General features: G+C 46.7%; 1 protein-coding gene across 1 annotated transcript; it reads left to right on the top strand.

Moving 5' to 3' along the window:
* Positions 1–24,545: 24,545 nt before the first annotated feature.
* On the top strand, positions 24,546–53,165 carry LOC141051165 (uncharacterized). The gene is made up of 8 exons (XM_073548029.1): positions 24,546–24,650; positions 25,940–26,086; positions 26,216–26,395; positions 26,478–26,601; positions 26,685–26,782; positions 28,750–28,836; positions 31,897–32,299; positions 51,193–53,165. The coding sequence occupies exons 1-8, from the start codon at positions 24,624–24,626 to the stop codon at positions 52,071–52,073; spliced, it is 1,947 nt and encodes a 648-aa protein (XP_073404130.1). The 5' UTR covers positions 24,546–24,623; the 3' UTR covers positions 52,074–53,165.
* The last annotated feature ends 18,924 nt before the right edge of the window (positions 53,166–72,089 follow it).

Below are 72,089 nucleotides of genomic sequence, written 5' to 3'. Positions count from 1 at the left end.
CACTCCCCCTCAATGGGCAGGGACTCGAGGGAATTGAACAGGGATGAGTCACCCTCCTTCTCCTGTGCTTTTATGAGATCCTGCAAAGGAGAAAAAACAAGGGAGGGGGGCTCTCGGGGTTTCTCAGTGACTGCAGCGATGACTTCTTGAGGATATTTGTCATCGCCTGTGAGTGCAGCCTCCTTGGCCGCGTGATCTACATATGCATTGCCAAGGATGTGGGGGTCAGGAATCAACCTCTGGTGTCCCTTGATTTTACAGAAGGACCATAAGTTTGGGAATTCTTTACCCCGTTGCTCAATTTGTTTTAGAATGTCTGCATGCTGCAAGGGCTTGTTCTGAGAATCAACCATCCCCCTAAGGGCCCATACATTAAGATATAGAGTGAGTGACGACACGACATATGCGCTATCACTGAAGATATTCATTGGCTCTGGACACACGAGAATGACCTGTAAAGCTGCTTCCAACTCAGCTCTTTGAGCGGAGAAATGACCAGGGAGTTTATACTGCAGCAGCAATGGCTTAACTGGAAACCACACCGCGAAGCCGGTGACGTAATGCCCCTCATGCCAATAACGAGCTCCGTCGATATAGGCACAGGGGATTCCCTCTTGAAAGTCTGCTCGGAAGGGAGAGGGAGTAACATTAGCCTGTTCAATTTGACAATCGTGACTTTTTCCTGCATACTGCATCATCTGGGCTAAGTGATATTTTTCACCCACTTCGACTTGTAAGTCTCTAGTCTCAAAATCAATGATCCATTGGGCCATTCTCTGTGAATTGATACCTGAAGCTTTTCATTTCAGCAAAGTTTTTAAAGTGACATGTGGGGTCTGTAGAATTAAGGGAGCAAATCCCACTATATGCTTCACTTGATTCATAGTCCAGTGCACGCCCAGTAGGTGCTTCATGCACTGAGTGAATCCTTTTTCCACGGGAGTAAGCAACCTAGAGTAATAACCTAGGGCATACAACTGACTAGATACCTCGGGGCTTTCTTTGGGCCATTTTTGTAGGAGCACTGAAGAAATAGAGATATCACTAGTGTGAGTCTGAATGTAGAAAGGCTGGGAAGGGTCAGGGTTAATCAATGCAGCAGCTGCCGTAAGGGCGCGCTTCAATCCCTCAAAAGCCTGTAAGGCGGTTCCCTCTACATTAACAGGATCAAAGTCATTATCAACATTTTTCAATAAATCATACAGTGGTTTAGCCAAATAAGCAAAATCTTCAATGAATTCTCTGGAAAAATTAATAAGACACAAAAATTTTCTGAGTTCAGTAATGTTAGTTGGTATGGGGACAGCCTGAATAGCTTTAACCCTATCATGCATGGGCTTCTTTCCTTCTGCTGAGACAGACACACCCAGAAATTTAACCTCTGATTTCATCAATTGTACTTTATCTAGACTCATTTTGAGTCCTGCATTTTGTAAAGCCTGACAAACATTTTCAAGGGTTTCTCTGTGTTCACCTTCATCGACAGTTTGAATCAACAAATCATCCACATACTGTAAGACTTTGTCTCCATACCCCAGGGGTTCTAACATCTGAGCCAATGCCTGATGGAAATACACAGGAGAACTGTGAAATCCCATGGGCAGCCGCGTGAACAAGTATTGCACATTTTCAAAAGTGAATGCGAAGCGGAGTGCAGATTCAGGTGTTAGGGGTACTGAGAAAAAGCCATTCGCAATATCCAAACAAGAAAATACTTTACAATCACTCCTCAGCTGCGACATAACTTCAGGGACAGATGCAACAAGGTGAGCAGCTGAGGGAGTGTACTTATTTACAAGTCTCAGGTCTACTACCATTCTAAAACTGCCATCTTCCTTTTTTACAGGTAAAATAGGACTGTTACATGGAGAATTTCCTTTCACAACAACACCTTGTTTCTCCAATTCACTGACTGCAACCCTTATGTAAGGGATGGCGTCCTCAGGAATACGGTACTGACGCTGGAAAGGTGGCAGTTTTTCACCATCAATTTTAACCTGAGTTTGCATTAACCCACAATCAGTTTTCTTTGAGATCCACAATTCAGGGAACTTTTGCTTCAATTCATTCTTTAAAGCATCATTGTCAGCATTTTCAACATTTTCACCAGCACATACCCCGAAACTAGCAATGGGTAATTTATGACTCTCCTCCTCCTCCTCCTCCACAGGGACAATTACAGAACAGATAGTGGCTTCTTTGTTCCGCCACAAGACTTTGTTACATAAATCAACAACAATTCCCATTGCTCCCAAAGCATCAGTTCCCAAAATAGTGTACCGTAACTGTGGGTTTACCCAAAAAGCACATCGAAGACCCCTTTGCTTCGATCCCCCTGTGTCCTGAAATCTCAGGTTTACTGGACGACTTTTTACTGCTTCAATACAGGAACCTTCGAATCCCACTAATGTTGTGGTCTCAGGCAGTCCAGGGGGTGACTGCAATTTGTGTCGTGTTATTGAAACTGAGGCTCCTGTATCGATGAGGATGTCTTCCCGAGGCAGCCCCTCTATTCTCCCTCTGACATAAGGTCTACCGTCCCTGCCCAGGGAAAGGGGTGCAAGGAGGGTGAGGGGAACAGGGGGAACACTCCATCAATCAGTGTTACCTGCCGTGGGAAGCCCAAAAAATCCATCATCCCCATCTGGGCACGGCTTCCGTCCAACAGCTGCCACCTCCGCCCCAAAGAGATCCTTAGTCAGGGTCCGGTCCTCATGTTCCCGTAGCTCCTTAATCAGCGGAGCATAGGGACGAGGAGGAGTGACCCCTCCCTGAATAGCATGGACCTCCGGGCGCGGATGAGTGAAAGCTATTGGGGAGGGAGCAGGAGCAGAAGGCTCCTGTGAGACTGGGTTAACCATTTGAAGACCGTTGTACTGCTGATACTGCCTAGGGTCATTCACTGCTGGGTACGGAGGTCTAACTCCGACAGGTGGTCTAAAGAACTCCCGGGTCTGTTGGGGATTAAATGGTGCCCGGGGTTCTTGGGGAACAATCCCTGGCACAAAGAGGGGACAAAACCGTTTAAAGTGTCCCAACTGCCCACAAAGATAACACACGGGAGGACCTCTCGTGGGATCCCTTGGGGGCTCTGCCGAACGGGACCTGCCCATTCTCGGCAGCTGGCCGTACCCCCCCGGAACTCCTGGCCTCCCGGAATCAGCAGATACACCCCGAGGTGAATGGTACGCAAAAACATTAGACTCATCACCCTTCACCTCGGATTGCATCATTCTAACATTGGTTAATAAAGCCTCCACCACGTCCTCAATTGATCCCGCATTTTGCAAAACTCCCGATTTAAAAACTCCTTCCAGGGGCACCTTTTTTACAAATTGTTCCATCATGGCAAATTTATCACCCTGGTCCATCCTATCTAAGGTCTTATCAAACACAACGCACCAGGCTGCAACCCATTTATCTGCCTCAATCCTGAGATCACTCCCCTTTTTAATTTTAAAGGAATCTAACAATGCCGGGGAGGGCTTTCTCCCCCCTAACTTCTGTGAAATCACAAACTTCATTCTTCCCTGCGGCTCTGTCAATTCACACTGAACACCCTTCGCTTGCTGGGCTTTCAGATGGGACATGAACTCAGGGGGCACAAAAGACATGAAATAACGGGAAGCATCTTCCTTAGATTTAATTTGAAATTTATCTATCCATGATTCAAAGCCAAGGACATTACGAAATACTCCCTTACTTTCCTCCCAATTAGGCAAATTTTTGATAAATTTAAGATGGACCAGAGACATTTGGGTAGGGGTTTTTCTTGGAGTAGAGGCAGTGTCATCGTTAAATTTAAAATCTACCTGTGATGAATCATCCCCTTCCTCGATCAATTCTTTACTTAACTGTGCCTGCATAAGTTGAAGCTGCCGGGACAACCTATCCTGTGTAGTGGTATATTCTCTAATCCAGTCTCCTAACATTGACTTCCATTCTGAGACTGTGTCTACGTCAGCCCCGCACTTCCCCACTGCAGACTCCATCTGTGCTATAAGTGCTGTCAAAGGCTCCAACTCAACCCCCTCCTTTTGTGTTTCCTCTGCTCGTCTCAATGTCTCATTCAGCTGTTCTAATCTCTCCCCATACACTGCCCCTGCCCGGGTAACCCCATATACATACTGTGGTGTAGACTGTTTATCAAGAGCCTGATCAAAGGTTATGACTGTCTTACACAAAGCCGATACCCGGCTGTTATTTCTCCCTAGCGAATTCTTTCTATCTAGTTCCCTGTTTTTTGTGGTAAACCATCGCATACAATTTAACCACGTGGTTTCCACATTAACCCCCTCCAGCTGGGGTGTGCCAGCATATTTCTCTGCCTGCTTCCGTAACCACTCCATATTTACAGTGGTCTACAAGGATGAGTTTTACTCTGTCCTAGTATCAACAAATGCAATTTAAGCAAAGTTAGATACTCACACCTCTCTCGAATGGAAGACCTCCTGCCAGCTGTTTGGGGGTCGACCAGATATCAAAAGAGGTGCAGCCGTGATTCCAGCCTCACTCGTTAGCTTGCCAGGCGTCTCCCCACGCCCTTTTAAAGCTTCTTGCTACCGGGCACAAAAAAATTCTCACGTCCTTGTAGATAGCTTCTTCTTAGTTACTCATCTTTTATAGTCTTTTTCTTTGTCCGTGGTTTTCTTATAAAAAAAATCGGGCAGGCGGTCTCGGAGTGATCACGAGAGGTTCTCCTTCAGGCTGGCTTACTTTGATCGGTTTCACGTGTGGCCACACGCGTTTCTTTTATTTTTTCTCTTCCTCTTCCCACCTCCAAGCCCTCATCTGTAGCCTCTTCCGGTGGTTCTTCTGGAGGCAGCTCTCCGGAGCTGCTCCTCCTGGCTGGCAATCGCCACTTGTAAGAAAAAGTCCTACTGAGAGGTGGAAGAGTCGGGAAGAAGTTCCACAGACGATCTCTTATCAAGCTGAGGTTGAAGGTTTATTCGGAGATACACAGCAAGACAGATACAGAATAACAGAGGAGCTGGAATATGCGGGCAAAAACAGGAATACAGACAGGCAGAGATTCGCTAGGAAGTCTGGCGATGATAAGGCCCCGTGTGTGACTATGGGTGCCTTTTTATACCTGATACAAACAAAGACTTCTGCATTTTGCCGCAGAAAGGCGTTCATAGTATAATCTTGAGGCGTACATATGGTAATCCACATAAATAGGTATTTTCCGATATAATGATATATAATATGACACTTTTAATTAACTTTTCCTTACACGATATTAAAGACCCATATCAGTCAAGATTATGTATGGCTATTGCCTCTAATCTCATCCTCGTCTCCAGTCTAGATCCCTAAATTCTTACATCCTGACATTTTAACTACTCTACTCTTCGCTACCACACTATCACGTATAAACATACTGACCATATATTTGGTAACCTGTGACCCTATTGATCGATCCAATCTTCCTCTACGCACATCGGCTGAGGTTGCTAGGAGACATGATCTCATTTTGCCATCCTCCATCTATTAGTTCTTTTGTAGAAGTAGATTCCTTAACAACTTTTGTAATTCTGACAAAATGGCTGCCTCGCTCAATCATGGCTGTTCAGTACATCATGGCTAACCATTCTCTTACACACACTGTGGGAAACAGTATACAGTATACAGCAAGCAATGTAGCACAAGCAGCTGACCTTTCAGGTCACACTGCAACCTGGAGAATGCCACTACTTATTACATTTGATTTTTGGCCCTTTGACTGTTTATTTTTGCAGGCTACACTTTGATCAGGTGCGGGAACTGAATAATGATTAGGAAGTGTATGCCGTTTCCAATAATTATCTATTAGCAAAAAGCAAATGAAATAAAAATAATAAAAATAACACAAATATATTTCAATCATGTGTATAAAATATTCTACAGTAAACTGCATCTTAAACAAATTTTTTGGTTTCTCGATATGTGATCCGAACAGTTCCTGAGCTCAAAATCCAATGATGGGCAGCACGATGGCTCAGTGACTAGCACTGCAGCCTTGCAGCACTAGGTTCAAATCCCACCAAGGACAACATCTGCAAGGAGTTTGTATGTTCTCCCTGTGTTTGTGTGGGTTTCTTCCAGGTTCTCTGGTTTCCTCCCACATTCCAAAGACATACTGATAGGGCATCTAGATTGTGAGCCCCTTTTGGGACAGTGCCGATAATGTCTGTAGAGTGCTGTGGAATTAATGTTGCTATATAAGTGAGTAAAATAAATGTGTGAAAATAAATTATCTTGTCTCAGCTAATTAACAAAGTGTTAATTCAGTATTTTACATAAGTTTTTGTAAGCCAAAATCAGGAGTGGATGAAAACTACGTGGTGACGTGTTTCTATTGCACATTTCTTATGATTGTTCCACTCTTAATTTTGGCTTACAAATACTGATATTACATGCTGACCGAATATTGATCGTGTGAACGTAGCCTAAAGGAGATTGTTCTGCCTTCATACACGTTGACACAGTGTGCACTCTAGCATACAGCATAAACCACTGCTCTGTCTTCCAAATAAGCAGACTGTTCTCTGTAGTCTAACTAGTTTATTGCTGAAGAGTATAGAACATGCGGTAAAGAATACAAACGACATGGGTAAGTATTGGGCAGATGATCACACAGCTAACACAATTACAGGAAGTATTCAGTGTGATGCAAACTTTACATAGAAACACACAGGTGTCAAATTACATCTGCTGAGCTCTGGCTGCCATACAGTTAATAACCTCTCTGAACAAACTGCATTGCAAGAAAAGATGTTAATCTTATCAGATATGCTTTACCCGGATAACGAACTCAAGTAGGAAGTTACAGGAGGACAGATAAACACGTGTCCTTATGAAATACACAGAATAAAATGTCATCTTCTTCATCCCAGAACACATTCCTCCATGCCCACAATGCATTGCTTCGATCCCACAGTTCATTGCTTCTGTTAAAGACACAAGCTGTAAATGCTCTTTCAGACACAGATATAAATTCAGCCACCACTAGATGATGCTAACTAAACCAGCACATAATGCAAACATATTCACCCTATATTTAGATGGCAGAACAGAGATGCTTCAGACAACCCATTTCAGACTTGTTGCAGAGTCAATATTAAACATCTGTTTTTCCAGGATGTCCCCCTGACAGCACCATGGAGGATGTCCTCCTCCTCCATACAGGGACAGGAAAAGCACACGAGAGGTTAAAAGGTCCCGTCCCACCCCATTTCCCTCAGTGTTTTTCCTGCCCCTGCATGGAGGGACACGCGAGAGGAAGCGCTGCAGAGCTTACCGGAGAGCCCAGGGAGATCGGGCGGCCAGTCCAAACCTTCCCCCTGTCAAGACGCCCAGGGCTGAAACTTCCTGGTGGGGAGTCCCTCTGCTCCAAAGGCCAGGAGCAGGACGACGCTCCTAGAGTGAGTTGCTCCTCCCGGTGGGAGGCTCTCGGCTCCAGCTGGTGGCCGCCATGGCAGGTGAACGCCGGTCCCCCGCAGGCAGCTGGCCGAGCAGGCGCCGGCATCACGAAGAGAGTGCCGTCAGGCGCAGGCGGGGCTAGCGGCGGAAGTGGCTGGAGCGATTCCCCGCCTATCGCGAGAAGATGCGCGTCACTTCCGGTGACATCGCGCACCGGGCTTGAATCTCTGCGCTCTCCAGGAGCTCAGCGTCTCTCTGGAAGCACAGACCGCAGCAAGGATGGATACAGAGGCAACGGCGAATGGCGGGGTAAGTGCGCCTGGCGCAGACCACCCTCTCCACAGCCACTCCCGCAGCCCAGGGCCTGACTACCCTATCTTAAAATTAATAGGATAAGGGAACCCCAGCAGCCCCCCTGACAGTGACTAAGGACCCTGCCAAGGCCGCATCCAAGTCGGTCAGATGCCCTGTATGCAGGGTAAAGCTGCCAGACACCTATAGCAAAACCCTCTGTGGACCCTGCACATCAAGGGTCATAAGAGACGAGCAGCCATCCCTCCTCTCCGAGATGAGATCCTTGATACAGGAGGAAGTCCAGGCCTCCAGAGTCAGCCTCACACAGCAGCAGTCCCCCAGTCCAGGGCCAAGCTGCAAGCGTCCGAGGTGGGAGGCAGAGCCAGTGTCCAAAGCAAGCTCTATCGAGGGGTCAGACTTCAGGGACTCGGATCCAGAGGAGGAAGGAGAGATCCCGGCGGACAGACAGGATCGAGGCAGGAAATACCTGTTCAGGCTAGAGGACACGGACTAGTTGGTCCAGGCAGTGAGGAACACCATGCAGATCGAGGAAGTTCCTAAGCCACAGTCTAGACAAGACCTGATGTTCGGAGGACTGGTGGCTCGGACACAGACAGAGTTCCCCGTAAGTGAACACATCAAAACAATGGTCCTTGAGGAGTGGAAGGAGGCGGAACGCCGACTCATACTATCCCGTGACTTTAAAAGTCGACTGCCTTTTGATCCCGAGGAAACACGATCATAGGAGGAAGTTCCGAAGATCGATGTTCCTGTAGCCATGGTCACCAAGAAGACCGCCATCCCATTCGAGGACTCATCAAGTCTCCAGGACCCGATGGACAGGAAGGCCGACGTTTTGCTAAAAAGGACATGGGGGACTTTTGCAGCCCTCATCAGGGCTAACATAGCAGCCACCTTGGTGGCCAGGTCTATGTTTCTGTGGATGGGGCAGTTGGAGGAACACCTAACCAACAAGACCCCTAGATCTGAGATCCTAGCATCCCTTCCCCTCATGAAATCGGCCACGGCGTTCCTGTCAGATACGTCAGCCGAATCAGTAAGGTTTTCAGCCAGAAACAGCTCCCTTTCTAATGGGTCTGGCTTAAATCCTGGTCAGGGGATAACGCCTCTAAGGCGAAGCTATGCTCCATCCCCTTCTCGAGCCTAAGGGTATTCGGACCAGCCCTAGATAACATTTTAGAGCTGGTGTCCGACAAAAATAAAGGTTTCCCAGAAGAAAAACCTAAGCGGCCCCAGTCCTTTCGGAGAGGCCCCTCCTATAGGAGACAGGCTGACTTTAGGAGCCAAGCCAGGTCCAACAGAGGCTCCTATAGGAGCTCCCACAGCCAGGGTGGGAGAAGCAAGGGCTCGCTTTTTGCGTCAACCTCCAGATCTAGGAGACGATGACGCCTTAAGTATTGGGGGAAGAATTTGCCACTTTGCAGTAAATTAGGCCCGAGTCACCCACAACCATTGGGTCCTCAGAACCATTGCTGAGGGTTACAGTATAGATCTTTACTCCCCTCCCCCCAACAGATACATTGCCCCCACCGTAGTCCCGGCGGACTCCGCCACGTGGGCGGACATACAGGACATGATCAGTTCAGAGGTTATAGTACTGATTCCTCTGACAGAAATGGGAAAGGGACACTACTCCCTGTTCTCCATTGCAAAACCATCCGGCGAGGCCCGAACTATTATAAATTTAAAGCCTCTAAATGCCTGGGTCAGGTACAAGAGGTTTCCGGATGGAATCAATTCGGTCCGCAATACAGCTAATAGACAGGGACGCTGTCATGTGCACCCTCGACCTGAAGAGTGCGTACTATCAGGTCCCTATCCATCCGTCATCCCAAAGTCTGCTAAGATTCACAGTCAAATTACCAACCCGGACCTGCCACTTCCAGTTCCAATGCCTTCCATTCGGGCTGGCTTTGGCCCCCCGAATCTTCACAAAGCTGGTAGCGGAGGTAGTGGCCTTCCTGAGAGGTCAGGGTATTGTGATCATACCACACTTAGACGATTTCCTCCTGGTGGCAGGATCCGAAGAAGCGCTCATTCGAGACAAGAACCAGGCAATTACAGTAATGGAGTTCCTTGGCTGGGTGATCAACTGGCAGAAATCAGACCTCATACCAGAGTGCAGAAAGGTCTTCCTCGGAGTTCTCTTAGACTCACAAGACAGGATATCCTTGCTACCAAAAGGAAGGCAGAAGACTATTCAAGACAGAGCCGGGGACCTCTTGAAGCATCGCTCCTCCATAAGAGGCGCAATGGAGGTTCTGGGCTTATTGACTGCTTGCATTCCGTGAGTCAGATGGGCCCTGTTCCATTCGAGACCATTACAAAAGGAGATCCTCGCAATATGGGACAGGAGTCAGGCTTCACTCGACAGACCCATAAGGCTGCCAGGACTAGTGAAAAAGTCACTATGTTGGTGGACACAGCCCAGGAATCTCCAGGTGGGCGTATTATGGACAACCTCTCCATACATGGTACTCACCACAGACGCCAGTACGTGGGGATGGGGAGCCCATGTAAAAGGAAAAATCTTCCAGGGAAGATCATCAGTAGACATCAGAAGCAGATCCTCCAACTTCAGGGAACTCTATGCGGTCTGGGAAACCCTGCGGCGGAACCGGCCGGTCCTGAAGAACCGACATGTCCGTGTATTATCCGAAAACATAAGTGGTGGTTCCTGAAGCACCAAGGAGGCCCCAGACACCGACAGCTCCAGGCCCTAGCAGGAAGAATATTCGCCTGGGCAGAGGGAACAGTCCTCTCAGTAACGGCAGTCCACCTAGAGGGTTCCCAGAATGTAGTAGCGGACTACCTAATGTAAGCAGACAGCAGGTCTGCCCGACAGAGTGGGAACTGAATGTAGAGATCTTTCATCAACTGTGTCAGCGTTGGGGGACCCCCAGTATAAACCTGTTCACAAGCCGAAAAAACACTTAAAGGTCTCCAGATTCTACTCCCTCAACCCGGCGGACCACCCAGGAGGCGTAGATGCCCTGAGCCAGGGCTGGGAAGAACCCCTCTCTTGGCGCTCATACCGGCGGTACTCAGGAAAATCCGCGAGGACCGCGCAAAGGTGATAATGGTGGTTCCATACTGGCCAAAGAGAAGCTGGTTTCCCCTACTGGGGGACATGACAGTGGAAAATCCAGTCGAGCTACCTCTGAAGAAAGACGTCATCCACCAGGGCCCGATCCTCCATCTGAATCCAGCAAGACTCCACCTCTCGGCTTGGATCCTGAAAGGGACATCCTGAAGGCAAAAGGCTTATCAGATCAGGTCATATCTACCCTACAGGCCAGCAGGAAACCGGTTACGTCCACAATATACCGGAAGATATGGAAGAGATTTTGTCTGGATGGTGGCAGGTCCGATCTCATGGCGGGTACCCCTGACCTCCCTAGTATCTTAAACTTTCTACAGTCAGGGTTTAATAAAGGTCTTAAGCCCAGCACTTTAAAGGTCCAGATTTTGGCCTTAAGCTCCTTCTTTGATTACCCGTCATCTTCTCACCCCTGGGTAGTAAGATTTATAAAGGCCCCAGGAAAGAGATTACCATTTCAACTCTCACCCGCAGAACGACCTTCCTTGTAGCCATTACCACAGCCAAGAGAATAGGGGAAATCCAGGTCCTGTCCACCAGAGACCCGTATCTCTAGATCAGAGAAGATCGTATAATCTTGAGATTAGATCCGGCATTTATTCCAAAAATAGCGTATTGCCAAAATATAAACCAGGAGATAGTGTTACCATCCTTCTGTGACAACCCCCGTAACGAAAAGGAACAGCGTCTTCACTCACTGGATGTGAGACGCACGGTTATAGTCTATTTAGAGGCCACCAGCAGCTGGCATATTGACCCAAATCTGTTCGTCCTTTTTGGGGGTAAAAACAAGGGGAAAAAAGCCTCTAAGGCAACCATCGCAAGATGGATTACTTCAGTAATCTCAGACACCTACCAAGCGGAAGGCGCCAACCCACCAGATACTTTAAAGGCCCACTCTACAAGGGCAGTATCGGCCTCGTGGGCCGAACGGGTGGGCGCCTCGGTTGACCAAATCTGTAGATCTGGGCCAGATTTAATACATACTGCAAGCACTACAAGCTTGATGTGCTAGCTGGTCAACAGGCTGCATTTGGGAGAAAGGTTCTCCAGGCGGTAATCCCACCCTGAGGAGGTACTTTGGTACTCTCTATGGTGCTGTCAGGTGGACGTCCTAGAAAATAGGTATTTGACCTACCGGTAATGATGTTTCCAGGAGTCCATCCTGACAGCACGGGTAGTTCCCTCCCTGTTTATGCTATGTCATATGCTGTAATATGATTGTATCATTAAAGTGTTACTTGCATTATCCATGCTGTGGTACTTGTTAAATCACTGAGGGAAATTGGGTGGGACGGGACCTTTTAACCTCTTGTGTGCTTTTCCTGTCCCTGTAAGGAGGAGGAGGACGTCCTTCATGGTGCTGTCAGGATGGACTCCTGGAAACATCATTACCGGTAGGTCTAATACCTATTTTTTCTATCTTTGATCTCAGATCTAAATTTCATTCTTTAGATGTTAAGATTTTGCCTTAGAAGCTAAGGAGTTGAGGGAGAGCTGGTCATTTGCATATGAATAGAGATAGGAAAAAATACACTGCTCAAAAAAATAAAGGGAACACTCAAATAACACATCCTAGATCTGAATGAATGAAATATTATCATTGAATACTTTGTTCTGTATAAAGTTGAATGTGCTGACAACAAAATCACACAAAAATCATCAATGGAAATCAAATTTATTAACCAATGGAGGCCTGGATTAGGAGTCACACGCAAAATTAAATTGGAATATAATGTCCTTAAAACATGTCAAAATGATTCTCAGTATTGTGTGTGGCCTCCATGTGCCTGTTTGACCTCTCTACAACGCCTGGGCATGCTCTTGATGAGGCGGTGGATGGTCTCCTGAGGGATCTCCTCCCAGACCTGGACTAAAGCATCCACCAACTCCTGGACAGTCTGTAGTGCAATCTGACGTTGGTGGATGGAGTGAGACATGATTTCCCAGATGTGCTCAATCGAATTCAAGTCTGGGGAATGGGCGGGCCAGTCCATAGCTTCAATGCCTTTATTTTGCAGCAACTGCTGACACATTCCAGCCACATGAGGTCTGGCATTGTCCTGAATAGGAGGAACCCAAGGCCAACCACACCAGCATATGGCCTCACAAAGGGTGTGAGGATCTCATCTCGGTACCTAATGGCAGTCAGGCTACCTATGGCGAGCACATGGAGGACCGTGCGGCCCTCCAAAGAAATGCCACCCCACACCATTACTGACCCACTGCTAAACCAGTCATGCTGAAGGATGTTGCAGGCAGCAGATCACTCTCCACAGCGTCTCTAGACTCTGTCATGTCTGTCACATGTGATCAGTGTGAACCTGCCTTCATTTGTGAAGAGCACAGGGCGCCAGTCGCGAATTTGCCAATCCTGGTGTTCTGTGGCAAATGCCAAGCATCCTGCACGGTGTTGGGCTGTGAGCACAACCCCCCATCTGTGGACGTAGGGCACTCAGACCATCCTCATGGAGTCGGTTTCTAACCGTTTGTGCAGACACATGCACATTTGTGGCCTGCTGGAGGTCATTTTACAGGGCTCTGGCAGTGCTCATCCTGTTCCTCCTTGCACAAAGGCAGAGGTAGCGGTCCTGCTGCTGGGTTGTTGCCCTCCTACGGCCCACTCCACGCCTCCTGGTGTACTGGCCTGTCTCCTGGTAGCGCCTCCAGCCTCTGGATACTACGCTATCTCAATGGAGATAAAGCAATTGTCTGATCGTGTGGAGCAGCTCGCTGCGGAAGTGTGGGGAATTTCCACCTACCTTGCTCATTCACATGCTGCTGAACCAAAGATCCCTACTCCTGATGTGTTTTTTGGGGATCGGTCTAAATTTTTGAATTTCAAAAATAATTGTAAATTATTTTTTGCCTTAAAGCCTAACTCGTCAGGGAGCTCCACGCAGCGGGTTAAAATTGTCATCTCTTTGCTGCGTGGCGATCCCCAGGATTGGGCGTTTTCTTTGAAACCAGATGATCCTATTCTGACTAATGTGAACGCATTCTTTCAAGCCTTGGGGTTGTTGTATGACGAACCTAATGCTATTGATCAGGCTGAAAAGACCCTGTTGGCATTGAGCCAGGGTCGAGATTCTGCAGAATTGTAATGTCAAAAATTCCGAAAGTGGGCGGTCCTTACTACCTGGAATGATAATGCCTTGGCAGCTCTCTTTCGGAAGGGTTTGTCAGAAGCCGTAAAAGATACTATGGTGGGATTTCCTGTTTCCTCTGGTCTTGACGATTCTATGTCATTAGCCATTCAGGTTGATCGGCGTTTACGTGAACGCAGGACTGCACGAAAGGTGTTGCCACCTGTTGAACAAGTGTCTGAACCTATGCAATGTGATAGAGTTTTGTCCAGGGAGCAACGTCAGGAGTTCAGAAGGCGTAATAAGCTGTGTTTTTTTTGTGGAGATGCCTCGCATGTTATTTCTGTCTGTCCTAAACGAGAGAAACGTTTTGCACACACATTTTCTGTGGGTGGTGTTCAACCTAAGTTTCTTCTGGCAATTACTCTGATCTGCTCCCTGTCCACATTTTCCGCCAAGGCTTTTGTGGATTCGGGAGCAGCCCTGAACCTAATGGACTTGGATTTTGCTAAACGTTGTGGATTTCCGATGACACCTCTGCGGACGCCTATCCCTTTGAGGGGGATTGATGCTACTCCTTTGGCGAAAAATAAACCTCAGTTTTGGACCCAGGTGGTAATGCGGGTCGCCCCAGACCATCAAGAAAATTGCAGATTTTTGGTGTTGCATAATTTGCATGATACCATTGTTCTGGGGTTTCCCTGGTTGCAAATTCATAATCCAGTTCTGGATTGGAAATCTGTGTCTGTGGTGAGTTGGGGTTGTCGGTGTGCCCTTAGTGAGGCTCCGATTATTTCCACCTCTCCTCAGTCGCATGATGTTCCTGACTATTTGGCGGACTTTTATGATGTATTTAGTGAGAATGAGTCTGCATCTTTGCCTCCTCATAGGAGTTATGACTGTGCAATTGAACTGAGCCCGGGGTGTAAATTTCCCAAGGGTCGGCTCTTCAATTTATCTGTACCCGAGCACGAGGCTATGCGATCCTATATTAAGGAGGCGTTGGAGAAGGGTCATATTAGACCATCCTCTTCACCCTTAGGTGCCGGGTTTTTTTTCGTGGCCAAAAAGGATGGTTCATTAAGGCCTTGTATTGATTATCATGCCCTCAACAAAATTACTATTAAATATCAGTATCCGTTACCCCTGATTTCGGATCTATTCTCCAGAGTTAAAGGTGCTTGCTGGTTTACCAAGCTTGACCTCAGGGGGGCGTATAATCTTATCCGCATTAAGCATGGGGATGAATGGAAGACGGCGTTTAATACTCCGGAGGGACATTTTGAGTACCTGGTGATGCCTTTTGGGCTCACTAATGCCCCTTCTGTCTTCCAGTGCTTCATGAACGACATTTTCCGGGACTTTGTGGATAAATTTTTGATTATCTATCTGGATGATATTTTGATCTTCTCCAAGGATTGGGATTCTCATGTGGAACATGTTTGGACTGTGTTCCGGATCTTGAGGGAGAATTCCCTGTATGTCAAAGGATCGAAATGCCTTTTTGGGGTACAGAGGATTTCATTTTTGGGATTTATTTTGTCTCCGTCAACTATTGAAATGGACCCGGCCAAGGTACAGGCCATTTATGATTGGGTTCAGCCCACTTCTTTGAAGGCCCTCCAGAAGTTTTGGGGTTTTGCTAATTTTTATCGGAAATTTATAGCAAAATTTTCTAGTATTGCCAAGCCATTGACTGATCTGACTAAGAAGGGTGCTGCTCCGGAGGCTGTTTCTTCCTTTCAGGAGCTGAAGCGAAGATTCACTTCTGCCCCGGTTTTGCGGCAACCTGATGTCTCACTCCCGTTCCTTTCCTAGTAGAGGTGGACGCTTCTGAGATTGGTGCAGGAGCTGTTTTGTCCCAAAAGGATCCTGTAACATCTAAAATGAATCCCTGTGCTTTCTTTTCCCGAAAGTTCTCTCCATCTGAACGTAACTATGATGTGGATGTGGGGAATCGGGAACTGTTAGGCATGAAATGGGCATTTGAGGAGTGGAGACATTGGTTGGAGGGAGCTAAACATCAAGTCGTGGTCCTCACTGACCACAAGAATTTGATTTACCTGGAGTCGGCCAAACGCTTGAACCCTAGACAGGCTAGGGCCTTGTTTTTTACACGTTTTGATTTTGTGGTCTCTTTTCTTCCTGGCACTAAGAATGTCAAGGCTGACGCTCTCTCTAGGAGCTTCTTTGCTGATTCTCCTGTGGTGACCAAGCCTGCTACCATCTTAGGCGAAGGGGTAGTTCTTTCTGCCATCTCGCCCGATTTGAGACGTGCTCTGGAAGAGTTCCAGGAGGACAAACCTGAGCATTGTCCCAGTGGAAAGTCGTATGTTCCTGACCAGTGGAAGAAGAGAGTGATGTCTGAAGTTCATTGCTCTGCATTGGCTGGTCATCCAAGTATTTTTGGTACTAGAGATCTGGTGAATCGGTCTTTTTGGTGGCCCGCCTTGTCTCGTGATGTCAGGAATTTTGTGCAGTCCTGTGGGACTTGCTCCTGGTCTAAACCTTGTTCTCGCTCTAGTGGGTTGTTGATGCCTTTGCCGGTCCCCAGGAGGCCATGGACCCATATTTCAATGGATTTCATCTCTGATATGCCTGTCTCTCAGAGAATGACTGTTATTTGGGTGATTGGTGATAGGTTCTCTAAGATGGTTCATCTTGTACCACTCCCTAAGCTGCCATCTTCCTCTGAGTTGGTGCCCCTGTTTTTGCAACAGGTGGTTCGCTTGCACGGGATTCCTGAGAACATTGTATCTGACAGAGGAGTTCAGTTTGTGTCTAGATGTTGGAGGACTTTCTGTTCCAAGCTGGGAATTCAGTTGTCCTTCTCCTCTGCTTTTCACCCTCAGACCAATGGGCAGACAGAGAGAACAAACCAGACCTTGGAGTCGTGTTTGAGATGTTTTATTTCCGCTGATCAGGATGATTGGGTTTCATTTTTGCCCTTGGCCGAATTTGCTTTAAATAATAGAGCTAGTTCTGCCACTTTGATGTCACCTTTTTTTTGTAACTTTGGGTTTCATCCTCGTTTTTCTTCAGGGCAGGTGGAGCCTTCTGCCTGCCCAGGTGTTGCCACTGTGGTGGAGAGAATGCACCAGATCTGGGACCAAGTGGTGGATAAGTTATCTCTCTCCCAGGAAAAGGCCCAGCGGTTTTCCAACCGACATAGGACCATTGGTCCCCAGTTTAAGGTTGGTGATATGGTTTGGTTATCATCAAAAAAAATCGCTATGAAGGTGGCTTCTCCTAAGTTTAAGCCTAGATTTATTGGACCTTACAAGATTTTGGAGATTATTAATCCGGTCTGTTTTCGTTTGGCTCTTCCTGTCACATTTAAAATCCATAATGTGTTTCATAAGTCCTTGTTGAAGAGGTTTGTTGAACCAGTTTTTCCTGGGGTGGCACCTCCGGACACTGTAATGGTTGTAGGTAACATGGAATATGAGGTAGAGAGGATACTGGATTCCCGTCTGGCTAGACGGAGACTCCAGTATTTTGTTAAGTGGAAGGGTTATGGTCAGGAGGATAATTCCTGGGTCTCTGCCTCTGATATTCATGCCAAAAGATTGGTGCATGCCTTTCATCGGGCTCACCCTGATCGCCCTGGTGGCGTGGATGAGGGTTCGGTGACCCCTCCTCAAGGGGGAGGTACTGTTGTGAGTTCATTTTCCCCTTCACCATTGAGGTCTGATGAACTCCCTCTTCTGGTGAAGGAAGGTAGTGAGGCTGATTACCAAGCACCTGAGCAGGATGATGATGACTGGGTGACTGGAATTGCTGACTGGATATAAGGCAGCCGACGCCCTTCTGCCTTGCTGGTGATTTCTGAGAGGGATTCTAGGAGACCAGTCTGATTCCTGCTCCTCAAAAGCTAAGTTTTCTGCTCTGCTTTTTGAATTTGTGTTTTGGTTTTGTTTTGCCTTGTTTTTCTGGATTTCTGCAATTCCCTGCTGGGGTGAGCTGAATTCCTTTTTGCTCTGTCTTCAGAAAATACCTGAGTACTGATATAGTCTTTTTGAAGCCTAGCGTCTTCAGGGCATTTTTCCCTATCAGTCTGTTGGCTCTTGTTTTGATAGGGTTTTGGCGGATTGCAGACAGCAGCTTTTCTATCCTGTCCTATTTAGTTAGCTTGGGCCCCATCATTTGCTCAGCCTATCTTTCTATCTGTGTGAGTGTTTTTTCATCTTGCTTCACCGTCATTATATGTTGGGGGCTGCCTATTGCTTTGGGGTCTGCTCTGGGGCAGTTTAGATTTCCCCTTTCTTTCTTTAGGCCTATGTATTTCTCCGGCTGTGATCGAGGGGTCTAGGGCATTGTAGGAACCCCCCACGGCTACTGCTAGTTGTGTTGATAGGTTCAGGGGTCTGCAATCTGATAGTTGCCAACGTCTCTGGTTTTCTGGACTTGTATTTCTGCTTTTGCCTCCTACGGTGACTCATTCATAACACCTGTTGTTGCTCCTCTCCCAGTGTTTTGGCTGCAGTAGTGATCTCAGTTTCCCGATTGTTATGTCCCATGAATGAGACATTTTACAGACTGTCTTGTACATTTTACATGCTGTATTGCAGTCTCTCATATTGTTTACTGTTGCTATGTGTTCCTGTGTTTTCCATCAAGTTTGACCCTTCTGTCTCCCTCTTCTGGGTGTGATGTCACTTCCTTCTTCTTCCCCGTGTCTCAGTCTCCATCTTGGCTTCATTAGAAGCACATATGCTTTCAGCTTGTCTGAAGAAAGTCTTTTTTACCTGCTGCTGTTTGTATGCATTCAACAAGAATTCTTAAAGAAATTAAAGTCTCTTCTGGATTCTTCATAACGTGTGCCGGCAGCTGAGTTGAGCTATCTGCGACCGTCGCCAATTGTAAGTAAGGTGAAGAGATCCAGCATCCCACAGAGCCATATTTGCAGCCACAGGCCCTGGGGACAGAATACCGATGACTATCGTATATGACCCTCGGCATTAAGGGATTGAATGGCATCGCTCCCTGAGCCTCTGTAGGCACCAACACAAATGTATAAAATTATCCTTTGTCTCATTCTCATGATTTGGACATGATATTTTGTGTTCTCGCGTTCTTTGACTCCTGATCATTACTGCTTGCACTGATGTAATTTACACATTCCTTGGGCACCACATCTGGCCTTCTTTGGAACAGCTGCTAGTACTAAAATTGGTCGAGAAGACCAAAAGTGGTGCACCATCATCCAATAGTCCATAAATGTACCTCCATCAGATCATGGACGTCATACACTTGCACTGTAACGTTTAGAAAATGTGTAGGCTATAGTGCTGCTAAGTTGTAAACTGAAAAACAGACCTATACTCACTTTTCCTGGGTCCAGAGCGATATCTCTGCCAGTGCTTTGGTCTCTAATGATTCATTGTAGCATTGATGTCACATCCACAGTGCTTACCACTGTTGAAACCATTCACTAAGCTCAGTGGTTCTGCTGATGTAGATGGCACAAGCTGCTCAGAAGTGATTGACTGCAGCAGTGATGTGCATTGTAGACTTGCAAACAATCAAAAAAGACTGAAGCAAAGGTGAAGAAGCAGCACATTATTGGGTGTGCATATTTAGGCTGTGTGCCCACGTTGTGTTTTTTTAAGTGTTTTTGATGCGTTTTTCGGGGGCAAACCGCATCAAAAACGTTTAAAATAAGCATCCCATTCATTTTAATGCATTTTGGCCTTTTTGTGCCAATGGATGCGTTTTTTACCGCTAAGGAAGCGCTTAGCGGTAAAAAACGCAGCATGTTCATTAATTTCCACTTAAGTCCGCATTTTTAGCTATTTCCTATAGTCCAGAAAACGTGCGGAAAAAACGCGCATTTTTTTGCGCAAAAAAAGCACAATAACGCGTGTTTTTTTCTGCGCGTTTTCTGGGAAGGAGGTCCGTTTTTTTGTCAGATTTAAAACGCTAACGTGGGCACATAGCCTCTGGGGACAAGACAAGAGAGTTCAAACACCTCACCAGCCATTATGGCTAAAGGACCTGTTAATCCTGGCCATGGTTGGTGCTTTGGAAAGATAAGAGATGGTTTTGTAGAAGCCCCTGACCCATTTTGGAAGACGAAAGATGTGATCATCAGAAGCGCTTTTATAGTACCAGATATCTACAATTAAAAAACAGAATTAACTCTAAGCCAATGCCTATAAACAATGAAAAAAAAAGAAAAACCCTATAATTATATATAATTATACTCCGACAGCATCTAACAAAGAATATGGTTTCCAAACCGGCTCCACTCTGTGCACATCACACACACATGGCTTCACTCAAGGCATATCATACGCACACACGGCTCCACTACACACACATCATACACACACGGCTCTGCTCCGTACACCTCGTACACACACGGCTCCGCTCCGTACACATCGTACACACACGGCTCTGCTCTGTACACCTCGTACACACGGCTCCGCTCCGTACACCTCGTACACACACGGCTCCGCTCCGTACACCTCGTACACACACGGCTCTGCTCCGTGCACCTCGTACACACACAGCTCTGCTCCGTACACCTCGTACACACACGGCTCCGCTCCGTATACCTCGTACACACACGGCTCCGCTCTGTACTCCTCGTACACACGCGGCTCCGCTCCGTACACCTCGTACACACACACGGCTCCGCTCCGTACACACACGGCTCCGCTCCGTACTCATCATACACACACGGCTCCGCTCCATACACCTCGTACACACACGGCTCCACTCCGTACACCTCGTACACACACGGCTCCGCTCTGTACTCCTCGTACACACACGGCTCCGCTCCGTACACCTCGTACACACACGGCTCCGCTCCGTACACCTCGTACACACACGGCTCCGCTCCGTACACCCACGGCTCCGTACACCTCGTACACACACGGCTCCGCTCCGTACACGTCGTACACACACGGCTCCGCTCCGTATACCTCGTACACAAACGCAGGGCCAGCGTTTGGACCAGGCAGACCAGGCAGATGCCTGGGGCCCCCACCTACAAAGGGGGCCCCCTGCATCTGCAGTCCATTTATGAAGTGCCCAGAGGGTGTACAGCAGTGACTAACGCTGTGCATTGCTCTGAAGTCTTGGAGTGTCTCTCGCAAAGACCCTTGAGCCCCCCTGTCTCTCCCTGCAGTTAGGTTAAAAGTTGAGAGTGAGGGGGAGGGTCCGATTACAGCACAGCAGATGACTGCAGCTCTATGTCTCCTCCTGTGTCATGGCTGCTCCTAGCACTGACCTGAGAATGGATATGCCTAAGTGAAGCCACAGAACCTGGTAAGAGCAGCAATATCAGGTCAGAGTGCAGTGATTTACTCACTGTGGTCCCAGAGCTCTGTGCTGATTGCAGTAGGATCAGGATTCACAGCCACATACAGCAGCGATCAGCATCAGCTCTGACCGCAGTCACTAATCCCTGCTTGTAATGTGACAGGGCGACCTCCTGTCACTACTGTCTGGATGACACGACAAGGATATTGTCTGCTGAATCAGGGGATTTATGATATAGAAATAAATGAATTCCCATGTGAAATAACAAGGGTAAATCATACATATATATAGTACTAGTACAGGTTTGCATAGGAATCAGCGTTTTTGGTGCCTTTTTTTTTTGCAGCCAAAAAATTATTAATGATCTAGTGGATGGCTTACACAGTAAAATATCAGTATTTGCAGATGATGCAAAACTATGTAAGGTAGTTAACACAAAGGAGGACAGTTTGCAACTACAGACAGATTTGAGTAAATTGGAGAATTGGGCTGAAAAATGGCAAATGAGGTTTAACACAGATAAGTGTAAGGTTATGCACATGGGAAGGAGAAACTGATGCTACAATTACTTACTAAATGGGAAATTGCTGGGGAAATCAGACATGGAAAAAGACTTAGGCATCTTAGTCAATAAGAAGCTAAATTGGAGTGCCCAGTGTCAGGCAGCTGCCACCAAAGCAAATAGGGTCATGGGATGCATTAGAAGATGCCTGGGGACACGAGATGAAAACATAATTCTCCCTCTGTACAAATCACTCGTCAGACCACACTTGGAGTATTGTGTGCAATTTTGGACGCCGGTGCTCAAGAAAGACATTACTGAACTTGAAAGGGTTCAAAGGCGGGCTACTAAAATGATAAATGGAGTTGGTTTACTACAATACCCAGAAAGGTTATCAAAATTAGGTCTAATTACTCTATAAAAGAGAAGACTTAGGGGAGACTTAATATATATGTACAAGTATATCATAGGGCAATACAGAGATCTCTCCAATGAACTGTTTGTACCAAGGACTGTGACAAGAACAAGGGGGCATTCTCTTCGTTTGGAGGAAAGACAATTTCTGCACCAGCATAGAAGAGGGTTCTTCACGGTAAGAGCAGTGAGGCTCTGGAATTCTCTTCCTGAGGAAGTGGTGATGGCCAACTCACTGAATGAATTTAAGAAAGGAATGGATGCTTTTCTTGTGAGTAACAGTATAGAAGGTTACGAATAACAGAATATTATAGGTAGATGGTTGACGCAGCTTAGGGGAAGGAATTTTTTTCCCTATGGAGAAAATTGGCTTCTACTCTGTGGGTTTTTTGCCTTCCCCAGGATCAACAATGCAGAACAGCTGCACTAAAAATAGGCTGAACTAGATGGACATAAGGTCTTCCTTCAGCCTTCAAAACTATGTTACTATGTTAAAGCTGGCTCTCTTGGCAGTAAAAACACTGCTTTCAAAATGCCCATTTTTTAGGGTATGTGCAGACGATCCGGAAATGGCAGCACTTTGAACGTAGCGGACTTGTGCTCCGTCTAAACTGCTGCCATCTTTTGAACGCAGGTGATTCCACATGTGGTCACTGAACCGTGCGAAATCACTGCGTCCAGTACATGGTAGGGGTGAGATTTTCTAAGACTTTTTCATTGCTTTCTACGGGTGCAAAAAATTGCTGAAAGAAGTGACGCTGCAGATTTAAAGAACGCTGCAGTTGTGAAATTCAGTCAGGAGAAAATAAAAGGGTGTGCGGGAGATCTCTGAAAATCTCAGTCTTTGCTTGTGCTGTAAAATGCTGTAAACTTCTTATTTGCAGAAGAAAAAGCTGCAGAAATTCTGCATATGAACGTGGCCAAGAGCGGCTTTTTAAAGTGCCAGCAAAACATATGAGATTTCCGAAATCTCCTGCATGCGCTTGATTTTTTTCTGACTGAATTTCAGAACTGTAGCACTTTTTAAATCTACAACGTGTGACTTCTTTCAGTGTGTTTTCACCTTTAGAAAGCAATGAAAGAATAAAAAAGAAAGCTGCAGATATTGCATCGGTATTTTTTGCTGCAATTTTTGAAATGGTTTTGGTGAATTAAACTATTAAGTGTCATTCACACGTTCAGTATTTGGTCAGTATTTCACATCAGGATTTGTAATGCAGAAACAGCAGTGGAGCAATCAGAGGAAAAGTATAACAGAAACAGGTCACCACTTCTGGATTTCTCACCCTCCTGGTTTTGACTTACACATACTGATGTGAAATACTGACCGAATACTCAACGTGTGAACGTGGCCTTAAACATACTGTAGACAAAGCAATCATCCTCACTTTAAAAAAAGCTGAGAAAAGTGTAAATAACCCCAGAAAACAAGCTGAAAAACAGGTGTTTTGAACGTAACATTTTTACTGCCAATTGAACAGGTTTTGGCTACTGAAAAAAATGCATGTGAACATAGCCATAGCGTTTCAGAGTAAGACTATCTGTGGTGTTACATAGGACTGCAGGTGACACCTACTACATTATCTGTTCTCCAAGAGTTATCACTGCTCTCTCTGGTGTTACATAAGATGAGGTCAGAGTCATGTGACTGGTCACATGAGCCGGGGAGGGCTTCTGTTCTGGAGTGTGCTATGCATAGAGGGAATTGTATGGCGATCGGTACACAGCCCCTTCTGAAATGACAGGTGGGCGTGGTGGCTGATTCGCAGTGTGGGAAAACTGCAATCTCGGCCTGGATATCGGGTGGGAGTGTCAAAATCAGGACTGTTCTGCTGGATCCAGGACAGTTGGGAGCCCTGCTGTGTTATCTGCAGTGTTAAAAAAAAATTAAGAGGGGGTTGGGGGACAACTCTTTGTCTTGGGGCCTGGCCCTCCAATCTTTTCTGATCCTAGCCACGCTCCTGTGTAATGCTAATAGTGGCAGACCCATTGACCGATATAAGGCCCCTGAATATGGGGGCCACAGTGCCAGCACTGGCTCCAGGCCCCTCTGCCACCTGTATCCACTTCCTGCTCATGTAATGTAACCTAAATGTGTGGTTTTACAATGTTAACATTTGGGGCCCCACTTTAAACTTTTGCCTAGGGCCCCACTTTGTCTAAAACCGGCCCTGCACACACGGCTCCGCTCCGTACACCTCGTACACACACGGCTCCGCTCCGTACACCTCGTACACCCACGGCTCCGCTCCGTACACCCACGGCTCCGCTCCGTACACCCACGGCTCCGTACACCTCGTACACGCACGGCTCCGTACACCTCGTACACACAGGAGTCCCCTCCACTAACCTCGTCCACCTTGTAAACCCCTCCTGAACCCCACACTGAAACTTCCCCTCATCTAGCACCATGACAACCAGCATCCCAGAGTCCTCTCAGTCCTGCATACACTGAGGCCCCTGATCACGTGACCCCTGACTCCTCCCCTCCTGTGACCTCATCCCAGGTCCTGTGCGCACAGAGCAGCCATATATGTGGTGTGCGGCTCTGCAGGTGGAGGTAGGTGCTGGAGATTCCCCATTACTGGGCACAGGGGACATTAACCCCCTCAGAGCTGCGGTCACATTCCAGGAGACAGAATGTGTAGTTTTCCTCTGATGTAGATGTATGAGGGGCCGTATTTGCAGAGTCAGCTGATCATTTTGCACATTTTAGAGATATATAATTCCAGAATTTATCATTATAAGAAGTATACTTATGCTATTAAATCGCTATAGTTAGACTGTATGAAAATAAGCAAGTTTCTAAGTTGACTAGCTTATTTTCTTTGCTGTGGTTCTCCCTCTGTGAGAGCTTTCATCTTTCATGGTGTACAGCTTGTTTCCAAGGAGACAGGCCATCAGAGCCCATCCAAGTATGCGCAGTAGCCACATTCCAGGAGAGGAGTTAACTAAGATCCCAGTCAAATCTCTTCACCCCAATGATTTCTATCCAGCAGTTAGCTGCACATCTTCCCATTCTGTCAGTTTCTCACCTGTTATCATCCCTTTGTTGTCACACTTCTCCCTTCCCCAGCTCTCTACAGAGCAGTTTCCAGAGCAGTAATCACAGCTCTCACTTTCATGAGCTTTGTGCTTGTTCAAAAACCTTGTTATGTCTATATGCACTCTATACAGGAGTTGGCTCAAACCCCACTATATGAGCAATAGCTGGCATAATACACTTGATTCACTATGTACAGATAGAAGCAACATCTCCTCATTCATTTAACAAACAGGTAAATTTGTGAATGAGGGTAATACAATATTTTCATGTAAATAAATAGTTGACACCCATGCTCCATTTTACTGGTGTGCCTCTGGCTCCCCATTTTGCCACTCTATGCAAATATAGTGATAACGGTGTATACTTCATAACAATGACAGTAACAGAAGAAACTGACCAGAACTGTCATTTAAGGTGGGGTGCTCAGCCCCCAGAAATCAGGAAGTAAGCAGACTGTAGATATGTGAGCTGCTCAACAGAATAACTCGATAATAAAAAAATATTTATGTACACCCTATAGTCCCATGTGTGCTAATCCTGTATGTGAATCAGATTTCAGATTAATCCTTTACATCTATCATGAGAAACCTTAATGATAGGTCCATTACTAGACTGTGTTTATTGCACTTCTGACTCGATAGTTTATTGCTGGAGATGTCTTACATGGGACCTTTAAGTCTATACAAAGAAAATAAAACAGCTACACATTCTGTCACCCCATATGTTTTCCCTTGTTACCTCCAGAAATTGTATTATTACATGGGATCTTTATGATGTTACATCGTCATCTTCTCCCCATTCAGGTCCCTACAATATCGGATCCTCTCAGTGGAGATCTATATAAGAGAATTCTCCTGAGTGACCCTACAAGGATGGATAGGGACAGGGACAAGATGGCGGAGAGGATATTACACCTCACCCTAGAGATCCTCTTCCGGCTTACTGGAGAGGTGAGAGATTCTGATGATGTCACATTACATCATTCTTATCTATGGGAATAACAGATGGAGAGAACTGGAGAGGTGAGGACTCTGGAAATGTCTGTAGTGAGGTTTATTAATGTGTCTCTCCATAACCAGGATTACACAGTAGTGAAGAAGACCCCTAGTGAGCGCTGTCAGGCCCCTGTGTCTGAGGGATGGGGAAGACCCCTGAGCCCAATCACGGGGCCTCCACCTCACCCCCTGATACATGAGGGCATCAATGACCAGAAGATCCTAGAACTCACCTACAAGATGATTGAGCTGCTGACTGGAGAGGTGACACTGCTGGGAATGCTGGGACATTATACAGTAACGCTATGGAGGGATCGGGGGGTGACGGTATCATTGTATGTGTCAGGTTCCTATAAGGTGTCAGGATGTCACCGTCTATTTCTCCATGGAGGAGTGGGAGTATTTAGAAGAACACAAAGATCTGTACAAGGACGTCATGATGGAGGTTCCCCAGCCCCTCACACCACCAGGTAATAGACAGGGCTAAATACACACGGCCTGTAATTATCTGTATGTAAAGAATTAATTTATTCCCTATTTGTGTTTTCTACAGAACTATCCAGTAAGAAGGCAACACCAGAGAGATGTCCCCGTCCTCTTCTTCCAGACGACTGTAAACAAGAAAATCCCGATGTTCCTCAGGATGATCAGGTAGATGGAGAGAAGTTATCATGAGATCTCCACTATGATGTGTAGGTGGCTGTGGAGGTCTTGTGTTCAGTCTTATTTTATTCACCAGTATTATACACTGAATGGCCATTTTATTACAAAAACCGATCTCATCATGATCAGAACGTCTCCGGCAAGGAAATTAGACCTATGCCTGTGGAGTGCAGCATCTGAGTGATTTTCAATGAGGCATGTTCATCGTTGCATGATTAGCCAGGTTCAGTATTTAAAAAATTGACAATAACATTTTTACATACAATGCTGTCAAGTGTATACCAAGAATATTGTGACGAAAAGCATTTTGTCATGATCCAGGACGGGATTTTGCTTTGACCCATCCTGGTTAGACTATGGGTTAATTGTGCTGCCTCTCTCTGGCAGCAGGAGGCTATTTAGTGCTCACTGGACCTGGGTCCGGTGTCAGTTATACTCCTGCCCTCGGCTGAGTTAAGTGACCTCTTGTATACGTGTGCCTTGTGCCTGATATCTTGCTTGTTTGTTCGGTTGTGATCTGGTTCTGTCCCTGTTACGAGTTCTGCCTGACCCTCTTGTACTGCGCTACCTCTTGTGTATGACTCTCTGCTTGTGACCCGACTCCTCTCTGCTCGTCCCCTTGGTACCACGTCGTCCTCTTGTGTATGACCTTTGGCTCTGTCTGACTCCCCGTCTGTTTGTCCCTCCTGTACCTCGTTTGCCCGTACTGTGTGTGACCTCTGTTTTGCCTGACTCTGAGTTGTTGTATGGTGTCCTGTCCTATCTGAATACAGGACGCTAAGCCCCGCCCCCTTGCAGTCACATGACCATAGGTCCCGTGCACATTATTCAGTTTTAGTGTCCGCAGGTCCTTTGCCTCTTTACCTTCCAGCACTGACTGGACCCTGACACTATTAGCCTGTAGCACGCATGGTCACCTCTGCTGCACACTCCACAGGTATCTTTTAGCACTGCTTCTGTACTCAGGACACGAGCACTGGCTCTATGAGCGAGTGTAGTGCGGTGTCTCTGACACATTTAATGAAAGGACATCCTGTTGATGTAAACCTGTTAACGAAGATATCAAGAAATGTTCACAGTCATGCAGATTGGTGTCCAGCTAACACATCTGAATACTATCGTATTTTCGTATAATAACAAAAATAATATCACAGCGCAGAGGAAAACATTGTCCAGTTAGATAAATTCAGATTTCTGTTGCATAATGCTGATGGGAAGGTCAAAAATGTGCACAAGCATCATGAGTGCATGTACATAGCTTGTCACAAGTCAACATCTCAGGTTGCTGTAGGTGGAGTAAGGGGAATGTTTTTTTGGCTCATAGTGGTTCCTCTGATACCTGTATGTTTGGACACTGGTGCCTACCTAAGCATTGTGGCTGAGTAAGTTAGTCTTTTTATGGCAGAAGGGTAATGCATTATGCTAATTTGTCATATAGTCGTTGAATAATTTCAGAACAAAGCATAGAATTTTTCATGCTTTTTTTTAGCCTTCATAGTCACCATATCTTAATCTTATATGGCATTTTTGGAACAAAGTAGAATGGGCTGTTCAGAATATATCAGCACTTATACGTAATTATCCTGTCCTCATAGACCATTATTACTGCAAACGTATATCAACCACTAGTTGATTTGTTGACAAGTCAAAATTTCTGGCTAAAAAAATTTCTGAAGGCCAAAGGAGGTCCAACTTGTCTTTAGACGAGTGTCTTTAATAAGGTAGCCATTCAGTTTACGTTTTATGTTTAGTGGAGATGACAGAATAAAGATGATCATAGACATTGGAGACTGCCGGTTAGAATTAGTTGGCAGGTTGGATTTATACAGACCTGCAGCTATGTGATAACTACTGCTGTGGCTTTGGTGTCATTTTTGGTCGTTATATTCATTTATGATCTTTACTCTTCTTGTGACTTCACCATCTTTCTGTGACTCTTACAATATCTGTTTCAGGGTGAAGATCTGCCCCATATTAATACTACAGAGACATATGTGAGGGGTGATGAACGGAGTAAAGAGGAGATTCCTACAGATAACTGCACAGGTGAGTAGTGACCACTAAATGCAGAGAAGTCACAGGTTCGACTCAATCTTTGGCTGAGGCTATATACCCACGTATGCAGAAAATTCCTGACTAAAAACCGGACTCCTTCCCAGGAAACGCGCGTTTTTTATGCGTTTTTTCCGGAGCATCCCCAGTCTCATGAATATAGTTAGAAATGCGGATTTTTCAGCGAAATTAATGAGCATGCTGCGTTTTTTACCGCGATGCTTTTTTTTCACGGAAAAAAACACATCAATATGCACAAAAAGTGCGGAATTCATTAAAATGAATGGGATGCTTAAAAACGCGAAAAAAAACGCTTACGTGCGCACACACCCGATTCAGTTTTTTGGTGAATTTGCGTTTTTTAGAAAAATATGGATGTGTAAATAGCAAAGTTTCTATTTGAAAAATTGCAAATGGTGCTTTTTTACATAGAAAAAAATCACAGTGATATCCATAGATTCTTTTCTCACCTTAAAGTGAACGTGTCAGCAGGATTGTGCTGAGTAAATTACACACAGTGTCAGGTTGTCGCCGTTATACTGATTAAAATGATACCTTGGTTGATGAAATCCATCTTGTGGTTGTTGTTTAATCTTTATTTTCAGTTAATGAGATTCTCGTGCTTCGGGGCGGCCTGTGGGTTGGGACTGTGGGCAGGGATTTATGTGGTGCTCTGCTTACATATGCATCAGTATGGGCTTATGACAGATCACTGATCCTTCAGCCGCTCCTGCGCAGTAGTATCTATCGCGTTCCAGCAATCTGATCACTATTTAAACTTTAATTGCTTCTTTCAGTCTCTGGCAGTGGTTTTTAAGGTGAATAAGTCTACTTTATTGTTTATAGGTGTAACAAGGGTGATCAGGGGGGTAGTTATGGCCGAGCTATTTAAAGACACAGTACATAGACAGAGTCCACTGAGCAAACTGTCGGTGAGCACCCCTGATCCCTTGTACATAGATAGACGGGACCAACACAGCTTTTCCCCACAGGTTACCTTCTCTTCCTCTGGTCACAGCAGTCCAGGCAATTAAGGGTCCGAGAATGCATCTGTACTCCAACAGGGAAAAATAACTTTTATTGAACAACGATGAAGGATGGACAAAAAGACAATTTCACTACTGGCTTCCTGGAATCTGGGTGCCGTAGACCCCTTCAGCGAAGGCTCTTCCAAAGTCCTGGGGGCCTGTGTTGTTGTCCTTCAGTATGTAGGAGTCCTTGATCCGGGGCAACAGATCTCTCCCATCCTGGAGTCTGGCAGTTTCCCTTCTGCAGTACACATCTGCCCTGGTCAACGTACCCGGGCTCACTGACTTGAAAGCAGCAGTTTCCTGTTCCTGCTCTGCTTCTGGACTAGCCCATAATATTAAGTGATGCCTGTCCCTACTCTATAATAGTGACACAAAAGCATCGACGAAACATAAGCATACTACCAACAGTAGTTAAAGGGGAACTCCACACATTACACCATATATTACAGGTGTATCATATGATGGTACATAGTGTCAAAACTAAAGGAACACAAAGAGCGCAATAGGGTCTTATCCGGGTTTAATACTGGAAAAATAATTTAGATTGTACTCACCCTTTTCAAGAGAAATTCAAGCATGTAGGATCAGTAATCTGCTTGCTGCACGTCCAAAGGTCAGCTCTGTGACCGCTTACACATCAGTATTAGGAATAAATTCTTGGACTTTTGTGCGCTGCCAGATGAATTCACCAATCCAATATTTAGGAAAAAAGATTAATTCATTTATTTCCCAACGCGTTTCGAAATGTATACCATTTCTTCATCAGGGGATGACAATCTGTCATCCCCTGATGAAGAAATGGTATACATTTCGAAACGCGTTGGGAAAATAAATGAATTAATCTTTTTTCCTAAATATTGGATTGGTGAATTCATCTGGCAGCGCACAAAAGTCCAAGAATTTATTCCTAATACTGATATGATGGTACATAGCATAATATCACAAAAGCACATTACCATAATAAACATATATATGTAAAGTGCACAGGGGGTCATACGGAAGGAGAGGAGGTTGCAACTGAGGGGACCTTACACCCCCTTACACTCTCCCCCACCTTAAACATGGCAGTCCCCGGTCATGGCAAACTTGGCAAATACATACATAGTGCTATAACGACTGGTTATCCATTTTTCATGGGTGGCCAAAGTCTTTGAAGTAGGCCTCATTCAGACCCAAAAACCAACAGTTCACAAAAATGTAAAGACAGTTTATAGTCCATAAAACATACATTCTCAGCAGGGGACCGACTGGCCCTTTAAGAACTACAGTCTATGTTGTGGCCATAGTTCTTCTGGGGACAGTCTTTCCCTCCCTCCTTTCAGCGGACCACGGAGCATTTTTAGTGATGGTGGGCTGCATCTTAAACATGGGGCCAGTCCAAGGGTTAAAGTTCAGGAGCACACAGTCCAGCAGCCACATCCGGAGTCCACCTCTACTAACCCCCGTGGGCATTTGGTCCTGTGATCCAGCGAGGGAGGCATCAACGGGTGCAAACAAACTGGGAGGAGGGGATAACATACAAACATGGCCGTCAACCGGTGGCCATATTAGACGCCATTGCCCTTGAGCGCCATATAGAACTTACTGCCCTCTTAGGGACATGGAACAGTCCCTTGGTCTGGGTGCAACCACACCGACATCAAATTTTAAAGGGGACACTAATTCTGTACACGGCCACTGAGTGGCATAGTGGGCCGCATTGGGACCCTGCATTACCACATATACCTGTGAGGAGGATCCATTGGAGGAGGAGAAGTCTCCGCTGTTCCTCCACCTTCGCACTCTCTCCAGTGGTGGTTCTGTAGGTCCTGGAGCCTCCGGCTCCGTAGACATATTGGCGGCCGCCTCGCTGTTCTGCGGCACTGTTTTCTTCTGTGCGGCCATAGCAGCCGGCCATTCCACATGCGGGGCCTCCTGTGATGGGCTGGTCTCCCAATCAGAGGCCAGTTTAACGGCCACTGCGTAGGGCACCTGAGGTCCTTCTTCCCTTATGAAGGACACGTAGTCCCCCTCTCGTAGAGGACCACGGAACATGAGGGACCCAGCATTGATATACACTTTGGCCCCGGTCTCCAGCTCCTGCATGAAACCGTAGCCCTTTCTTTGGTTCAAATACCGGACGAGGCTGCGGGTCATCCGGCCTGCTGCGGTTCCTCTGCCGTGGCGCTGCAGCTCCTCAAGGATGCGGCACTCCAGCCACCTCTTCTCCAAGATTACTCCGTGGATCCACTCGGCTTCCATAGCGATGGTTGTTCCGCTATGCGCAAGCAGCAGATGTCATCTGGAATGAGTGCGGCCTTGGGGTGCATGGGTGCCGGCGCAGCCAGGGAAGATGGTGGAGTCGGTAGCCGAGGCACCTCCGGGGATGACGGCGGGGTCAGCAGCAGGGGCGCCTCTGGAGATGATGGTGGAGCTACAGGCGGTGAGTAGGCTGAGGACAAAGAAGCAGGGTGGCCGGGCAGGGGTCCCTTACTCACCGCCGCAGCCGTCGGTAGTTCTCTTGCGTGGCCGCCAGCATCGGTGATTGCGGCCGTCATGATCCCCTGAAAGGCCGCCTCCAGGATCTTCTGCACTCCTTGGGGTTCCCGCCGAGGTGTCATCAGGTCCTCGCCCTCTACTGGTTGCTGACTTGACCGCCAACATGGGGGTTGCTCCTCCATCTCTTCTGACCATCAGGCCTCGAACCTCAGGCTCGCCTCCGCTCGGGTCTTGGAGCACCTTCAATCCTGGCGGCCGATGCTGCCACAATAGGACATGTTGCTCCTCGCCATGCCAGCCAATAATGGCGTCTCTGACAGACAGTCCATCTTTTTTGGGTTCCACACATTCGTGGGTGGGGTCACTTCCTGCGGCTCCACCCGTTTCTCTAGGTTTGGTCGCAGGGGCGGGAGCTGTCTTCGCCTGTACCCATTTCCGGTGGGCCTTTGTCACAACGGGGTGCTACCTTCTTTCTTCTGGCGCCAATTTTCCTGGCTGACACCCACGAAAAGCAGCCTTGTCTTTACTTTTCGTGCCAACAGTCGCCATTTTTTCAGCAGCGGTTAGTGCCATCTCTTGAGTCCACAACATCCGCCAACGGCAATCCTGTCACGGCGGGCAACACATCACAAGTCCCAATTTCAAAGTCACAAGTCTCAGGATCGCTGTCAGCCGACAGCTCCATCTCTTCCAGTTCGGACAGCACATGACATATTTCAGATTCACAGTCCCAGTCAGCTGCCATCTCTAATCCTTCTATTTTACACACTTCAAAATCAGAGTCGGCCGCCATCTTTAATTCTCTCATGGCGGACAGCATTCCAAAATCACAAGTCTCATATATTCCATCCATCAGTCTTTAGGCTGCAGGGGTCCGTCCTGCCAACTGCGCCAAGTGTGACAAGGGCGAAAGTGGGGGGTAGTTATGGCCAAGCTATTTAAAGACACAGTACATTGACAGAGTCCACTGAGCAAACAGTCAGCAAGCACCCCTGTCCCTTGTACATAGATATATGGGACAGCACAGCTTTTCCCCACAGGTTACCTTCTCTTCCTCTGGTCACAGCAGTCCAGGCAATTAAGGGTCCGGGAATGCAGCTTTACTCCAACAGGGAAAAATAACTTTTATTGAACAACGATAAAGGATGGACAAAAAGACAATTTCAACACTGGCTTCCTGCTCTCTCCCTGATGCTGTGGCCGTACCCACAACGGCCGTAGCAGCCGAGATTTGCAGTAGTCCAATCGCTGGAATCTGGGCGCCGAGACCCCTTCCAAAATCCTGGGGGCCTGTGTTGTATTCCTTCAGTCTGTAGGAGTCCTTGGTCCTGGGCAACAGATCTCTCCCATCCGGGAGTCTGGCAGTTCCCCTTCTGCACTACACGTCTGCCCTGGTCAATGTACCCGGGCTCTCTGACTTGGAAGCAGCAGTTTCCTGTTCCCGCTCTGCTGCTGGCCTAGCCCATAATATTAACTGTTGCCTGTCCCTACTCTGTAACAGTGACACATAAGCATTGACGTAACATGTCCATACTACCAACAGTAGTTAAAGGGGAACTCCCCACATTACACCATACATTACAGGTGTATCATATAATGGTACATCGCATAATATCACAAAAGCACATTACCATAATAAACATATAACAAATGTATATAAAGTGCACGGGGGTAGTACGGAAGGAAAGGCGGGTGCAACTGAGGGGACCTGCCAACCCCTTTCATAGGTTCCATAGTTATATGGAAAGTGAATGTGACTGGACAGTTTACATAGTAACATAGTTATTAAAGTTGAAGGAAGACTTTAAGTCCATCTAGTTCAACCCATATCCTATCCTATTTTGCCCTAACATGTTGATCCAGAGGAAGGCAAAAAAAACCCATGTGGCAAACAGTAAGCTTCACATTGGGGAAAAAATTCCTTCCCGACTCCACATACGGCAATCAGACTAGCTCCCTGGATCAACGCAATATTAAGGAAACTAGTGTATATAACCTGCAATATTATACTTTTCAAGAAAGGCATCCAGTCCCTTCTTAAATTTTAGTAGGGAATCACTCATTACAACATCATATGGCAGAGAGTTCCATAGTCTCGCTGCTCTTACAGTAAAGAATCCGCGTCTGTTCTGTGAGTATGCTTAAACCTTCTTTCCTCCAGACGTAGAGGATGCCCCCTTGTCCCCGTCACAGGTCTAAGAGTAAAAAGATCATTAGAAAGGTCTTTGTACTGTCCCCGTGTAGGGAAGGTGACCTGACGGACGGACTTGACTGAAGGGAGAAGGGATGGTTTGTGCACTGTAGACCGATGTTTGTAATGACAGAAGGGAAACAGCTGGGGAAGATGGAAAAGGAGTGCAGTACTTAGATTTGACCACAAGATGGCAGGGGGGAGCGTAGTTCAGGACTTGACAGAAGCTTAGGGCATTAGAAACCGCTTAGTCATGGGGGACGGGACATAGGAATCCAGGAGGGAATTTCCCGAGGAGGGAGATAATTAGGACACGAGAGGGTTCCAGAGGGTTCTAGTCCCGGGAGGAGCTCAGGAGGAGAAGAATCAGTACGGAGAACTGACAATGGTGGAGAGCTCGACCAGGGGACTGATAAGAAGAGACAGTCAGGGGGGTGGCCCTGACACAAAGAACCGCAGGACAGACGAGGCCCCGGGGGAACCAATTGGACGACGACCTGGGACTGGTGAAGCTCTGGCGGCAGATAGGCCTAGGGCAGCCCCAGCGAAAGAGCCACAAGGAACGTCACTACGACTGAAGAAAGGTGCAGGTACCCGGGCCTGAATACAGAGAGCTGTGAAGGTGCTGCGGTGTATGGCTACGGTCGTCAGGAGGACGGTAAATAAACTCGGACCTGTTGTACCCGAAAATCTGCCTCCGTTTCGTCTCTGTGTCGTCTGTGTGCGGTAAGCAGTGGACCACCCCCCAATCTGGGCCCCTACTACATTTGGCGTAGTCGGCAGGATCGCCGCCGCCAATACTACAACTTCAGTGGCAAGCCTGCGTCAGGAGAACTAAAAGGACTCGAGTTGCTTTACCTGTGGATTACAAATTTGAGACTTTGTTCTGGATCATTGGCTGTCATCAGAGGATCCAGGGCTGTACAAAAGGCGGACAACATGGCTGTGGTACTCCAACATCAGGAAGAGGCACAGGCATTTGCAGCTGTACTGGACGATCTGGGGCTAAATCAAATTCGCCCCCTCATGCTGGACCCTAGAAGATGGGTGGAGAGGCCGACCACCGCCCCACCCAAGAACGGGAGTGGCCCAGGTGGGGAGACTAGCTGCGGCTGCTTGGCGCCATTCAGTTGCTGTACACCAGACGGAATGCGACGCTGCAGCTGCCGCGGTCTCGGACGCCTGGAATGGCGGTGGCACCAGGAGGTCGAGTCTCGTCGGGAGACCTGCCCCTGGGAGCCACCGACAATACCCCGGACACCGGTCGGAAAAGAGGAGCGACTTCGGGCCCGGCTGGAGCAGCCGCCGAAGAAATCTTCAGGAAGCCTCCCTGCGGAACCATCGAGCCTGGAGGCTGGCCCTGTTGGACGGCGGGGTGAAGATTCATGGCAGTTGAAGGAGCGGCGGGAAAGCCTGCTGGGAGTCTCGGCGCTGGGGAAGGTGAGCATTCCCCCGGCCCCGCCGGTGGCACCGCAGACATATCCCGTCCCCACGCTCCGTGCACCAGACAGGCCTCGAGGCCCCGACGCCGGCCCTTGGCCTGCCCGCCCGACATCCCACTCTTCGGTGACCCCGGCTTCAGACAACTACATGGTCCCCGCCAGGGCGACCGTCGCCACTGACAACGTCCCCGAGCCACCCCGCCTGGCGGCAGCACGTCCTGTGTCGCCACCGCGGAGCCAACCTGCGGCCGCCCCTGCTGCGCTCCAGCGTTCAGCGGCGGCCTATCCATCGGGGCCTGCCGCCACATCGGCCCCACTCCTGGTCACTGCTGTAATTGGGCCGTCAGCCGCCACGGTTGACTCACCGGCATCTGCGGTCGCCGCTGTTCCATCTGCGGCCTTGACTGCGGTCGACCCGCTGGTGCCCACGGCCGCCTTGGTTCCAGTTGCGGCCTCCCCCGCGGCTGCTCCCACTTCATAGAATCGTAGAGTTGGAAGGGACCTCCTGAGCCATCTGGTCCAACCCCCTGCTCAAAGCATGATTCGCTAAATCATCCCAGTCAGATGTCTGTCCAGCCTCTGTTTGAAGACTTCCATTGAAGGAGATCTCACCACTTCTCGTGGCAGCCTGTTCCACTCATTGATCACTCTAACTGTCAAAAAATTTTTTCTAATATCTAATCTGTGTCTCCTCCCATTCAGTTTCATCCCATTGCTTCTAGTCTTTCCTTGTGCAAATGAGAATAAAGATGATCCTTCTACAATGTGACAGCCCTTTAGATATTTGTAGACAGCTATTAAGTCTCCTCTCACTCTCCTTTTTTGCAAACTAAACATTCCCAAATCCTGCAACCTTTCCTCATAAGACAGGGTTTGCATACCGGTCACCATTCTGGTCGCTCTTTTCTGAACTTGCTCCAGTTTGTTGATGTCTTTTAAAATGTGGTGCACAAAACTGGACACACTATTCCAGATGAGGTCTGACCAAAGAGGAGTAGAGGGCAATAATGACTTCACTCCCGGAGCCAGCTGCAGCCTGCTTGTCGGGCTCTGCGGCCTACTCACTGGGACCTGTGACTGCCCCTGCCTGTCGCCTGGCCCCAGCTGCAGCTGGGCCGCCGGAATCCGCGGTCGCCTCTGCCCCGCTCTCGACCGCGGCCCGCCGGACTCTGCGGCCTACACCGGACCCTCTGCTTGGGTTGCGGAGGTCATTGAGCAAAAGAAGGCCAGAGAGCGGGAGATCTGGGGGCTACTCCACGAGAAAGGAGAGGCTGGCATGGTGGCTTCATGGTCCACCGGGCGGCTGGTACACACAAACATGGAGAAGGGCTACGGGTTCATTCAGGACCTCGCAGCCGGCCAAAAGGTATACCTCAATGTGACCTCCATCCGTCACGGCCGGGTTCTGCGGGAGGGAGACCTGGTCTCCTACTACAAGGAATACTGCCCCCGCGGCTACTACGCGGTAGCAGTGGTCGCCTATCCCGAAGGCTACAAGCCCCCGTAAAAGGACCTCCAGAGACACTTCAAGCACCCCGGGAGCTTCACGACTGTGGAGTTCCCTGCTGAATTGGCGGAACATCGGCCGTCAGGAGATGGCCCGGACTACCGGGATTTCGTTGCACCGTTGTGCAGCCTAAAGGACAGTTTCACATCCAAGATAAGGAAATTGTTTTTTTTTTTCTGTTTTTCTCCTGATACAGCGGGGATGCCTAGGGGAAGGTGCTTATGTTCAAGGAAGGGGGAGTATTCATGTTCTGTTTTTGAAATGTTGTGCTTAAAGAAATGTTGTGTTGAAAGAAAAGAAAAAAACAAAACAAAAAAACAACAAGAAAAAGGGGTTACTCCTGTTGAGGAACTCATATTGTTATTCAAGCAAAGGAAACTGTATATACGGTATACAAAAAGTTAGTTTGATGTGTAATATGTACAAGAATGTGCAACAGGTCCCGGGTACAGGGTGCGATAAAAACGCTGACCATGACTTTCTAACTTGATGGATAAAGAGGCAGAAGATATTGAACCAGACAGTGGTCCTTCAGTCAGGTCCCCGACACCACGTACACCCAAAAGGATAGGCGGACGCTGACGATGACCTGGTAGGCATAAGGCCTCGGTCATGGCATTCCGGAAAGTTGAGGGTAACAAAAGGGGAGAGTAGTGGGAGGTAAACGCTGTAGAGTAGTCCGGGTGGACCTTGCCCAACTTGAAAGAAGTTGTCATGTGGCGTGCGCGCCGGCGAGTAGCGGTAGGCTGCTCGGAGCATGGTGCTCCCGGTTTGGTTTGGCTCCCCGCGTATGGCCGGTTTGGCCCAACAACCGGTCCGACAACAGACGGTGGACAAGCTTCAGGACGATGAAGCTAGGGTATACGATTGTCGAGGATGACAATAGACAAAGGAAGGGGGAGTGTAGGGAAGGTGACCTGACGGACAGACTTGACTGAAGGGAGAAGGGACGGTTTGTGCACTGTAGACGGATGTTTGTAATGACAGAAGGGAAACAGCTGGGGAAGATGGAAAAGGAATGCAGTACCTAGATTTGACCACAAGATGGCAGGGAGGAGCTTAGTTCAGGACTTGACAGCAGCTTAGGACTTTAGAAACCGCTTAGTCATGGGGTGAGGGGAGATAGGAAACCAGGAGGGAATTTCCCGAGGAGGGAGATAAATAGGACAGGAGAGGGTTCTAGTCCCGGGAGGAGCTCAGGAGGAGAAGAATCAGTACGGAGAACTGACAACGGTGGAGAGCTCGACCAGGGGACTGATAAGAGACAGTCAGGGAGGTGGCCCTGACACACAGAACCGCAGGACAGACGAGGCCCCGGGGGAACCAATTGGACGACGACCTCGGACTGGTGAAGCGCTGGTGGTAGATAGGCCTAGGGCAGCCCCAGCGAAAGAGCCGCAAGGAACGTCACTACGACTGAAGAAAGGTGCAGGTACCCGGGCCTGAATACAGAGAGCTGTGAAGGTGCTGCGGTGTATGGCTACGGTCGTCAGGAGGACGGCCTATAAACTCGGACCTGTTGTACCCGAAAATCTGCCTCCGTCTCGTCTGTGTGCGGTAAGCAGTGGGCCACCCCCCAATCTGGGCCCCTACTACACCTGCATAAAACCAGGGGAAGAGTCTTGAGGAGATCATTTGCATATTCCCATTGCCTTCTGGGATAAGTGAAGAGTCTCCGCGAGCTCAACGATCACTGGGTTTTGGCTGGCGCGAATTTTGGCTCATCTTTCATCCTTCAATATGGAAGAGGCCAGGAGCCATTTGCTGAGCTGCATTTCTTGCTACATGTTCACAGACTTACCAGTGGAAAAGCCAAACTTCACATGCCAGAAATGCAAGCTTGTGTCCCTGTTGGAGGAAAAGTTGCAAAGTCTCGAAGAGAGGTTAGCTACGTTGAAGATCATTAAGGAAGGCGAAGAGTTCTTAGAGCAGAATTATCTCTTCATGTTACAGAAAGAGAAGAAATTCGAAGTGCACCTGAAGAAACAGAGGAATGGAGACACGTGACCCAGAGAAGCAGGAGGATCAGGAGGCAGTCAGCACCCATACTCCTCAGGAACCAGTACCAGGCTCTCACGCAGGAAACCAATGAAGAAATACATCAGGATAAGACTTTGCCCACAAACAGCAACCTTGTACGCCTTCAGAGTCCTCCTGGATGGAGAAAGAAAAATGTTGTGAAGAAGAAACGGAGAGTGGTGGTCATGGGGGATTCCCTGTTGAGAGGAACAGAGGCCGCTATCTGCAGACCGGATATAACTTCAAGAGAAATGTGCTGTCTTCCAGGTGCAAAAATTAAAGATGTGTCTGACAGGATATCAGGACTCTTCAGACCTACAGATGACTACCCATTCCTGCTACTACATGTGGGGACAAATGACACCGCAAGAAACGACCTGGAAACCATCTGCAGAGACTTTGAAGATTTAGGCAAGAAAGTGAAAGAACTGGGAGCGCAGGTGGTCTTCTCTTCCATCCTCCCAGTGGATGGCCATGGAACAAGGAGGTGGAATAAGATTCTGCAGGTGAACAACTGGCTACGTCGATGGTGCCGTCAGCAACGATTTGGATTTCTGGATCACGGAGTGAGTTACCTTTACAATGGACTACTTGCTAGAGATGGGGTGCACCTTACGAAGACTGGAAAACATGTATTTGGAAGTCGTCTTGCTACACTTGTAAGGAGAGCTTTAAACTAGAACAACATGGGAAGGGAAGCAAAAGACCAGAAAAAGCCATACACCTGACAAATGCTATTGAGAACTCTGCTATTAGAAGTGGAAAGGAAGAACAAAGACAAAAGAATCTAATTAATAAAAATATTGGAGAAAGAGAAACCAATCACAAATTAAAATGTTTCTATACTAATGCACAAAGCATGGGCAACAAACAAGGAGAATTGGAACTACTAACGCAGGAGAAGAAATATGATGTCATTGGAATCACTGGGGGACAATACACATGATTGGAATACAAGACTAGAAGGATACAACTTATTTGCAAGAAACAGACTTGATAAACGAGGAGGAGGTGTCGCATTGTATGTTAGAATCGCGTATATCTGCACAGAGATTGAAGCTTCAGAGACTGGGAGTTCTGTGGAAACTGTTTGGGTAAGAATACAAGGACAGAACAATGGAAAGGACACCATTGTAGGCATTTACTACAGGCCGCCTGTGCAAGCTGAAGATATGGATGAACTCTTTATGCATCAAATGGCCAAGTTCTCCCAAAAATATGACATAGTTGTCATGGGAGATTTCAACTATCCAGACATTTGTTGGGAATCTCTCTCAGGCAAAACTAACAGGTCAAGGAAATTCTTATCCTCTCTTGCTGACAACTTTATCTTCCAAAAGGTAGGGGAGAAAACAAGGGGAACTGCTACCTTGGATCTAATCCTTATAAACAGGGAGGAAATGGTTGAGGAGGTAAAAGTGGCTGGGACCCTAGGAGGTAGCGACCATGCTATTTTAGAATTTTGGATAACTAGAGGAGGAAGACCTGTGAAGACTCAGACGTCAAGGTTAGATTTCAGAAAGGCAGATTTTAAGGGATTCAGAAAGAGAATTGGAGGGATCCAACGGCTGGATATCCTTAAAGACAAAAATGTCCAGGAAGGATGGGAAATCTTGAAAAATGAAATTCTCAAAGCACAATTGTTAACAATTCCGAAAAGAGGGAAGAATAGGAAGCATTTAAGGAAGCCAGGATGGATGAACACAGAACTTAAGCACATGCTAAAAAGGAAGAAAAAAATGTTTATAAAATGGAAAGAGGGAGGCATATCTAAAGAAGAATAAAATGCTGTCTGCAGAACCTGCAGGGCACAAATCAGATTAGCTAAAGCTGACAATGAATTGAGGCTTGCAAGAGATGTCAAAAGCAATAATAAAGGATTTGGGGGATATGTCAAAAGTAAAAGAAAAGTCAAAGATGCTATAGGATTTTTACAGGATGAAAATGATGAAATGGTAAGACAGGATGTTGAGAAGGCCGAACTTTTAAATTCCTATTTTGCATCTGTTTTCTCTCAGAAAGGAAATGTAACATCAACTGTTCTTCACTGTCCTATTAAGGGAATAGAAGAATCCAGGATATCTATAAACAGAAAGATAGTGAGGAAACACTTAGCTAACCTAAATGAATTCAAGTCTCCAGGTCCAGATGAATTACACCCCAGAGTACTGAAGGAGATAGCAGAAGAAATTTTTGAACCCCTCTCCATAATCTTTGAAAATTCTTGGAGAACAGGAGAAGTCCCAGAAGACTGGAGAAGAGCAAATGCTGTTCCTATCTTCAAAAAGGGGAAGAAGGTGGACCCAGGCAACTATAGGCCAGTGAGTCTGACTTCTATACCAGGAAAGATCTTTGAACAAATTATTAAACAACATGTATGTCAGTACCTGGATAAGAATGAAGTGATTTAAAAGAGTCAGCATGGGTTTGTAACTAATAAGTCATGTCAGACTAACTTAATTTCCTTCTATGATGGAATCACTGATTGGGTGGATCAAGGAAATGCTGTAGATATAGTATATCTTGACTTCAGCAAAGCATTTGACAAAGTCTCTCATACAATCCTTATTGAAAAAATGACTAAGTATGGAATGGACAAGGCAACTGTTAGGTGGATTCATAACTGGCTTAGTGATCGGACCCAAAGAGTGGTCGTAAATGGCTGCACATCCAGTTGGAAGAATGTCTCAAGTGGGGTACCACAGGGCTCTGTCCTGGTCCCTGTATTGTTCAACATCTTTATCAACGATTTAGATGAAGGAATTGAGGGTAAACTGATTAAATTTGCTGATGACACAAAGCTAGGAGGGATAGCTAATACTAGAGAAGAGAGAGAGAGGATTCAAGAAGATATAAATATACTGGAGAAGTGGGCAGCAACTAACAGAATGGTTTTTAACAGGGAAAAATGCAAAGTACTACATCTGGGCAATAAAAATGAAAAAAGCATATACAGAATGGGAGGAATAGGCCTAAGCAACAGCACATGTGAAAAAGACTTGGGTATACTAATAGATCACAGACTGAATATGAGTCAACAGTGTGATGCAGCAGCAAAAAAAGCAAATGCAATTCTAGGATGTATTAACAGAAGCATACAGTCTAGATCACGTGAAGTCATTATTTCCCTCTACTCCTCTATAGTCAGACCTCATCTGGAATATTGTGTCCAGTTTTGGGCACCACATTTTAAAAAAGACATCAACAAACTGGAGCAAGTTCAGAAAAGAGCAACCAGAATGGTGACCGGTCTTCAAACCCTGTCTTATGAGGAAAGGTTGCAGGATTTGGGATTGTTTAGTTTGCAAAAGAGAAGACTGAGAGGAGACTTAATAGCTGTCTACAAATATCTAAAGGGCTGTCACATTGTAGACGGATCAACTTTATTCTCATTTGCACAAGGAAAGACTAGAAGCAATGGGATGAAACTGAATGGGAGGAGACACAGATTAGATATTAGAAAAAACTTTTTGACAGAGTGATCAATGAGTGGAACAAGCTGCCACGAGAAGTGGTGAGATCTCCTTCAATGGAAGTCTTCAAACAGAGGCTGGACAGACATCTGACTGGGATGATTTAGCGAATCCTGCTTTGAGCAGGGGGTTGGACCAGATGGCCCAGGAGGTCCCTTCCAACTCTACGATTCTATGATTCTATGATATATTTATACTGTACATTGTAATAAGATCACCTTTAAGCCTTTGATTTTTCAAACTAAATAACCCCAAGTTTAATAACCTGTCTTGGCTTTGCAGACCCCCCAGTTCCCTAATAACCTTGGTCGCTCTTCTTTGCACCCGCTCCAGTTCAGCTATGTCTTTCTTATACACCGGAGACCAGAACTGTACACAGTATTCTAAGTGTGGTCACACTAGTGACTTATATAGAGGTAAAATTATGTTCTCCTCATGAGCATCTATGCCTCTTTTAATGCATCCCATTATTTTATTTGCCTTCGCAGCAGCTGCCTGACACTGGCCACTAAATGTGAGTTTGTCGTCCACCCATACACCCAGGTCTTTTTCAGTGACAGTTTTGCCCAGTGTTTTACAACTAAGCGCATAATTATACATCTTGTTTGTTCTACCCAAGTGCATGACCTTACATTTATCCCCATTAAAGCTCATTTGCCATTTATCAGCCCAAGCTTCTAGTTTACATAAATCCTCCTGTAATATAAAATTGTCCTCCTCTGTACTGATTACCCTGCAGAGTTTAGTGTCATCTGCAAATATTGAAATTCTACTCTCTATGCCCCCCACAAGGTCATTAATAAATATGTTAAAAAGAGGCGGGCCCAATACTGACCCCTGTGGTACCCCTCTGCTAACCGTGACCCAGTCCGAGTGTGCTCCATTAATAACTACCCTTTGTTTCCTATCCCTGAGCCAGCTCATAACCCACATACACATATTTTCCCCTATCCCCATTTTTCTCATTTTATGTATCAACCTCTTGTGTGGCACCGTATCAAAAGCTTTTGAAAAGTCCATGTTTACCACTTCCACTGCATTTCCTTGGTCCAGTTCGGAACTTACCTCTTCATAAAAGCTTATCAGATTAGTCTGACAGGAACGGTCCCTTGTAAACCCATATTGATATTGGGTCATGAGGTTATTCTTCTTCAGATACTCCAGTATAGTATCTCTTAGGCTAACTTCACACATCAGGTTTTCGTCGTTAGGCGCGATTCGGCGTCGTGCCGGAGCGCCGGATCCGGCAAATATTTCGTAAAACCGGATGTGACGGATCCGTTTTTCTGCCGGATCCATCTTGTTCTTGACAGACAAAACCGGATCCGTCTCATCCGGTTAATCCGTTTTTTGTTCCGTTTTTTGACGGATTACGCCGGATCCGGTTTTTAAAATTGACCCTTGTGGCCTTCCGAACGGGATTGGCTACTGAAAAACTATATATAGCGTGTTCCTACAGCCCTTCTTTGACAGGTTGTAGAGGAGAAAGTGCAGGTTGGAGAGAAGAGCAAGTTACTGGCGAAGATGGATGTTGTGATTGGAAATATTTTGAAGAATTTGGCGGATTTTACAGCGGAGACGAATAGTTTGAGGGTGATTGTTCTGGAGAAGGAGAGAGCGAGACAGCAGCGCATCAGGCATCGTAGACGACGTTTGTGGATCCACCCCATCACAGCCAAGAGAATGACGCGTGGGGTCTATTCTACACTCTGCATGGACCTTAGACGAAACCCGGATAAATTTTTTGGATATGTTCGGATGAAAATGGAGAATTTTGATTACTTGGTGGAGCGCATTGCACACCTCATAAGAAAAGCGGACACCTATTGCCGCTTCTCTGTTTCACCCGCAGAGCGTCTGATGGTGACTTTAAGGTAAGCCACATTTATTGGATGTGCTCGCATCAGAGCACACTTTCACTGCAATCTTGTTGGTGGTAGTTTGTATCTCCAAGTGTTATAGCTGAGTTTTGGTATGTAATGCTGTGATTTTAAACTAATTGATTGTTTTTTAATTCCCCACAGATTTCTTGCAACTGGAGAATCCCTTTCGTCACTGCATTTCCAGTACAGACTAGGGATTTCCACCATATCTGGAATAGTGAAGTACACATGCCGTGCACTGTGGGACTCCTTAGCTGAAGAGTTTTTACCAGAGCCCACAACAGAGAGGTGGATTGAAATTTCAGAAAAGTTTCAACAGATATGTCAGTTTCCGAACTGCTTGGGCGCTGTGGACGGGAAACATATCCGCATTGTAAAGCCAGCTGGATCGGGATCTGAATATTTCAATTACAAGAAATATTTTTCCATTGTCCTCATGGCCATCGCTGACGCGGAATACAAATTTATTGCTGTTGATATCGGGGCCTATGGCCGCTCCAATGACTCTCAAGTTTTCAAACTGTCTGCCATGGGGCGTAAACTGTATGGAAACACCTTCCAGTTCCCACCCCCTAGACCGCTGCCGCAAACATCTGGTCCACCTATGCCATTTGTCTGTGTAGGGGATGAAGCCTTCCAGCTGTCAGAACACCTTTTGAAACCGCAGAGGATTGTCAAGAACAAAGCGCATTTTTAATTACCGCCTCACAAGAGCAAGAAGAATGGTTGAATGTACCTTTGGTATTCCGACAGCCAAATGGCGGGTTCTATTGACTGCGATCAACCTCAAGACAGAAACTGTGGACGAGGTGATCAAAGCTTGCGTGGTACTCCACAATTTTGTTATCTGCAAGGAACCCATTTCCATTGAGGACACCTCTGAAGAAACCACCTTGCAAGATTACCATGACATTACCACTAGAAGTTCTGTGACGGTTTCAGTAATGAGGGACAATTTTGCACTATACTTTGTCACCTCAAGGCAGAGTACACTGGCAGGATGACAGAGTGTGAAAGATTTGTGCCCTTAACCAAACTTGTGTACCTTCTGTACCAACAGTATATACCTTTGCCAACCAAAGTTGGCTATCTTGTCATGGTCTTACTATTTTTAGCTTTAGGCCACAGGTGTGTACCTGGTTGTGTTTTATGCAAAGTATTTCACATTGTAACAAAAGTTGTGTACATTGTTAGGAAATCACCAACAATAAACACAACTTTTTAGGTGAAATACTTTGCTTCAAACACAACCAGGAACACAACTGTGGCAAAAAGGTAAAATGTACCCACAGTTATATACCTGGTTTTGAATACCTTTTTACCTTTGAAATACCCTGTATTTAACCTTTTTTTTTTAAACATAGTTCGCCGCAGAAAGAAATGACAGACAACCATTGTGAAACGATAATTTAACTTTTATTTAAAAAATTTTTTTTTGTAAAATGTTTTTAATGTGCAAAAAACTTTTTTAATAAAGGTTTTAAAACCAATAGGCATTTTTATTAAAAAACACATTACAAATCTGTGTAGTGTGGGGTGGAAATACTGCTGGAGGGGCTGCGGGACACTTCGACACTGGGAGTGTGGAGAGAGGACTGGGATCGTGGTGGGGAAGGAACAGTTAGAGGTGAAGGTGTGGAAAAAGCTACAGAATGGGTGGACATGTGGGAGGCAGAAGAGGTGGTGGGCAGTGGAGTGGAGGGTTGGGCAGGGACTGTAGGAGCAGATGATGTTGATGGCAAGTTGTATGGGGAAGGAGTTTGGTACGGAGAAGGAGTTTGGTACAGGGCAGGTTGCTGGAAGTGTGGAGATGTCTGGTACTGGGGAGGTTGCTGGTACTGGGGAGGTTGCTGGTACTGGGGAGGTGGCTGGTGCTGGGGAGGTGGCTGGTGCTGTGGAGGTGGATGGTATGTAATAGGAGGGGGAGGATGGAAAGTGGCTGGAGGGGGTGCAGGTGGAGGAACTACTGTGGTGGGAGGAGGAGGTTGGGAGGTAACGTGCTGGAGAGCACCGTGGCATGAATGCATTACATGCATCTGCTGGGTAGGAGAGAGCGTTTCCATGAGCTCCACAACAGACCTGAAAAAGGTGTGGTTTGGCGAAGATCTTGCTTCTGAATGCATGGTTTGCAGAAGTGTCTTCACCTCCAGAATGCTGGAGTTGATCTGCTGAAAGCCAGCGGAGATTTGCTCTGACAAGACTTTTAGACAGTTCTGGAAAGATGCATTCAGATGCAAGAACTCTGGCGCATAACTCTTTTCCTGACCCCTCTGCCGCTGCCGCCCAGTACCCGCAGGTGTACTAGAGGTGGCAGGGGCAGAAGGGTGGGGTAAAGGGAAAGCGATCTCCTCACCAGCAGCTTCATGTAATGTAGGCGGCCACGATGCTCCTGTGCTGGTGGATGGGACAGATGGGTCGAATGTGTGGGAAGGCTGGGAAGGTGCAGATGTACCGGGGCGGTCGAAGTGTTCCTCGGTGCCGGTCTCCTCAGGGATCGCCTCAGAAGGGTCCAATCGTGCAGGCTCCCGAGTGCTGCTCACCGTGCTGTGGAATAAAGAGAAAAAAAAACAATTAAAATAGTGACATGGTATGGCCCTGGCTGAAAAAAAAAGTTACATATAAACATTTTTTTTCACATGTGCTGTGTAATATTTACCTTCTGGTGACCATTGTTTCCCGGAGGAACGACAGGGCTTGTGCGTACTTGTACTTGCTCCTGCGTCCTCCAGATCCACTCGGGGCCCGCATCTCTTTATTGCGCTCCTCTTGAAACGATCCCTCACAGACAGCCACTGCTTCACAATTCTGTCCCCTGAAATGAGAAAGGAGTGGTTAGTATACAACATCAGTGTTTCCCAAACTCCAGTCCTCATGGTCCCCAGGGGTCATGTTTTCAGGATTTCCATAGTAAATGGAAATCCTGAACACATGATCCGTGGGGACCACGAGGAGTGGAGTTCGGGAAACACTGGTTTACATCAAGCAACCGGTACTGTATATACTTACGCTCTTTAATCTGGGCCCGAGCATCGAGGTCCTCCCAGCGGTCCACAAGGAGCGAACAGATTTCCTCCCAGAGTCGTCGGGTAACGATAAGGTCAGCATGGCGGCGGTCAGCCATATTCCATAGCGGCTCCCTTTCTCTGACGAGATCGATGAGGTGGTCCACATCAATCCCTCCATCCTCACCGTCAGAGTCGGGAGCACGCTGTGAAGGCTGTTAAAGAAAAAGACAAAAATAACATAATTAGCCTCCACAAAAGAAATGAAATAAAAAGTGCAAAAAAACAAAGCAAAAATATTTATACTTACATGCTGGTGACCGCCGCGTTGCTGTCGCCGACGACCCTGGGAGGCACTGCGAGGACCTCTTGGCCGAGCACCAGATTGGGAAGACTAGAGAAGAAAACAAAAAATGTTATATCTTTGGATGTAGGCATTTGTTTGCTGTGTGTGGTCTGCAGAACATTGTTTTCTATGTGTTGTGTGTAGTGTGATGTTGTGTTTCTGCGTTTGATGCAAAAAACTTACCAATTGTGAGCCCACTCCAGGAGTCTGTCCACCCCTTCCTTCTTCTTCTGGGAGCTCCTCTTCATCTTGTGATTCCTGTTTTGAAATAAAAGGCAATGAATAGACATATATTACAGAGATGATGGATTTTGGAAATAAAAACTTACCGTCAAACGCTGACGATGCGAGGGAGGGCTCCCAGAAGAAGATGTGCTGTCTTCCTGCTGGCCAGACTCCATGCCTGTGGGTGGTGTTACTGCTGCTGCCAGTGCTGCCACTGTTGCTGCTGCTGCATCTCTTGGGCGGCTGTTGAATAAAAAGAAACAAAGGGCCAATGAATATCTTGATATTCCATGGCCCTAGTTTGGAGGAATGGGGGATTTGATAATTACCATCTCTCATCTGCTGCTGGACTCCCCTCCCGTTGTTCAGCATGCTGCTCCATTTGGGGTGGTGGTGGTGCTGATGGTGCTGCTGCAGTGGTCTCCTGCGCCTGGTTGCTGTCTTGGGTGGCATGTTGGGTGTGGCTGAGGGTCCCACTGTCATGCTTTTATATATGTGTCTTGTGGGCAGAGCTACTGAGCATGCTCAGACCAAAAAACCCGGATCCGGCTGTCGCCGGATCCAGCGCATTGCGGCGCTCATAGGCTTTCATTGTGTGAAAAAGCCGGACACACCGGATCCGGCGTGTCCGGCTTTTTCGCCGGAGACAAAAAATGTTACAGCAGCCGTTTTTTCCAGACACCGGATCGCGACACATTGCCGGATCCGGCGAAAACCGGATGAAACGCATGGCCATCCGGCTCGATCCGGCTCTAATGCAAGTCAATGGGGGGAAACCGGATCCGGCATTGCATTACGTCGGATCCGGTTTTTGTCAAAAGCGCCGGATCGTGCCTGATGGCGAAAACCTGATGTGTGAAAGAGGCCTTAGAAAACCCTCCAGGATTTTACCCACAGTTGAGGTTAAGCTTACTGGCATATAATTTCCAAGTTCTGTTTTTGTCCCCTTTTTGAATATTGTCACCACATTTGCTATACGCCAGTCCTGTGGTACAGATCCTGTTATTATGGAATCTTTAAAGATTAAAAATAATGGTCTATCTATGACTGTACTTAATTCCTGCAGTACTCGGGGGTGGATTTTTTGTTGGTTGATCTTTTGTGTCTCCTCTCAACATTTCACTAAATAACAATAATAATAATAAAAATGTTTATATAGCGCCAACATATTCCACAGCGCTTTACAGTTTAACAGTTTCAAAACACAAGTCATAAGTAACAACATTAAGAATACAATAAAGCAAAATAAGACGAAGTAAGATGAAATAAGATGACCGTGAGAGCTTACAATCTACATTGAGGTGGGGGAGATACAGAGTACAGGGGTGTATTTACAATGGTGTATTTATAATGATGGTCCAGCCATCTTGAGGGAGTGAAAGATGAATGGAGATAGTGAATGGGCTACACACGCACCCTTACACATAGAATGACTTTGATTAGTGAACGTGATAAGCTGCTCTGAACAAATGTGTTTTGAGGGAGCGCCTAAAACTGTGCAAATTGTGGTTAGTCCTAATTTCTTGGGGTAGAGCATTCCAGAGGATAGGAGCTGCACGGGAGAAGTCTTGGAGTTGGGAGTGGGAGGTACGGATTAGTGCAGAGGTTAGTCGAAAGTCGTTTGCGGAGTGCAGCGATCGGCTAGGCCGATAGACAGAAATGAGGGAGGAGATGTAGGGGGGTGCCGCACCGTTGAGAGCTTTGTGGGTGAGAACAAGTAATTTGAATTGGATCCTATAATGAATGGGCAGCAAGTGTAAAGACTGACGAAGAGCGGACACGTCCGAGTACCGGTTAGCCAGATGGACAACCCTGGCTGCTGCATTAAGTATGGACTGGAGAGGGAATAGTCGAGTGATGGGGAGGCCAATTAATAGAGCGTTGCAGTAATCCAGCCGGGAGTGGATCATTGCTACAGTGAGGGTTTTTGTCGTTTCCTTGGTGAGAAAAGGGCGGATTCTAGAGATGTTCTTTAGGTGTAAGCGGCAAGAGCGGGCAAGAGATTGTATATGGGATGTGAAGGAGAGATTGGTGTCAAACATAACACCCAGACAGCGCGCCTGCTGCCGGGGTGTTATTGTGCTGCCACACACAGAGAGGGAAATGTCCGATTTAGGGAGGTTAGTAGATGGCGGGAGCAGAAGAAGTTCAGTTTTGGAGAGGTTGAGTTTCAGATAGAGAGTGGACATGATGTTGGAGACTGCGGACAGACAGTCACTTGCGTTCTGTAGTACAGAGGGGGTAAGGTTGGGGAATGACGTGTATAGTTGTGTGTCATCAGCATAAAGATGGTACTGAAAGCCAAATCTGCTGATGGTCTGTCCAACTGGGGCTGTGTAGAGAGAGAAGAGAAGGGGGCCAAGGACTGAGCCCTGAGGTACCCCGACAGCAAGAGGAAGAGGAGATGAAGTGGAGCAAATATAAATAGATGACTCATATTTTTCAAAAAATTGGTAAACTAAAACATGGACCTCTGAAGTAGTTCGCTCCAACAGTGAAGCTAATAACAAAAAGAGCAAAATCTGGTGGCTTAACATCAGATTCTGTTAGTCCTTGCTTTTAGGCTTAATCTTGCCACCACTGTCTTAAATAGGTTGTCCGGCCTTAGGGTACAAGCGGGCTTGGTCAATGGAATTTTAATAAGCGATGCTGCACACATCTAGTCCCAATGTGTCTGGAGGTATACACATCCCGGCGCCAACACCAGAGAATTCTCACAGCATGTAGTGTGCACGTTATATAATTTCAGTATACTCTTATTGTAAAATAATACATTTGGTTTTATTATTGGCAGATAACTGTACCAGGAGCTCAGAGAGACATTTGATACATTCAGATTTGAAAGCAGATGATCATGGTATCATGCCAGATACATGTGAAGATCATGTCTTTATCCCAGATATATCACCAGCCTATCACAGTAAAGATCTACCATCTGATCCTTTTAAACAGGTCTTATTTTATGATTCCTCACAGACTGATAAGAAGAAGAAAAGTAAAAGAAGGGATGGGGAACATCAAAGAAGTCACACAGGGGAGAAGCTATATTCATGTTCTGAGTGTGGTAAATGTTTTTCTAGGAAATTAACTCTTGTTAAGCATGTAAGAAGTCACACAGGGGAGAAGCCATTTTTATGTTCAGAATGTGGGAAAGGTTTTACACAGAAATACCATCTTGTCATACATCAGAGAATCCATACAGGAGAAAAGCCATTTTCATGTTCTGGGTGTGGAAAATATTTTACAGATAAGTCAAGTCTTATCGTTCATCAGAGAATTCACTCAAAGGAGAAGGCATATTCATGCTCAGAATGTGGAAAATGCTTTTCAGGGCGGTCAAGTCTTGTAATGCATCATAGAACTCACACAGGGGAGATGCCATATTCATGCTTTGAATGTGGGAAATGTTTTACACAGAAATTCCATCTTGTCACACATCAGAGAATTCACACAGGAGAGAAGCCATTTTCATGTTCCAAATGTGAGAGATGTTTTATAGCAAAAGCATATCTTGTTGCACATCTGAGAACTCACACAGTGAAGCCATATTCATGTTCAGAATGTGGGAAATGTTTTCGCCACAAAACACATAATAAACATCAGAAAACTCACACAAAAAAGAAACCATAGTCAAGTTCATAATATGGGAAATGTTTTAACAGAAATACATCAAAAAGTTGAAAAAGATAGAAGCCATTTTCATGTTATGAATGTGAAAAATGTTTTACAGAGAAATCAAATTTTGTTACACATCGAAGAGGAGGGGAGAAGCCAGTTTGTTTTTTTAAAACTTTATTAACAGCTTCACGACCCAGCCTTTTTTCAACCTTTCTGACCCAGCAAATTTTTACAATTCTCACTGGTCCATTTATGAGATACCGTATTTCTGGGACCATAAGACACACTTTTTTCCTCTAAATATGGGAGGAAAGTGTTGGTGCGTCTTATGGTCCAAATGTAACATGTGGGGAGGGGGGCAGCTGCGGAGTGGGATCGCACGCACAGGAGGCAGGAAAATGATCCCTCTGCAGGAATCCGGTGCTGGGGAAACCAGTGGTCCCAATGATTAAAGTGAAGTAAATATTCATTAGCCGCTTCCCAGCCACCTGTCAACGCCGAGCAGTGGGCGGGGAGCAGCAAATTAATATTTCTTCACTTAAACAGCGGACCCTCATGGTTTCCCCAGCGCCAGATTCCTGCAGCGGCTGGGGAGATCGTGTGTCCGGTGGAGGAGGGGGTAGGAGCAGGGTGCCGCAGAGGGATCGCCGCATACCTGACAGCACAGCCCGGGCTCCTGCTGATGGTGAGTGTTTGGTATAGGATCTGTGGTGAGGACATGAAGAGGGCGGGCTGAAGCATAACATGACCGCACAAAGCCCTCCCTATTCATGATGTCATCACAGGTCCTACTATTCCCGTCAGCTTGTATGGCTCCCTATACGGCGCTTCCATTTTCACATCAATGAGTCTAATCTCCAGGCTGCTCCTTCTTGTCACATCAGAGGAATTGGTTTGGCTATCCGTTTAAATTTGTTTTATTCATAGGTTTTACTGCTTTTTTGGTCACTCAGTGGACCAGCTCATTGGGCTTGCAACTGTTACATCATTGTACTTTGGGACATTCTTTTTGTTCCTTGTTCTTATGTTTAGCTACACATATGGTGCTGTGAATAGGTATATGCAGTCTTGATTACCGTATTTAAACACAAATGATTGGTTTCACTGATGTTTCAAGCATTTTGTGCTTTTTACATATGACATGCATTTGTTTTTTGTCTACAGCCTTATAGTGATGAATTCAATGCTGTGTGGGATTCAGTGTGGGTTAGGGCTGGCTGGGGGGCCTGCACTGCCTGTACAAGTAAGAATTAATTAAAAGGTTAGTAACTACAACACATAAAAAAGCACTCTGCCACTCCTGTGGTGAACTATAACTCCCAGAGTGCCATAGGATCTGCAGGACATGCTGGGAGTTATAGCTCTCCCATGGGATCTTAAAGCAGCACTCCAGTGTTATTCGTCAGTGCTGGATTGGTGCTTTAAATATAAGCTCTGTGCCCCCATTCATTCACATTTTTTGCTTGGGTGCGTCTGACAAATACGGTAATAACTCTGGAAGGCTTCAACAGATCCCACTAATTCTGATAATGTTTTCTCATGACATATTGTGCTTTTTGATGGCAGTAAAATTTCTATGATATGACTTGCGCTTACTTGTGAAAATGGAAATTTGACGAAAATTTTGAAAAATGTTCCAACTTTTAATTTTTATGCCCTTAAATCAGAAAGTCATATTACACAAAATAGTTAATAAATAACATTTCCCACATGTCTACTTTACATCTGCGCAATTTTGGAACCAAACATTATTTTTGTTAGGACTTTATAAGGGTTAAAAGTTGACCAGCGATTTCTAATTTTTTCAACAAATTTTACAAAACCATTTTTTTTACGGACCACATCACATTTGAAGTCACTTTGAGGGGTGTACATGAAAGAAAAAACTCAAAAGTGACACCATTCTAAAAACTGCACCCCTCGAGTTGCTCAAAACTACATTCAAGAAGTTTATTAACTCTTCAGGGGCTTCACAGGAATTTTTGGAATGTGGAAGGAAAAAATAAACATTTACTTTTCTTTCACAACAATTTTCATTTATACCTATTTTTTTCACTTTTTCAAGGGTAACAGGAGAAAATGGACCATACATTTTGTTGTGCAATTTCTCCTGAGCATGCCGATACTCCATATGTGGGGAAAATCTACTGTTTGGGCGCACGACAGGGATCGGAAGGGAAGGAGCGCCGTTTGACTTTTTGAATCTAAAATTTGATGGAATAATTAGCGGACTCCATGTGGTGTTTGAAGAGCCCCTGATGTGCCTAAACAGTGGAAATCCCCCACAAGTGACACCATTTTGGAAACTTGACCCCTAAGGGAACTTATCCAGATGTGTATTGAGCACCTTGAATCCACAGGTGCTTCATGGAAGTTTATAGCAAAGAGCCGTGGAAATAAAGAAATCACATTTTTCCCAAATAAATATTTTTTAGCTCCATATTTTGCATTTTTATAAGGGTAACAGGAGAAATTGCTCCATACAATTTGTTGTGCCGTTTCTCCTGAGTACGTTGATACCCCATATGTGGGGGAAAACCCCTGTTTGGGCACACGGCAGGGCTTTTTATTGCAAAAACTCATCACCACATTTTGAGAGCTATAATTTTTCCATATTTTGGCCCACTGAGTCATGTGAGGTCTTGTTTTTTGCGGGACAAGCTGATGGTTTATTGGTAAATTTTTGGGCACGTCACATTTTTTGATGGCTTTCTATTCCGATTTTTGGGAGACAGAATGAACAAAAACCAGCAATTCTGTAATTGTTTTTTTTTTTTTTTATATCGTTCCGCGTGTGGTAAAATTAGTAAAGCAGCTTTGTTCTTTGGGTCAGTACAATTACAGCGATACCTCATTTATATAATTTGTTTATGTTTTGGCGCTTTTACACAATAAAAACTATTTTGTAGAAAAAATTATTTTGCATCGCTTTATTCTGCGAGCTATAACTTTTTTATTTTTTCCATGCAAAGAGAAGAGGTCGCACTCATCGAGATTGAAGTTTCACTGATTTATTGACATATCAAAAACATGTCAACGGGTCAAAACTGTTTTGACCCGTTGAAGCGCTCGAGCAGCGCGAAACGGCCGTTGTCAGCCTACTTTGCACTCCTTGAAGTCACACGGTAACAGCGGTGCCGTCCGCTTTTTATCTTGAGTTTTGTTTTTTATTTTTTCACTGATAACGTATGGCGGCTCGATTTTTGCAGGACATTTTTTGCAGGACAAGATGACATTTTCAGTGGTACCATTTTTATTTACATCTGTCTTTTTGATCACGGTTTATTGTACTTTTTGCTTTTGCCTCATTTTTTATTTTCTTTTTACGGTGTTCACTAAAGGGGTTAACTAGTGGGATAGTTTCATAGAGCGGATCGTTACGGACGAGGCGATACCAAATATATGTACTTTTATTGTTTTTTTTTTATTTACATAAATAAATGTATTTATTGGTAAAATTATTTATTTGTTTTTTCTTTATTTGGGGATTTTTAAAAAAAATATTTTTACACATTATAATATATATTTTTTAACTTTATTACATTGTCCCAATATGGGACATCTATATATATAATCGTCTTATCATGTCTGTCTGTAACCGAAATCCCGCGTCGCCGATTGGTCGCGGCCGCCAGGCTGCGACCAATCAGCGACAGGCGCAGCTGTTTGTAACGGTAAGCTGCGCCTGTCGCTGCCTGGTTGCGGTCGCCAGGCCACGACCAATCAGCGACAGGTGCAGTCGGGCGCAGCGCTCAATCGGGGGTAGGGCTTATTAATCTGTAAAAAAGAGAAATAAAATTAAAAAAAGGTTATACTCACCTTCCGACGGCCTCCGATCTCCTTTCCACGCGCCCGGCCTCGTGGTCCCAATAATGCTTTGCGCCTTAGACCGGAGATGACGTCACTCTCGCGAGAGCGCGACGTCATCAGCGGTGTTTCGCACAAAGCATTACTGGGACCGGAAGATGCCGGGAGTGTGGAGTGGAGATCGCGGGCCATCGGAAGATGAGTATATAACTATTTTTTATTTTAACAGAGACCATGCATACCAGCAAAGGGGGGGGGGACCATGCATACCAGGAAAGGGGAGTGAGGGGACCATGCGTACCAGGAAAGGGGGGTGAGGGGGACCATGCATACCAGGAAAGGGGGATGAAGGGGACCATGCATACTAGGATAGGGGGGTGAGGGGGACCATACATACCAGCAAAGGGGGGTGAGGGGACCATGCATACCAGGAAAGGGGGGTGAGGGTCACCATGCATACCAGGATAGGGGGGTGAGGGGACCATGTATACCATGAAAGGTGGGTGACGGGACCATGCATACCAGGAAAGGGGGGTGAGGGGGACCATGCATACCAGGAAAGGGGGGTGAAGGGACCATGCTTACCAGGAAAGAGGGGTGAGAGGACCATGAATACCAGGATTGGGGGGTGAGAGGACCATGCATTCCAGGATTGGAGGGTGAGGGGACCATTCTTACCAGGATTGGGGGGTGAGGGGTACCATGCATATCAGGATTGGGGGGTGAGAGGACCATACATATCTGGATTGGTGAGTGAGGGGACCATGCATATCTTGATTGGTGGGTGAGGGCACCATGCATACCAGGATTGGGGTGTGAGAGGACCATGCATATCCGGATTGGGGGGTGCATTATTGCATTATTACTAAAACTTCATAAATAAACTACATACATATTCTAGAATACAAGATGCGTTAGAATCGGGCCACCATCTAGTTACTATATAATGTCAGATCGCTGATCTGACACTTAGCTCTGCTGAGTATCAGATCAGCGATCTGACAGGCAGGGAAGGATGCTTCTCAGGTCCTGCTCTTAGCAGGCACTGAAAAGCTACCTCCCTGCAGGACCCCGCGGCCATCTTGGTGCCGGAGGGTCTCCATGGACACCATCAGAATAACGGGATCGCATCGCGTTATTCTGATGGAAGTGCTCAAGGAGTCCCCTCCCTGTGCTATGCTTCTCTGTGCCGCTGTCACTACTGACGGCGTCATCAGAGGGGTTAAATGCCCACGATCGGTGCTAGCCCCAATCGTGGGCGTTGCTGCGGGGTGTCAGCTGTCATATACAGCTGACACCCGATCGCCACAGCACTGTCATGTCGGACGCTGTTCACACCACAGCATCCGGCAGGCAGAGGTAGTTCCACCTCCAGCCACTATAGCCTCAGTGGCGCCGGCCTGATCTTCAGGCTCTCGGGGGTTAATCCTGCTGGAGACCAGGTTGGATGGTTAGTCACGCCCACGGTCTTTAAATAGTCATGCTGGCCTATGGGCGTCGCCGATTATAGCTTGTGTTTCATACCAAGTGGTTCCGGTCTGGAGTGGAGGTGTTCAAGAGAGAGAGATTCATATCTGGTGTCGTATGATCCGTCGTTATCCTTTCTCCTTCCCATATTTGTGTTTAGTTGTGCCCTGTTCACATTACTGTTTATTCCTGTGTGTGTGCGGCGCAGTGCAGTTTAAGTTCTCCCTGTCTGTCATTATTTGTGTGGGAGCTTTGGTGGTGACTTCTCACTGGGTGGAGGGTGGAGGGTTAAGTGCAGGGCTGAGCAGGAGATAAGGAAAGGTCGGAGGCTCAGGCATTTGCACCTTCAGCAAAAACCCTGGGTTGAGGGTCAGACAGGGTTTCCCCTAGTAAAGGGACACCACAGGGGCCCCGGGTATTTCAGCTTTAGTTGAACTAAGCCCCCGTGACATTATAATCGGCCCACATTTTTTCAGGAGTCCATGGATCCATTAGATTCCATAACCCGCCAGTTGGCGGCGCTGTCCATACAGGTCTCCGAGTTGAATGGGGCAGTTCAGCAGCAGGGCCTGGTAGTAGCAAAGGTGCAAACGGCATCTGCAGGTATCGGTGCAGAGCCGAAGTTTCCGATGCCAGAACGATTTTCAGGCGATCGCAGCAAATTTGTCGTATTTCGGGAGGCCTGCAAATTATACTTCCGCATGCGGCCAATATCCTCAGGTAATGAGGCCCAGCGAGTAGGGCTGGTGTTGTCATTACTGAGTGGTGACCCCCAAGCATGGGCATTTTCCTTACCACCTGACTCTGCTACATTTCATTCGGTCGATAATGTTTTTTCTGCCCTCGGGCTCATTTACGATGACCCTGACCGACTGGCTCTAGCGGAATCTAAAATCCGCGCCCTCCGCCAGGGGGAGCGCTTGGCAGAAGACTATTGTTCGGAATTTCGCCGCTGGGCTGTAGACACACAGTGGAATGACCCAGCACTGCGGAGCCAGTTTATTCATGGGGTATCAGGGAGGGTGAAACAAGCCCTCTTGATGTATGAGACTCCGGCATCATTGGAGTCTGCCATGAGTTTGGTGATACGTATTGATCGCCGTTTTCGTCAGGGGGCACAGGAGACGCTACCTCTGGGGGAAAACAGAGGTGCAGGTGTGGTTGAAGTAGATGAGTCCCCTGAACCTATGCAGATTGCTGGCGTGGCACAGGTTCAGCCTCGCGCTCCGGGAGTCCGGAAGTCCGGAGCATGTTTCTACTGTGGTAAAGGAGGTCATTATGTTAACGTTTGCCCGGTACTACCTAAGAGGGTCACACCGGCGGAAAACTGTTAAGCTCAGAGGGTATGGAGGAGACCCAACTGAGCGTATGCATATCCTCCATGATGGTGTCTCAATGTATGCTCCCTGCCAGGGTTATTGTCGCCGGCAGAGAGCTACCTATATCAGTGTTTGTGGATAGCGGTTCCGCCACCAATCTCATAGATGAGGAGTTTGCACACACCGCCGGGTTTAAGATTGAAAGACTTCCTCACCCCATACAGGTGGTGACCATTAATGCTGTTCCCCTCCCTCAAGGGGAGATTACTGAGTTTGTGGCAGAGGTGAAACTCCACATTGGGGTCCTACATTCTGAGTCGGTTACATGTAGGGTCCTCCGTAATCTCCCAGCTCAAATGGTCCTGGGTTTTCCATGGCTGTCCAGGCACAACCCGGTAATTGATTGGAAAACTCAGGACATAGTACAATGGAGTGGTTTCTGCCAAGACAATTGCTTGGCCACATGTGTGTCCACCGTGACGCCCAGCCTGCCGGAGGCTTTGCAGGATTTCGCGGATGTTTTCTCTGAGAAGGGTTGCTCAGAACTGCCTCCACATAGAGCCTATGACTGTGCTATTAGGTTAAAACCCGGGGCCAAATTACCTAAGGCCAGGATGTTTAATATTTCTGGTCCTGAGAGACAAGCTCTGAAAGACTACATCGCGGAGAGTCTGAGCAAAGGTCACATCCGGCCTTCGTCCTCGCCTGTAGCCGCGGGGTTTTTCTTCATTAAGAAGAAAGATGGGGGGTTACGCCCGTGTCTGGATTTCCGAGAGTTAAACCAGATTACTATCCGTGATCCCTACCCAATGCCGTTGATCCCGGATTTGTTCAACCAGGTAGCGGGGGCAAAATGGTTTTCCAAGCTGGACCTCAGGGGGGCGTATAACCTCATAAGGGTCCGTCAGGGGGATGAGTGGAAGACGGCGTTTAACACTCCTGAGGGTCATTTTGAGAGTCTGGTTATGCCGTTTGGGTTGACCACCGCGCCATGCCGTTTTCCAACATTTTATTAATGATGTCTTTGCTCATGTCCTGGGGAGATTTGTGATTGTATACCTGGATGATATCCTCATTTATTCCAGCGATCGGGACACTCATTTGCAGCATGTTAGGCAGGTGTTACAGTTGCTCCGGGAGAACCAGCTCTATGCTAAGCTGGAAAAATGTTTATTTTTTGTCCAGGAGTTGCCCTTTTTGGGATATATTGTGTCCGCAGCTGGTTTTAAAATGGACACCGCTAAGGTGCAAGCGGTGTTGCAATGGGAGAGGCCGGAGAGTCTGAAAGCACTCCAGCGGTTCCTTGGGTTTGCGAATTATTATAGGAAATTTATAAAACACTTTTCGACTGTCGCCAAACCGCTCACGGACATGACAAAAAAGGGTGCCGATCTGGCGAACTGGCCTGAGGTGGCTATACGTGCATTTGAGCGTCTGAAGAATAGTTTTGCTTCAGCCCCCATTCTGGTGCAACCAGACGTGTCTAAACCTTTTGTGGTAGAGGTTGATGCGTCGGAGGTGGGAGTGGGGGCAGTACTGTCTCAAGGCTCGTCCTTGAGCGAGATGCATCCATGCGCCTACTTCTCCAAGAAGTTGTCGCCGGCCGAACGGAATTATGATATCGGCAACAGGGAGTTGTTGGCCATCAAACTGGCTTTTGAGGAATGGCGACACTTCTTGGAGGGGGCGGCTCACCAGGTCACAGTTATCACCGACCATAAGAATCTGCTCTACCTGGAGTCGGCCAAGCGTCTGTCTCCTAGGCAGGCTCGCTGGGCATTGTTTTTTACTCGTTTCAATTTTCTTGTGACGTACCATCCCGGGGCTAAGAACACCAAGGCGGATGCTTTGTCTAGGTGTTTTCCGGGGGGAGAACCTCGGGAAGAGCCGGTACCCATCCTCCAGAAAGGGGTAGTGGTCTCGGCTCTCACGACTGAGGTAGAGGCGGAGATTGCCGAGGCCCAAGAGGAGGTACCACCAGGACTTCCCGCCAACAAATCATTTGTACCCCTGCATCTTCGGCCTAAGGTGTTGAAGGAACACCACGATTCGGTACTGGCTGGTCACCCAGGGGTGAAGGGCACCTTAGAGCTGGTATCGCGTCGTTTCTGGTGGCCCAAAATCCGGCAGGACGTGGTCTCGTACGTGACAGCTTGCATCACGTGCGCTAGGGCTAAGTCACCCCGAACCCGTCCTGCTGGCACGCTACAGCCTCTGGGGGTACCCAATAGGCCATGGACAGAAATCTCCATGGATTTTATCACTGACTTGCCAGCCTCGGCAGGGAACACGGTCATCCTGGTGGTGGTTGACCGTTTTTCAAAGATGGCGCATTTTGTGGCGTTGTCCTCTTTGCCCAATGCTAAGACGTTGGCTCAGGTATTTGTGAAGGAGGTGGTCAGACTCCACGGAGTACCGTCTGACATAGCATCTGATAGGGGTACGCAATTTGTGGCGAGGTTTTGGAGAGCTTTTTGCTCAAGGTTGGGGATCAAGTTGTCACATTCATCGGCGTTTCATCCACAGTCTAATGGACAAACTGAGCGCATGAACCAAAATCTAGAACAGTATTTACGATGCTTTGTGTCCGACAACCAGGAGGAGTGGTCTACTTTCCTTCCTCTGGCCGAATTCGCATTAAATAATCACCGCCAAGAGTCATCAGGAGAGTCTCCATTCTTTTGTGTGTACGGTCAACATCCTCAGTTTTGTACCTTACGTCAGGGTGACTCCGGGGGTGTCCCGGAGGAGGATCAGCTAGGAGCCCAATTGTCATCAGTCTGGAGGCGGGTGAAACAGCGTTTGTTGAGCATGAGTGCCAGGTACAAACGGGTGGCTGACAGTAGACGCGTGCCAGGTCCGGACCTGTGTGTGGGTGAATGGGTGTGGTTAGCTACGAAGAACATAAAACTCAAAATCCCTTCTTTAAAACTGGGTCCAAGGTTTATTGGGCCTTTTAGGATTTCTGCCATCATTAACCCAGTAGCTTATCGGTTGGAACTTCCCGCGGTGTACAAGATACACAACGTGTTTCACAGGGCTTTATTGAAAAAGGTGGTAGGCTTGGTGGACACGACGCCGATGCCACCTCCAGTCATGGTGGATGGCGAGTTAGAGTTCGAGGTCGCCAAGGTAGTGGACTCTCGAGTAGTACGCCGTACTCTTCAGTATTTGGTGCACTGGCGGGGGTATGGTCCAGAGGAGAGGTCTTGGGTTCCAGCCTCAGACATACATGCGGATCGGCTGGTCAGTTCTTTTCACCGTCGTCATCCGGACAAGCCGGGTCCTATGAGTCTTGAGGGCCCTGGGGTCCCTCGTAGAAGACGGGGTACTGTCATGTCGGACGCTGTTCACACCACAGCATCCGGCAGGCAGAGGTAGTTCCACCTCCAGCCACTATAGCCTCAGTGGCGCCGGCCTGATCTTCAGGCTCTCGGGGGTTAATCCTGCTGGAGACCAGGTTGGATGGTTAGTCACGCCCACGGTCTTTAAATAGTCATGCTGGCCTATGGGCGTCGCCGATTATAGCTTGTGTTTCATACCAAGTGGTTCCGGTCTGGAGTGGAGGTGTTCAAGAGAGAGAGATTCATATCTGGTGTCGTATGATCCGTCGTTATCCTTTCTCCTTCCCATATTTGTGTTTAGTTGTGCCCTGTTCACATTACTGTTTATTCCTGTGTGTGTGCGGCGCAGTGCAGTTTAAGTTCTCCCTGTCTGTCATTATTTGTGTGGGAGCTTTGGTGGTGACTTCTCACTGGGTGGAGGGTGGAGGGTTAAGTGCAGGGCTGAGCAGGAGATAAGGAAAGGTCGGAGGCTCAGGCATTTGCACCTTCAGCAAAAACCCTGGGTTGAGGGTCAGACAGGGTTTCCCCTAGTAAAGGGACACCACAGGGGCCCCGGGTATTTCAGCTTTAGTTGAACTAAGCCCCGTGACAAGCACTCAGCGTGAGGCTGCGGTGATTGGGCCGCCGTACTAGTACTGCTTTGGCCAGAAATGCAGTTCCCGCAGAGCAGTACTAGTACAGTGAAGGTTGTGATGGGGTTAACAAATTTTATAAGAAAAAGTACAGCAGTCACTGTCTTCAAGTGAAAGCAATATAGATCAATTGATTATTAGGAAATGCATGCAGCTATCAGTCACTGGAAAGCGAGCAGTATTCAAATAACTTGCCTATAAATCAATCATGTATAAAGTATTTCACATTTATACATGCAGTGTAATTAGTGTCGGACTGGGGTGCCAAGAGCCCAACAGTAACCAACTCCAGGACCCCACTTTTCAGCTACATGCGATAGTGACATTATCCTCAATGACACGTATATAACAATGAACTGGTAGATTGTTAAATTAATAAGATGCCGCCTTTCTCTGTACATAGTGATTCAAGAATATTGTGCCAAGTACTGCTCAAATAAGTCCACAGGGGCCCGCCGGAGGATTCTCCTGTTTTGCTGTGGGCCAGTCCAAGCCGGAGTGTAATAACATGTTAAATGGTTTGTCCGATGTTACTCTCTTCTGTCCGATATCACATCGGTTGTGAAGAAACGTTGTTATACGTGATCAAAACAGTTGCCCAGTCAACCATCCTATGCCCAGCTTTTCTTATTTTATTAACAGCATGTCCTAAAATTAGATGAAACAACTGAGCATTAGATGGTGGTTTTGGCAAATGTCTATGTACACAGCATCCTCTACCCACTCCTGATATCGGATTAGGTGGGAGAGGTGGTCTGATAATGCCATTAGTTTAATATTAAGCGTTTCAAAACTTATGTCCTTGTGCTTAGTGCTTTATTCATTAGATGGTAAAATATTTCCTTAGAACCTGTGGCGTGAATATACATAACTGCATACTTACCGTATTTTTTTAGATTATAAGACGCTCTGGACTATAAGACGCACCCCAAATTTTCAGGAGAAAAATAGACTAAATTTTTTTTTTTAATAAATTGGTGGTTCTTCTTAGGCTGAGTTCACACGTGGCTTTTTTTCGTGTTTCCGCGGCGGTTTTAACTGCGCCATTTTGCCGCGAAAAATAAGCATCCCATGCATTCCTATGGGATTCCGCAATGCTGTGCTAATGCTGTGGTTTTTACCGCGGCAGAATCGCTTCACGGTAAAAAAACGCAGCATGCTCATTAATTTTGCGGAATCGCGGCGATCCCGCACCCATAGGAATGCATTGTTCCGCTTACTTCCCGCATGTGGCTGTGCACACCATGCGAAAAGTAAGCAGAACAATTGCGGATGGTACCCACGGTCCGGAGGAGAGGAGACTGTCCTCCGGGCTTTGGGTACCATATCCCTGTAAAAAATAGAATTTAAAATAAAAAATGGTGTTATTCTTACCTTCCGACGTCCCGCGCAGCCTTCCCGCCTCTCTCCACGCTCTTGTTCCCAGTAATCCTTTGCGAAAATGCCCGCGATGGCGTCCGTTCTCGCGGGATTGCGAAGTCTTGCGGTCATTAGCGCGACGTCATCGCGAATGACCGCGAGACACCGCGATCCCGCGAGAACGGACGTCATCGCGGGCATTTTCGCAAAGGATTACTGGGAACGGGAGCGTGGAGAGAGGCGGGAAGGCTGCGCGGGACATCGGAAGGTAAGAATAACACCATTTTTTCTTTTCTTTTATTATTTTTTACATTTTATCTTTTACTACTGATGCTGCATAGGCGGCCTCAGTAGTAAAAAGTTGGTCACACTTGTCAAACACTATGTTTGACGAGTGTGACCAACCTGTCACTCAGTTCTCCAAGCGATGCTACAGATCGCTTGGAAAACGCTAGCATTTTGCAAGCTAATTACGCTTGCAAAATGCTAGTTTTTCCGCGGGAATTTAAAATGCGATTTTCCCGCAGAATGGAATTCCAGAACTCTCGCGGTAATTTCCACGAGAGTTCCGCTACGTGTGAACTTAGCCTTATAATCCATGAGTCTTATTGCTTATCGGGGTGGTGGTTGCAGTGAAGCAGGGTCCTAGGGTCGCTGCTGGAAGAGTGGGGTGATGCTGCAGGCTGAGATGAGGGGGTGTTCCGATGTGCAGAGCTCTGCTGTGGGTGTCCGGTGCTTCTGCAAGGGTGTCTGGCGGTGCTGTCTGGTGCTGCTTCGAGTGTCTCCGGTGCTGCTGTGGGTGCCCGGCGGTGCTACGGGGGTGTCCGGTGCTGCGAGGGTGTCTGGCGCTGCTGCCTGGTGCTGCTGCGGGTGTCTCCAGTGCTGCGGGGGCTCTGCCAACATTTAGTGAAAGGCCAGAGCCCACGCAGTTCCATGAGTACCCGCAGCACTGCCGGGCACCCCCTCATCCCAGCCTGCGGTCTGCAGCAACGGTACCAGTAAGGTATATCTGCATTATAAGACGCACCTCCATTTTCCCCCCAAATTTGGGGAAAAAAAGTGCGTCTTATAATCCGAAAAATACGATACTTAGTATGGTTAAGAAAATTTTGTTAGAAAATTCATCCGTGGAATAAAAGACGCTGTAAAGTAAGGGAAGGGGTAAAACTATAATGTATGAACCAAACTGCCCTAAAAGGGTATATTTTCCCTTGTATACCCAAGTGTCGATCAGGCTGGATTGACACTCAGATCAATATTTTTATTCATTTACGTCATTTTTTTTTAATTCTCTGTAATCACATAAACCCTTTTTGAAACCATGAATGTTTCCTATTGTGACCAGGTCCTGAGGTAGACTAAGCGCAAATTAATAGTTCTCAAGGTAAAGAACTCCTGTCGCCTCTGGACATTGAACCTTTTATTTCTCTAGATGAAGAACCTGCCCCTTGTCTATTAAATAGGTTTTATGCTAAAAACTTTTTTGTGCTTTTTGTGTTTTTTTTTATATGGTAAAGGGAATCTGTCAGCAGGATTTCACACCCCAATCTATTTATATGTGCATGTAGCGCTTTCAAAAACGAGCTCTATATTGCATTTACCTTGGCAATTTTTTCATCCATAACTGAGAAATCAGTATTTGAATTGCTATGATAATGATGCTAAAGAGTTCTATGTAGATCTGAAGCTTCAGTCACTCCAGCTCTACGCCCAGCCCACCACCGTCTCCTCCTTCTTGACTGACAGCCTCTATGCTATGTGACTTTAGGCAAAGGAGCCATCAGTTAAGCAGTAGAAGGCGGCATTGTGCTGGGAATAGATCTGGAGTGACAGAGGCTTCAGATCTACAAATAGTCCTTCAGCCTCAATCCGAGTAATTTGCAGGAACAAGCATGTTCAATTTTTTTCTGATCGACTCATCACTAGTTAGGAGGTACACAGCAACAATGTAGCAGACCGGGGTATGTCGGTAGGCACATAGTGGCAATGTACCACAACTGGGAATGTCGGTAGGCACACAGTGACATGTCACAGAGTTGGGAATGTGAGAAGGTGCACAATTAGTAGAGTGGAGCAGTGGGGTAGTCGCACCGGGGTCCCCATTCTTACATTCATATATTTTTTACATGACCTTTTCACATTGTGCTCTTATGCTCATTAGTATCTGATGTTACTATTCTCATGCTTGGATATATTGATGGTTGGCGTCTATTTTCTATGTATATTTATTTGCACTTTGGATTGTTTTGTCTATTGTTTTGTGCTGAGCCCAGCTGCCAAATTATCCTCAACCAGTTCCCACAATCCATCTCTTCTGACCCAGCAGTCTGGACTATAAATTTAGAACCATTCTTAGGGGTGCACGCATGTGAGGGTGCACGCATCACAGAAGCAAAGCGTCATGAAGATAAGCGTCGGGATACAGCAGTTATTACATGGCAGTTAGTCAGGGCAGGAGTCAGGTAACCCACACTCTGCTGTCCCTTTTATCCATGTGCTTTATTCCTATCCTCCTATGTTCTCTTGCAATCCATTTTCACCGACCAATCCCCCCTCCATCACGACTCGTATACATCGGCTCCTCTCTCTTTCCTTCTCCCATGTACAGCTCCCATGCACTTCTCACCTTCTTAAAAAGCCTCAGCCCATCTTGCCCAAACACACTGCACAAAAAATCTTCATACAATTCCAAAAACTACTTGCTCTTTATCTTCCTGCTCCTACTGATTTCAGGGGACATCTCCCCCAACCCCGGTCCACCATCCCCCAACCTCAACCCCTACCCTACCTCACATCGAAACCTTAATAATCTTACTAATATCACTTGCACTCCTTCATCTCCTTCTTTCAATTGTGCCCTTTGGAATCCACGGTCTGTATGCAACAAGCTTCCTTTCCTACACAATTACTTTCTGAAAAACTCTCTGAATTTGTTGGCCCTCACGGAAACCTGGATTCAGGATTCTGACACTGTCTCTCCTGCTGCCATTTCCCATGGTGGCTTACAATTCTCCCATTCCCCGAGACCGACAAATAGACCTGGTGGTGGAGTCGGCATACTCCTGTCCCCACAATGCACTTTCCAGGTCATCCCCTCAGTTCCATCACTCTCATTCCCTTCTTTTGAAGTCCACACCATCAGGCTCTTTCGTCCCCTCTCCCTCAGAGTAGCGGTCATATACCGGCCCCCAGGCTCACCCACCCACTTCCTGGACCATTTCTCTGCCTGGCTGCCGCACTTCATGTCCTCAGAACTACCAACCCTTATCCTGGGAGACTTCAACATCCCCATTAACAGCCCCACTTCCACATCTGCATCCCAGCTTCTATCACTAACCACTTCTCTAGGCCTCTCTCAGCTCTCAACCTCTGAAACACACAAAGACGGTAACACCCTGGACCTGGTTTTCGCCCGGCTCTGCTCAATCTCCTACCTAGATAACTCACCGCTTCCCCTCTCTGACCACCACATTCTCTCCTTTACACTCACAAATCCTCGCTCACTCCAGCACCCTCCTACCTACCATTCAGTTAGAAATCTACAAGCCATTAACCCTCATACACTTTCAGACTCCCTACACTCATCATTGTCCCCAATCTCTTCTTTGTCCTGTCCTGATCGGGCTGTACATCACTTCAATGACACTCTTAGAAGCACCCTTGACCAAGTAGCTCCCCTCACCCTCAGAACCTCCAAACACAGAGTGAAAAAGCCCTGGCTCACATCGCAAACCCGATTTCTCCAGCGATGCTCTAGGTGTGCTGAACGCTTATGGAGGAAAACACACACACCAGAAGACTTCATACACTTCAAATTTATGTTAAGGACATATAACTCTGCCCTTCACCTCGCCAAACAGACCTACTTCACCACCCTGATCTCCTCACTATCCAACAACCCCAAGAAACTTTTTGACACCTTTCACTCCCTCCTCAGGCCAAAAGCACAAGCCCCTATCACAGACATTTGCGCTGATGACCTGGCCTCCCACTTTATAGAGAAAATAGACAATATCCGTCAGGAAATCCGCTCCCAATCACCAAGTTCAGTGACTCCCATCCCTCCCTGCATTTCCCCTGGCTCACTCTCCACATTTGCTCCCATCACAGAAGAAGAAGTCTCCAGGCTCCTCTCCTCTTCTCGTCCGACTACATGCACGCATGCACAACCGACCCCATTCCCTCACATCTCCTCCAGTCTCTCTCCCCAGTCGTCACAACTCACCTAACTACAATCTTTAATCTCTCCCTCTCCTCTGGCATTTTCCCCTCCTCCTTCAAACACTCTATCATTACTCCATTACTAAAGAAACCCACCCTTGACCCATCCTGCACAAACAACTACAGACCAGTCTCCAATCTCCCCTTCATCTCTAAACTCTTGGAGCGCCTGATATACTCACGCCTTACCCATTACCTCTCCACTCACTCCCTCCTAGACCCTTCACAGTCCGGTTTCCGCCCCCTACATTCGACAGAAACTGCACTCATCAAAGTGACCAATGACCTTCTGACAGCAAAACGTAATGGTGACCATTCTCTGCTCATTCTTCTCGACCTTTCTGCAGCTTTCGACACTGTTGACCATCCTCTCCTACTCTCTAGGCTCCAGTCACTAGGCATTAAGGACACTGCTCTTTCCTGGTTCTCCTCCTATCTTTCCGACCGCTCCTTCAGTGTTCTGTTTTCTGGCTCCACTTCATCTCCTCTTCCTCTCACTGTTGGGGTACCTCAGGGCTCAGTCCTTGGCCCCCTTCTCTTCTCTCTCTATACGGCCCCAATTGGACAGACCATCAGCAGATTTGGCTTTCAGTACCATCTTTATGCTGATGACACACAACTGTACACATCATCCCCTGACCTTACCTCCGCTGTACTACAGAACGCCACTGACTGTCTGTCTGCAGTCTCCAACATCATGTCTGCTCTCTATCTGAAACTCAACCTCTCCAAAACTGAACAACTTCTGCTCCCACCATCTACTAACCTCCCTAAATCTGACATTTCCCTCTCTGTGGGTGGCACCATAATAACACCACGACAGCAGGTGCGCTGTCTGGGTGTTATGTTCGACTCCGATCTCTCCTTCACCTCCCATATACAATCTCTTGCCCGCTCATGCCGCTTACACCTAAAGAACATCTCTAGAATCCGCCCTTTTCTCACCATGGAAACAACAAAAACTCTCACTGTCGCCCTGATCCACTCCCGCCTGGACTACTGTAATGCTCTATTAATTGGCCTCCCTCTCACTCGACTCTCCCCTCTCCAGTCTATTCTTAATGCAGCAGCCAGGGTTGTCCATCTGGCTAATCGTTACTCAGACGCGTCCGCTCTTCGCCAGTCGTTACACTGGCTGCCAATTCATTACAGGGTACAATTCAAAGTACTTGTTCTCACCCACAAAGCTCTCCACAGTGCGGCACCCCCTTACATCTCCTCCCTCATTTCTGTCTATCGGCCTAACCGACCGCTGCGCTCTGCAAATGACTTTCGACTAACCTCTGCCCTAATCCGTACCTCCCACTCCCGACTCCAAGACTTCTCCCGTGCTGCGCCAATCCTCTGGAATTCTCTACCCCAAGATATTAGGACCATCCACAATTTGCATAGTTTTAGGCGCTCGCTCAAAACACATTTGTTCAGAGCGGCCTATCACATTCAGTAATCAAAGTCATGTTTGTGTGTGTGTAGCCCATTCACTATCTCCATCTAACCCCCACCCCCTGAAGATGGCTGGACCGTCATTGTAAATACATCATTGTAAATACAAACCTGTGCTTTGTATCTCCCCCACCTCATTGTAGATTGTAAGCTCCACGAGCAGGGTCGTCTTATTTCGCTTTAATTATTGTATTGTTAACGTTGTTACTTATGACTGTTGTGTTTGAAACTGTTCAACTGTAAAGCGCTGCGGAATATGTTGGCGCTATATAAATAAAGATTATTATTATTATTATTTATTATTATTTGTGGTAGCTATTCTTGCACTGGTATTGTCTTGTAGCGTTTGAGTAGAAATCTTTTGTATAGCGCATTATTCCTGTTTCATCTCCCAGTTTGTAGAAGGGAGGACCCATATATATTTTTTGACCCTCACCCCCTTATTTCTGGCTAATGTGGATACTGGATACCATTACTTATTGGTACTAATAGTGTTGTTTATCAGTTTTAACTGTTTTTATTCTTTGAGATTGTTCTTGTATTTTAACGTTTTGTCAAATAAAATTGATGAATTAATGTATTTGGGTGTGCGCATATCTGTTCTTTGATGTCTCTCTTTAGTGGTTGTAGGCAAATGGGGGTCATTATAAAAAATAAGGGAGGCACACATGGAAGAGTCATTATCAAAAATAGGGGAGACACATAAGGGGTCGTTATGAAAAGGAGGCACAGGGAGGGATCATAATCAAAAGCAAGGGAGGAACTCTTGTGGTGTCATTACCGAAAAGAGGTACACTGGGGTGTCATAATCAAAAGCAGTGACGGCACATTGAGCGGACATTATCATATGGAGGCACACAGGGTTGGGTGGTCATTATTAAATGAGCGGTATTATGATAAGGAGACACACTGGGGTGGTCATTAGTAAATAGATGAACAATGGGGTCATTATTACCACCACAGTTTGTCCCCTTTTAATAAAAAAAATTGTCCCTCCTTTTATTAATAGAAACAAAAAAACAGCAATAATTCCAGCGGATGCTTCCTATTTGGCCATAAAATTCATTTTATTTTTATCTTTTAAAATAGTTCCATGTGGCAGAAACCCAAATATATACAGGGGGTCAGAAGAAAAAAAGGGGCACACTGCTGCTTTATGCATGCAGACTACGCGTTACAACTCCGTGCGGCTTCCTGGCAGTGAACAGAACCACTAAGGACGTCTAACTGGGTGAGCTGGCTATAATTTTCCTTTTATTAATGACCCTCCTTCGGGATGTCTCCTAGTGATAAGCTCTCCACCGGTGTACCTCCTTTTATCATCATAAAGAGGAACACTGCAAGGTCATTATTAAAATGAGACACAGGAGTATTATTATAAGAAAAGAGGGATATAATATTATTGTTTTTATTATAAGGCACAGGATGGCATTATTAATGGAGGGGGGGCAAAACTATAAGGAGGCATAGGGGGCATTATTACTGTCTAGGTGCAGAGAGGAGTCTCTGTTACTATGTGGGTGTGTAAAGTGACCGCGGGCGGTAGCCATGGTTGAGCTGTTGCTCCAGAGCGTCCGGGTAGTTTACAAGAAAAGATGGGTCCTGACGGGGTGTTGGCAATGTGAGGGCCTTGCACCCACGCAGGCTGCCTTTAGCCGACGGTGTTGGCTGGCCAGGACTACAAATTCCACAGATTAATAAGAGACTTCCATTCAAACATGGGGACTTTACTGAACTTGATAAGGTTTATGTACAAGGGATAAGCGCGTACACAGTCTCAAGCATGCTTCCTTCACAATGCTCAGCATTTTCACATACATCGTATCCTTCCTCTGTAATCTCCTCCCGGGCCGGTGAAGCACACAGTTTGGTCCTACTTCACTACAACCCAGCTTCTAGGCCACAGTCCTGATCAGCAAGTTTCTCTCTATTCGCTCAGCGGTTCCGTGTCCTATTACTGTAGACACTCTGCATCTACCGCTCTGGACTCCCATAAGTCCCACTCTCTTAGACGTCTTTAGATCTATTAGCTTCAGCCCTAGCAAGCTCTTGGGTTTCTTGTGGCACTATCCAAGGACCTCTTTAAAGGGAAGGTGCCATCCAAAAAAAATTTTTTCAGCAATTGAAAAAATGTGAAGAATTAATGTTTACATTTTCTTAAAAAATATCATTTGTTTTTAATTTTGTAAAATATGAAAAATAATTTTAAAAAGTTTGGCATTTCCACTTGTTAACACTAGGGGGAGCAGCTACTGAAATTTGGCATAAAAACCTAGTGTACAACTAGCTCACATTACTGCCCTGCAGTAATTATGGGCGGAATCTGCTGACATGGGTGTGATGTCACTCTTCTCCCCTTCTGGGTGTTAGCAAAGGCCTGTTTCACACTTCAGTTTTTTGTGTCAGATAAAATTCACCAAAATGGCGGAAAACGGA

This window comes from Dendrobates tinctorius, unplaced genomic scaffold (assembly GCF_039654945.1).
Source record: "Dendrobates tinctorius isolate UK_male_01 unplaced genomic scaffold, ASM3965494v1 ptg000155l, whole genome shotgun sequence".
Classification (NCBI taxonomy): domain Eukaryota; kingdom Metazoa; phylum Chordata; class Amphibia; order Anura; family Dendrobatidae; genus Dendrobates; species Dendrobates tinctorius.
Note: the sequence above shows the minus strand (reverse complement) of the source record. Positions and strands in the feature narration are given on the sequence as shown.

What these genes read in the sequence shown, in the direction of transcription:
- LOC141051165 (XM_073548029.1), top strand. Translation starts at nt 24,624, where the DNA reads ATGTGGTGTGCGGCTCTGCAGGTGGAG. An exon ending in ATGTTCCTCAGGATGATCAG is followed by an intron (nt 26,783 to 28,749) that starts GTAGATGGAGAG and finishes TATCTGTTTCAG; the next exon opens with GGTGAAGATCTGCCCCATAT. An exon ending in AGATTCCTACAGATAACTGC is followed by an intron (nt 28,837 to 31,896) that starts ACAGGTGAGTAG and finishes CCCCTCTCGTAG; the next exon opens with AGGACCACGGAACATGAGGG.